The following is a 72,089-nucleotide window of genomic DNA, read 5'->3' as shown; positions in this document are numbered from 1 at the left end:
AATGTTTGTAACAACATATTTGCAACATACGTGTATAGCCATGGCAACATATGTAATATCCACATGAAATACTTGCAATATGCATATCAAACACCTGAGACACATGAAACATGCGTTTGCAATATGCACTTTCAGCGCAACATCTTCTTGCTGCTTGGACGAATCGAGGCTCATCGACACAGAGCTGGACGCCGGCACGAAGCTCAAGGCCACAGAGGCCACTGGTGTGGAACTCATCGGCAGCATGGATCCCGACGCCGTAGAGCCCGTTGGCAACACGCATCTCGCCGGCTGCAGCGCGCTTAGAGCTCAGCGACCACTAGTATAGAAATGATTTTTTAAGGCGCCTTCCCTTTCTAACAGAAGCGGTTATCTTAGCACGCCGTCACTAACATTCGCGGGAGGCACTATAGTTATACAACCGTCGCTAGAAATCAATTTTTAGAGGCGGTTCCGTTAAGAAATCCGCCTTTGAAAATGTATTCATTTTTAGGGATGGTTTCCTTAAGAGAACCGCTTCTGAAAATGTTATTTTTAAGAACGGTTGCTTATGTCAAACGTCTCTAAAAATAAGTGATTTTTAGAGGCAGTTTTATTAAGTCATTGGCCTCTAAAGATTGATTTTCAAGGGCGGTTGACTAAGTCAACCGTCCTTAAAAATAGCTGCAGCACAAAAAAATTCATATCTTTTTAAATGAAGTCGGATGAAAACCAAATTTATATCAAAATGGTAGAGCTCGACGAGATCTAAAACTTTGTAGTTGATAAAATTTTTGTTTGAGATCATTTAGGGTTCGAAATATATAAATTAATTCTCAGATTTTGAATTTTAAATTTTTGAGTTTTTTAAATGACCTTGGATGGAGAAATATTCTATATCAAAGTTGTAGTGCTCGACAAGATCTAAAACTTTGTAGTTGAAAGTTTTCTCATTTAAAATTGTTTATAAGTTAAAATATTGATTACAAGATTCGTACGTATTAGTTCAAATAGACAACATCATATAACTAGACACAATTAACTGTGTGGTGTTGTGGTAGGGGATGGATTGAGCTTGGAAGAGGTTGTGGGTTTGAATCCGGGTGTCGGCACTTATTCAAAATTTAGAACAAGTGAAAAATAAATCTTGTGAGCAGTGGCCGATCCTCAGCCCTTTGGGCTACATTAGAAATATTTTTTATCTTATTTTTATTAGACTTTAAATAATTTTTAAAAAATTTTGAAAATTATTTTTAGGGACAGTTGAGTCAACTGCCTCTGAAAATCAATTTTTAAAGGCGGTTGTCTTAAATCAACCGCCTCTGAAAATTAATTTTTAGAGGCAGTTTTAAAACCGCATATGAAAACCACTTATTTTTACGATCGCTGGCATAGTAGCATGGAGCTCTGAAAGGTCCTGGTTTGATTTTGGTAATTGAGTGACAACCTAGGTGGACTAATTGTGATTAATGTGATATACACAGGTGATTTGTCCATATGTATATCATGTGTGAGCAACTCAAGCCATGACGGTGAAGATGGCTTGGATTTGTTGCAAGGCTCACACATGTGATGAAGGAGCTCGTTGCATATGAGACATAACATGGAGTCATATGACTAAGGTAGAGAAGATCAAGACAAGACTTGGCTTAATGAATCAGTTGCAGACATGAAGGGCAAGTTGGAGGCTTTGGAGCGATGGACTGCGTAGTGGTAAAGCTTAAGCAAGACTTGGCGCCAATGGACGAAGCCAATGGTGAAAAGCAAGTAAGGTCAAGATCGATAAACCAATAAGGTTACGTGATGATATGAAGTGGATCATATCATTTGTGATATGGTTGGTGCATTTGTTGCATCAACAATGGAGGAGATGGAATGAAATACGCAAGACAAAGGTATAGGGTATTTTATTTCACCGGTCAAAGATGTGTAAATAAGTTTATGACCGGGTTTAGGATAGATGGCCGTACTATCAAGAGGGACAAACTTGTTTGCATATTGGTCATCTAGTGTCACTCGAGTGATCTAACTTTGCATCATTGCTAGGATCAAGTGGCGTGGTGATTTAAGTGACTAATCCTATGGGAAATGTTTGTGTAATGCTAACACACATACACAAGTTGGTGAACACTTGGTGGTGTTGTCACATTTGCAATGGTGAAGTCAAAAGGTGAAGGAAGGAGGCGAAACTAGGCTTGGGGTGCTGCCCTAGGGGCACTGCCACCCCTTGTCCGGTGCACCACCACCTGACCGATTGGAGGCCTAGAGGGAGGAGTTGGTTGGTGCCCTAGGGGGGCACCGCCACTGCCTGTTCAGTGGCACCACCACCCCTAGGGTGGTGCCCACCTAGCCTCGGTCCCGAGCAGTGAAGTGTGGGGTGGTCATCGCCATGTCTGGTGTATACCGCCATGGGGAGGGCGGTGGCACCACCAGTGGCTATCCGGTGCACTACCGTGGCACCACCACTTTTCTCCCGAGAGCAGCTATAGTGGGGCTGGTCACCGCCTAGGCACCGTCGTTCCTAGGGTGGTACACCGCCCTATTTTCCCGAGGTCAAGGGTTTTGCGGGGCTAGCCTAGGTGGTCACTGCCAACCCTAGGGCAATGCCACCGCCACCCTGTCCGGTGACCAACGGCTAGTCCGTTGGAATTTGACCATTGAAGAGGGCCCCACCGTGTCCAGTGCCCTCGCATAAACGAGCAGCTTTGCTCCAATGGCTCTATTTGTCTTGGGGGCTATCAATAGAGGTGGAGCTCAGCCTTGGGCTGCTTGCTAAGCACCCTTAAGCCTTGGTGGCTTGTGTAGTTGTGCTTGGGAGCCCTCTAACTCACATACGGTTGATAGTAATCATCCGATTGAGTGTGAGTGCGATTCTAGTGCGTTGCATTGTTAGAGTGTATCGAATGGCACTAGGTGATCGAGTTGCAAGCCGGTGGTGCTTGTTACTCTTGGAGGTTGCCACCTCCTAGATAGCTTCGTGGTGGTCTTCGTCGAAGCATGCAAAGAAGATTATGCGGTGCTCAGGATAAGTGATTGTGAGGGGGTATTGTTCTTGCCCCGTGGGAGCCACGAAGAGTAACTTTAGTAGAGCGTGTCATTGAGCTACCCTCACTTTTGGGGTAGGTTCTTGCGATGCCCAACGTGTGGGCTTGGCGGGTGATGCCAATTAGCCACCGAACCACCAAGTGAGCGGTCGACACAATGGGGACTAGCTTGGTGGCAACCAAGTGAACCTTGGGATAAAAATCAGCATGTCTTCATCTTCTCATTGGTTTGTGATCCCCATACACAAGCTTGCATTTACTTTCATTTATATTGTGCTTGTGTAGTTATCTTGTGTAGCTTGCTAGTTACCTTCTTGCTTGTGTAGCATAGAAGTAGCTCCCTTGCAAGACTATTTTGGTTTGTGTAACCTTGTTAGGCACATTGCTTAGTTTGTGAAGCTAAGTGATTTGCGCTCTCTAATTTGACTTGTGTAGCCTTGTTATTGAGCATTGCTAGTGAGTTTAGGAGCTTTGTGCTTTTGCGTCACTAGCATGTGTAGGGGCTCCCCCGTGCTTAAAGTACTAGTTACATAGGTTTGTGTGACCTTGCTCTAGAATTGATTAGGTGAGCTCAAGCTAGCCCGACACCTTTGTTGCCCATTTAGGATCTTTGTAAGGTTCTTGAAACTTAGATGGAGGGGTGTAGTCTTGGCTAGACCATTAGTTTTAATTCCATATTTATTTTGGTTAGCCGGCATGATTAATTTTATAAAGGACTATTCACCCCCTCTCTAGTCTGCTATCTCAACCCTACATGTGGTATCAGAGCTTGATCTCTCATTTGTGATCTTCACCGACCCGAGAGGACGGTGAACTTCAGGCTAGATGTTGAGTGTGACACACATTTTTTATGGCACACACTTTGCATGACAAAAATACCATATGCTTGATCATTTCCATGCAATGGGTCCAAAGGAGTGGTGGATCATTGTTGTTGGCTTTTCTCATGATGCTTTGGATAAGAGAAATCTAACCCAAGCTCAAAAGGATTGCTTACAACTTGATACACATGATCAATATTATCTAATGTGTGCTTTGCATGAAGATATTTTTAGATGTGTGTGGGACTTGGAGAGTGCTCATGATATGTAGATGGCACTCCAAGCCTTCTTCGGTGACTCCTCCACAAGTGATGATGGAAAGTTCAAGAAGGAGGATGATCACAAGGAGGAGGTGCATGAGTGTGTCGAGCATGACCATAGTTTGGTGATTGTGGAAGATTGCTCCACCTCATGGTCAAGTGATGATGATGAAAGATCTACCACAAGTTCACTTGACAAGGTTGATGATGATGCCTCAAGTGATGCAAATGATGATGGTACCCCATGCACACTTGATGGTGATGATGATTGTTCATGCCCGGATGATATTGCTACAAGCTCTCCAACACCTCTACATTGCCTCATGTCACATGGTGACACTAAGGTATCAACTTGCAATGTAATTGGTCATGATTCATATGATGAGCTTGTTAGTAGACTTGCTAGCTTGAACACAGCTTTACAAAATGAGATGGCTAAAACAAGTAAATTGGAAAAATGAAAACTCATTTCTAAAGAACACATGTGAACAACAAAAACATCTACTTTATGTCATTAGTTGTTCACATAAGGAACTAAAATTGGCTCACGATGAACTTAGTGTTGCTCATGATAACTTGGTACAAGACCATGCTTTTCTCACTAAAGAGCTTTCAAATAAAAAAAATCTAAAACTAGTGAGAGCTCATCACATGGGTCAATTGATCAATCACATGTTGTTGTTAACCCTTATGATGTAGGCAAGAAGCAAGTATCCACCTCTTATGATGATTTATTAGCTATGTCATGTTCTTCAATTATAGATGCTTGTTCTACTTCTATGTCTTATGAGACTAACCTTTTGAAGGAGAACAATGAGCTTAATGAACAAGTGAAAAATTTGAGCAACAAGTTAGAGAGGTGCTACAACTCTCAAGTCACCTTTGAGCATATGTTGAAGACTCAAAGAAACTTTGGTGACAAGAGTGGCATCGACTTCAAGACTAGCAAAGTCAATCATCAAGAAAGCCGCAATGACATGAGTGGCATTGGCTTCAACAAGAGCAACATCAAGGGAAAGAGAATATATGAAAGAGAGATAAAGAAGCAAGAACAAGGGAAGCTCTCTCATTTCACGTGCTTCAAATGCCATGAAGTGGGACATCTTGCAAATGGTTTCCCTAATAAAGAAAATCTCAAGTTGAAGAAAGAAGAAGAGAGGCTCAAGCATGTCAAATTCTTCAAGTGCCGCACATGAGGTCATCTCACCTCTATGTGCCCAACCAAGCAATTGGTGAAGCAATAAGTGAAGCCTCAACCAAAGCCATAAGTTGAGCAAGAGAAGATACCCCAAGAGCAAATCTAGATCAACCATGAAGATGGTGGTGACTTGATGATGATAAAGAAGAAAACAAGAAGAGGTGTAAGAGCAAGGCATCCAATGCTAGATCATGATGCCAAGATGATGAGCAAGACTCAAGATAGGAAGAAGAATTTGGCTCACATCAAGTGCTTTAAGTGTGAAGATATGGGACACTTTGCATCGAGGTGTCCTACCAAGCTTGAGAAGAAGGATCAAGCAACTCATGAGAGGCAAGGCAATAAGAAGCACCACATGAGCAAGGAAGAGAAGGCTCAATCAAAGAGAAATTGCTACTCATGCCAGGAAAGGGGACACATGACACATTTATGTCCCCTAGGTCACACTCCTAAGCCCATTTCAATTAATGATGATTCTATGCTTAGGAAGGATGGCAATGGTACCTCATTAGTTGCAATTGCAAAACATCTTGCTACTCATACAAAGGCAATGCCTAAGTATGTTGCACCTAATATAAGAGGACCCAAACTTGTTTGGGTACCATTGGCATTGGAGGCGTGACTCAATTGATTTCACATTAATCATCATATGTTGAGTCAAGTATTGAAGCTTAATGCAATCCTATCCTAATGCCAAGCCAAGAATTAGTGAAGTCCAAATGTGCTACAACATACAAGTATTGTGTTCAAGTTGTGGATGATTTATTGGATTATTTGATGGCTTGCAATTATTTGAGTTGAAGCTTGCTATGGATGATCATGAGCTAACCAAGATATATCTCTAGTTGATCTCATTCATTTGGGTGCATATGAGTTGATTGAATTGGATAAATATGCAAATGTTGCTTGCTATGAGATGTTTAAATGGATAAATGCTTAGTAGTCAAGTTTGGATTGATTTGAGTTGGATAAATTCATAAGATGACCTTTATAAGTGGATTGAATAGATATATGCCTTGTGAGAGTATTCAAACAAATCTATTTCAAGTTTGATTCAATTTGAAGAAGTTTAGCTCAAGTGATTGAAATCTATCTTATATTGTAAAATCTGAGTGAGCCGTGATCTTAGCCATGTTTGATTGATCAAATCTATTTAGATTGACTTGAAATTTGGTATGCATGCCCTAGACTTATGGTATGAGATTCTGTAGAAATTTCTTAAAATTGGATAAGAGATGCTTCGGTTTTGGAGTGGATCTTTTCAGCTATAGTGCAGCAGTTTTCAGCATGTAGCAGTGGTGGAAGAATTGAAATCTGGTAGCAATCTAGAAGTCAAATGAATCCTAAATTTTTGCAGCTGCTAGTTGACTTAGTGAAGCACATATCCACAAAATTTTGTGGTAATTGGATCTGTACATTTGATACTATAGATTTTTCATTGAAGGGTACAGAATCTGCTAGAAAAGTTATAATTATTAGATTGATTTGGAGTCACTTTGATTGAAAGGTCCTTTGAAAACATGTTTATAAGTGGTTGAGGTACCTATGTTTGGTTTTGAATAGATCTATAAGCATGAAAAGTAATGAGTACAAAGTCATTTGATTGTGGAGTGTACTTGGCACACATTTGGTACTCAAATTGGAGATCAAGATCAAGCTCAAGATAAAGATGATGTCTAAGTTCTAGTGACAATTAAAGATCATTTGATTGAAAGAAAATGACTTAAACAAGTAGAAAGAAAAGGACTTAAAGAAGGATTCAAAGGTAATTCATGGACCTAGATCAATCAATCAAGTTATCTCAAGTGAGTGTCAAGAATGGTTCTTGGAGAGAGGTCACTTGTCCCTAGTGTAGGGGCTTACCACCTTTGTGTAGATAAACCAAGTGTGGTATTTGGAAGGCTAATATGGAAGTGGTGATCCGAGGAACATTTGAGATGCTTAGTTGAAGCAATCAAAAGGATTGATCAAGAAAAGTAAGCAACACCCAAATGAAGAAGAAATTCATGAATGTTCAAGTGGTATTCTCATGTAAGCAATGATCAAAAGATGAAGCAAGCCAACCACAACTCAAGAAAGTGCACTTGATCCTTAGCGGTTTTCAAATCATGTGGGTGAAGAATGGACTCTATCTATGATGATTGGTCTTCACCAAGCTATAAATTGGACTTCACATTGCTATTGGAGTAATGAATTGGAATCTATATGACTATCCTCTACTCCAAGTTAGCAAAGGTATCCTTGTAATATGCATGATCATTTCATCCCTTGCTAGTATGTGGTTAGTGCATATAGTACATGCTTCATAGGATCTTGCATAACAAATGAAATTTTAAAATTCATAACCTACCACTATTGCTTGAATGGTTAATTGATCTAGTGGTATGAGTATGAGTTTGTTCATGAGCTAGTGAACCCAAGCACTTGATTTATTTTGGATTGCCAACAAGTGATAAGTACAACTTCGATGAGATAACCGGTTAATGTGTGTGGAGAACCTTAGAGAAGGTTCAAACTGGATGTTGACGGTAGTTAATGTTCATCATAAACCATCAATATAACTTATATAAATGCATAAAAAGGATCACCGACATAGGTCTAGGGGTTTAAACTAATAAATTTCACAAGTTTTAGTAAATCTATGTTTACAGGAGGATTTACTTAGAAAACCATCAAGGAGGGTCTATTCGTCAAAGCAAATCACGTTTATCCGCAGCGAAATCGATGTGGAAAGACTCTAGAAGACCCTAGAAGGCAAACTACCGAAGCAAAGGGTAGGTGGCTGCCATGTGGGGCTGGCCAGCCCCACCTGTAGGCCACCCGGCCCTTGGGGCCTACTGTCAGCCTCCACATCATAATGTCGGTTCTCCACCGCCTCTAGGATACATCTACGCCATCCTTTAAGTCGGTTTGATCCAAGGGCTCATAATGGATGCTCCGACCTATATATATCAGCCCCTACCACCTCCCTTAGGCCATCCCTAAAACCCTAATTCATATCTCTTATTCAGAGATCAAGATACACCAGGAGGATTAGGTCTAGACTCTCCAATGTAGTAGATTAGTAGCTCGGGAGTGAGGGTCGAGTTGGGCTCATGCTCAAGTTCTGGATCTAGTCTTGGAGGCTTGGCGAAGCCATGTATCTTCACTTCTACATCTTGTATGACTTATTATCAATTCATTATATTTCTATTTACATGGCTATGCTATCCTTGAATATATATCTTGCTTAGTTAAGATTATCATTGCTTTTGTGTGCGTGTTCATAGAGCGTTTAGCTTGCTATAGTTTATCAATTGGGCTAAGTAGCCAAGCCTCGTGTAAGCATGGTGCTTATACGATGCTCTGCCTATGTATACCCTATTCTCTAGTTGTGTGGTAGCAGTGGGAGGTGACAGCACCGTCTATCCTTTGTAGTCCATGCTGAATTGATCAAGTTCTTAAATTTTAGGACCATAGTTGCGTCAGTAGAGTTATCTATTGTGGATGCTTTACCGTCTAAGCAGTGTCTCGAAGTGCACAAGAGTAGAGTTAGTCTTAGCTATAGTTGGATGTATATATACTTTGACCATGTAATAGGAATATCATAGGAATCTACCTCACCCATTGTTCTCCTGAGTTGACTAGTGGAAAGGTCCCAATGGCTAGAGGGGGTGAATAGCCTATTAAAAATTTATACAACAACACTTAGCAAACCGGTTAGACAAATATGAGGTGAAGCGAGTGTTGCACTAGCCTACTAAAAAGCAAGCCACCTACCACAATTCTAGTTTATATAGTCTCTATCCACACAATGGCTATGTTACTATACTAAGTTAGTGTGCTCTCAAAGGCTAACTAAAGAGTCACACTAACCAAACTAATAAGCTCTCATGACTAGCTACACTAAAGAGCTTGACAACTAGTTTGCGGTAATGTAAAGAGAGAGAGAGAGAGCAAGATGGTTATACTGCCGAGTTGAGGAATGAAACAATCAATCACAAGAATGAATACCAATGAAGACCAATCACCTAGGAATTAAATGATGACACAATGATTTTTACCGAGGTTCACTTGCTTGCCGGCAAGCTAGTCCTCGTTGCGGTGATTCACTCACTTAGAGGTTCACGCGCTAATTGGCATCACATGCCAAACCCTCAATAGGGTGCCGCACAACCAACACAAGATGAGGATCACACAAGCCATGAGCAATTTACTAGAGTACCTTTTGGCTCTCCGTCGGGGAAAGGTCAAGACCCCTCACAATCACCATGATCAGAGCCGGAGACAATCACCAACCTCTGCTCAACAATCATTGTTGCTCCAAGCCATCTAGGTGGTGGCAACAACCAAGAGTAACAAGTGAATCCCGTAGCAAAACACAAACACCAAGTGCCTCTAGATGCAAACATTCAAGCAATGCACTTGGATTCACTCCCAATCTTACAAAGATGAAGAATCAGTGATGGAGATGAGTGGGGGGGCTTTGGCTAAGCTCACAAGGTTGGTATGTCAATGTAAATGGCCAAGAGAGTGAGCTAGAGCCGGCCACACACCTTAAATAAAGCCCCAACGAAATAGAGCCATTGGCTCCTCTGTCCAGCGAAACATGGGATAACCGGATGTGCCGGTCAAGTTGACCAGATGCTAGACCCCTGCGTCTAGTCACCCGATGCTCGCCATGTGTCATCAACCTCAAATGTTGTTCGCTCGATCTCAACGGCTAATCTGCTTTGTGCCACATGTTAAGTTGTGACCGGACACGCTGTCCAAAGTGATCGGACGCTCCATCACTAGAGTCCGGTCGTTTCCAGAAAGGTTCCTGAGGCGTTTTTTCGTGACCGAACACGTCCAATGGCTCATGACCAGACCCAGGCCTGCGTCCAGTCAACTCAGCCTCTCTTTGTTGCTTGCGTCAATGTATATCACTAGGTGACCATTCTCTTTAGCGTCCGGTGAAGGGACCAAGGGCGGCCTTCACTGTGTGCCACTAACCGGACGCGGGGTTAGAGTCCGGTCACTGCCCAAGGTAGAGTCTAGTCAATACGAAATTTCTCCTTTTGACCCTGAACTTCACCACCCTTGATTAAATGTGCCAACCACCAAGTGTATCATCTTGTGCACATGTGTTAGCATATTTTCACAAACATTTTCAAGGTTGTTAGCTTTCCACTAGATCCTAAATGCATATGCAATGAGTTAGAGCATCTAGTGGCACTATGATAACCACATTTCGATATGAGTTTCACCCCTCTTAATAGTACGGCTATCGATCCTAAATGTGATCATACTCGCTAAGTGTTTGGATCACTAAACCGAAAAGCTCCTATCAATTTCACCTTTGCCTTGAGCTTTTTGTTTTTCGCTTTCTTCTTTTCCAAGTCCAAGCACTTGATCATCACCATGGCATCACCATCATCATGTCATGATCTTCATTTGCTTCACAACTTGGTACGTGCCACCTATCTCATAATCACATTGATAAATTAGGTTAGCACATAGGGTTTAATCAATTCACCAAAACCAAACTAGAGCTTTCAATCTCCCCCTTTTTAGTAATTGATGACAACCCTTACACAAAGATATGAATTGAAATTTAATTGAATCCATGTTGCTTTCTCAAGCATATTTACCATGTGTAAAAAGATATGGACAAGTTTCATGAATCCCATATGGTAGCAATTGCCCCCGTACATATGTGCCAAGAGTTTGGATTGTAGCTTGCACATATGTTTAGATAAGAAATGTAGAAGACAATGTCTACCAATGATGCTAAGGTATAAAAGATGGACCTTTGAAGCATGATACCAATTGGAGTGCACCAATATACCATCCTTAGCACCATTAGTAACTAGTCATACACAAAAACTAGAATACCCCATGAGATCAACATTAGAAGCAAGCGTCTAGTTTCCATAAAATGAACATAAGTCTAGTTTCTTAACCTATGCATGCTAGTTTTTCATTTCATCATTCAATCCTATACTAGCATATGCCACACAAGCATGGATATTGAAATTTAAAACTTGTGCCATGCAAGCAAACATATGAAATCACATTCAAATGCATCCACCAAGTTTATGAGCTTGCTCCCCCTACTTGTGTGCTCAAGATTTTAATTGATCTCATTACTTTGTCATATCTCTCCCCCTATGTTATCTTTTCACTATCTTTACTTTGTCATGTCTCTCCCCCTGTGTTACCTTTTCACTATCTTTATACACTATTTCTCCCCCTTTGTCACCAATGACCAGAAAGGTTCAAAATATAGATAGGTTGAGATTATCAATGTCAATCAATGAGGTGAGGATCCCAAATTTGGTTCAATCTAGAACATTTACCAAAGATATTTAACTCGGTTTGATCCAAGGACAAGCTTCTTCACACCTTCAAATAAGGATTATCTTGTATCATGTTGAGTTAAACACTTATAGCTCATTTTCTAGATCAAACACTAGGTTTACAAGCCCATAAACATGTTATATGCTACCACTAGACCAAATTAAGTATAGAAGCAATAGTGGTACCATATAAACATCAAAATCATTTGATTTTCATGAATGAGCCTATTAAATATGAAAGTTGACTAGATGTACTAAACATGTCCTTAGCAAGGATGTATGCCATGCCAATCAACTTTTACCTTGGATTGCTCGAAGGAGAGGCATGTCATATAAGTGGATGGGTGCATCAACACATATTTGAGAAATTCAATATGTTCAACTCATTCCTTAGCTTGCAAAACCTTTTCTCATCCAATGGCTTGGTGAATATATCGGCAAGTTGATCTTCGATGCCTACACTCTCAATGCAAATGTCTCCTTTTCGTTGGTGGTCTCTTATAAAATGGTGGCGAACATTAATGTGCTTTGTTCTTTCATGTTGAACCGGATTGTGGGTTAACTTGATTGCACTCTCATTATCACATAGCAATGGCACTTTCTTGAACTTGATTCCAAAGTCACTCAAGGTGGCCTTCATCCAAAGTATTTGTGCACAACAACTACCAGCGGATATGTATTCGGCTTCGGCGGTTGATAATGCAACACTATTTTGCTTCTTTGATGACCATGAAACAAGTGATCTTCCCAATAATTGACATGTGCCTGAGGTGCTCTTCCTTTCAACCTTGCATCCCGCATAATCCGAGTTAGAGTAACCAACTAGCTCAAACTTTGCTCCTTTGGGATACCACAAACCAATATTTTGTGCATGCTTCAAGTGCCTCAATATTCTCTTTGTAGCCTTCAAATGACTTTCTCTTGGTGAGGCTTGAAATCTTGCACACATGCATACACTAAACATGACATCCGCCCTTGATGTGGTCACATAGAGTAGGCTTCCAATCATAGACCAATATAATTTTTGATCCACCATATTGCCACTTGCATCACTATCCAAATTACCACTTTCCCCATTGGTATGCTAATGGCTTTGCTATCACTCATGCCAAATTTCTTGAGCATGTCTTTGATGTACTTGCCTTGACTCACAAATATACCATTCTTTAGTTGCTTGATTTGAAGACTAAGGAAGTAACTTAACTCTCCAATCATGGACATTTCAAACTCATTAGCCATCATCTTTCCAAACTCTTCACAAAAGTTTTAATTGGTTGATCCAAATATGACATCATCAACATAGATTTGCAACACAAATAAGTGTTTGCCAATCTTCTTGGTGAAAAGAGTGGTGTCAACCTTGCCCATCATAAACCCTTTAGAGAGTAGGAAGTCCCTCAATCTCTCATACCATGCTCTAGGTGCTTGCTTCAAGCCATACAAAGCCTTCTTCAACTTGTACACATGGTCAGGCTTCTTGTCATCTTCAAAACCGGGAGGTTGCTCAACATATACTTCTTCATTGATGTAACCATTGAGAAATGCACTCTTAACATCCATTTGATAGAGCTTGATGTTGTGGGCACAAGCATAGGCTAGTAAGATTCTAATTGCTTCCAATCTAGCAACTGGGGCATATGTTTCTCCAAAGTCAAGACCTTCAACTTGTGTATATCCTTGTGATACCAATCTTTCTTTGTTCCTTACTACTATCCCATCTTGATCTTGCTTGTTTCTAAAATCCCATTTGGTTCCAATCATATTGTGTCCCTTTGGTCTCTCTACCAATTCCCATACTTGATTTCTTGTCAAGTTATTCAATTCTTCATGTATAGCATTCACCCAATCAATATCCTTCAATGCTTAATCTATCTTCTTTGGTTCAATGGATGACACAAATGAGAAATGCTCACAAAATGAAGCCAATCTTGATCTAGTTTGCACACCTCTTGAAATATCACCAATGATTGTGTCCAATGGATGATCTTTTACAATATTGGTTGGTTGGAGTATTGAAACTTGATTGCTTGCACTTGCTTGATCTTTGGGTTGAGATGATGTACTAGCCACTTGATTTTGTTCATTGTCATGAGAGCCATTTGTACTAGCTTGATTTGTATCATCTTGCATATTTGTGTTAGAGAGCACTTACACTTGTTCATCTTCATCATCATTCACTTGCCTACGCCTTAATTCACCAACATCCATGTTCTTCATGGCATTTGAAAGTTGAATGCCTCTAACATCTTCCAAGTTTTCATTCTCATTTTGGGAACCCTTGGTTTCATCAAATTCAACATCATGAACTTCCTCAAGAGTACCACTATCCAAATTTCAAATTCTATATACTTTGCTAGTAGTTGAGTATCCATGTGGGAATCCTTCATCACATTTCCTGTCGAATTTGCCCAATCTAGTGTCTTTCTTCAAGATATAGCATTTGCAACCAAAGACCCAAAAATATGCAATGTTGGGCTTTCTACCATTCAAGAGCTCATATGGTGTCTTCTCTTTCAATGGGTGACAATAGAGGCGGTTGCTATAATAGCAAGTGGTGTTGATAGCTTTGGCCCAAAAAGATTGACTCAAATTGTACTCACTAAGCATAGACCTTGCCATATCAATGAGTGTTCTATTCTTACTCTCAACAAGGCTATTTGATTGTAGAGTGTACTTGGTCGAGAATTGATGTCTAATTCCAAATTCATCACACAACTCATCAATTCTAGTGTTCTTGAACTCACTACCATTGTCACTTCTAACTATCTTGATGGTTGTTTCAAACTCATCGTGAATGCCCTTGACAAATGATTTGAATGTTGTAAACACATCACTTTTGTCCACTAGGAAGAATACCCAAGTGTATCTAGTATAATCATCCACTATCACAAAGCCATATTTGTTTCCACCGATGCTAGTGTATTGTGTTGGCCCAAACAAATCCATGTGCAATAACTCAAATGCTTTACTAGTGCTCATCATGCTTTTTCTAGGATGGGTGTTTTCCAACTTATTTGCTGGCTTGACAAGAGCTACAAAGCTTATCCTTATCAAACACAACATCTTTCAAGCCTCTAATCAAGTCATGTTTAACCAATCTATTTAATTGTTTCATTCCAACATGACCAAGACTTCTATGCCATAATCAACCCATGCTAGACTTAGTGAACAAACATGTAGATAGTTGAGCTTCACTAGCATTGAAATCAACCAAGTATAGATTCTCATATCTAAAGCCTTTGAAGATCAAGTTAGAGCCATCTACACTTATGATCTCTACATCATCTACTCCAAATATGCATTTGAATCCAAGATCACACAATTGAGCCATGAATAGCAAATTGAAATTCAAGCTCTCAACAAGCAACACATTGGAAATGCTCTTGTGATTGGATATTATAATCTTACCAAGCCCCTTGACCTTGCCTTTGCCATTGTCACCAAATGTAATACTATCATAACCATCATTGCCATTGGTGTTGATTGAGTTGAACATTCTTGCATCACTGGTCATGTGTTGAGTGCACCCACTATTAAGAACCCAATGCCTTCCTCTGGCTTTGTAATTGACCTACAAAGGAAGATTAATTATTTTTAGGTACCCAAACTTGCTTGGTTCCTTGAAGGTTAGTGACCAAGTTCTTTGGCACCCAAATGGCTTTCTTCTTTGAGCCCATCCATGGTGTACCAATGAACTTAGCTTTCACACCATTTATACCCTTGGTACGCATATAGAAAGAATTAATCTTAATTGATGATACATTAGCATTCTTGCTCTTGCTCTTGCACTCATGCTCTTTATGACCAACTTGCTTGCAACTAGTGCAAAACCGACCATTGTTCGTCACAAAACTAGTCTTGTGAGAAGCAAAGACTGCCTTGCCTTTTTTGGGGTATAGCCCAATCCCTCTTTATAGAGAGAACCTCTTTAGCTACCCAAGCACATAAGCAAGTGGTCCTCACCACCATAGGCCTTAACCAAGGTGTGAGGAAGCTAATTGCCTCCTTCTTGAGGGTCTCATTCTCAACCATTAGTGAGGCATCACAAGTGAAACCATCACTACTAGATGAGGTGGAAGTAGAAGTGCTACAAGAAGGGTTAGTGGGAGCAACAATGATAGGCATTTTTAAGCTTACATTACATGTCTCATGTTAAGCCTACATTACATGTCTCAACATGCTTCTTCTTATTTTGCTCATCAAGCAAAGAGGAATGAGCTTTTTTAAGCTTCTTGTGAGCCTTGCCAAGCTTCTCATGGGCTTCCTCTAGCCTCTCATGAGATGCATTGAGCTCATCAAAGGCTTGCTTAAGGGCTTTTAGTTCATTACACAAGCTTTTGCATTCCCTTCTCTTAATGTCGAAGTGTTCTTTAACATCATCTAGCATGTCAAGTAGTTTATCCTTAGTTGGTTCATCATTATCACTATCACTATCACTTTCATTTTCATTTTCATTTTCATTATGATGTTCCTCATCACTTCTATCATCACAAGTTTGTACCTTAATGGCCTTAGCCATGAAGCATGATGGAGTGTCAAAGAGAGAAGGCTTCTCATTGATAGCAATGCTTGCAAGTGCCTTCTTCTTGGTGGTCTTGTCATCTTCACTATCATAGTCATCACTTGAGAAAGCATCACTATCCCAAGTAACTACATATAAACTACCCTTCTTCTTCTTCTTGAAGGTCAACTTGTCCTTCTTCTCTTTCTTTTCCTTCTTGTCCTTCTTGTTGTCATCGCTATTGTATGGGCATTGAGCAACAAGATGGTCCTTGCTTCCATAATTGAAGCACCTTCTTGACTCTTTCTTGTTCTTGGATGAAGACTTTTTTCTTCTAGCATGTTAGCTCTTCTTCATCATGAACTTGCCAAATTTCTTGACAAAGAGAACCATCTTCTCATCATTCATCTCATCAAAGCTCAAGTCTTGATCTTCACTTGATGATTCTTGCTTTGCCTTGCCCTTGGATGATGTGGCCTTGAACGCCACACTCTTCTTCTTGTCATCCTTCTTGTCATCTTTCTTATCCCTCTTTTCTTCCTTCTCATTGTCATCTCTATATGTATCATCGGTCATTATATCTCCCAACACTTGGTTTGGTGTCATGGTGTCCAAATCACTCCTCACAAGAATAGTGACCAATGTGTCAAATCTTGAGGGTAAGCATCTCAAGAACTTATGGGAGAAGTCTTTGTCCTCCACCTTTTCACCAAGTGCTTTGAGATCATTGACAAGCACTTGTAACATATGGAACATCTCCAGCACACTTTCATCCTCCTTCATCTTGAAACTTGCAAACTTCTCCTTGAGGATATATGCCTTGGCACCCTTCATGGCTTGAGTGCCCTCAAATGATTCCTCCAACTTATTGCATGCTTCATGAGCCATCTCAATGTTCTTGATTTGCTCAAATGTTCTCTCATCAATGGCATCATGAATGGCACTAAGAGCAATGTCATTGTTTTGGAGAAGCAATTCTTTAGCGGCGGTGGGATTCTTTGGATCTTCTATCTCAATCTTGGTCTCCACCACTTTCCAAACATTCCTATTGATTGACTTGATATATGTTGTCATCTTAGCCTTCCAACAGGGATAGTTTGAGCCATCAAATTGGGGTGGCTTCTTAGTGTTGTTGATTTGAGCCATTTTGACACCGAAGGTTGTTAAGCCTCAAATCATGGTGACCACGGCTCCAATACCACTTGAAAGGTCCTAATGGCTAGAGGGGGGGTGAATAGCCTATTAAAATTTTCTACAACAACACTTAGCAAACTGGTTAGACAAATATGAGGTGAAGTGAGTGTTGCGCTAGCCTACTAAAAAGCAAGCCACCTACCACAATTCTAGTTTCTATAGTCTCTATCCACACAATGGCTATGTTACTATACTAAGTTAGTGTGCTCTCAAAGGCTAACTAAAGAGCCACACTAACCAAACTAACAAGATCTCATGACTAGCTACACTAAAGAGCTTGACAACTAGTTTGCGGTAATGTAAAGAGAGAGAGAGCAAGATGGTTATACCGCCGAGTCGAGGAATGAACCAATCAATCATAAGAATGAATATCAATGAAGACCAATTACCTCAAAATTAAAAGATGACACAATGATTTTTACCGAGGTTCACTTGCTTGCCGGCAAGCTAGTCCTCGTTGTGGTGATTCACTCACTTGGAGGTTCACGCGCTAATTGGCATCACACGCCAAACCCTCAATAGGGTGATGCACAACCAACACAAGATGAGGATCACACAAGCCATGAGCAATTTACTAGAGTACCTTTTGGCTCTCCGCCGAGTAAAGGTCAAGAACCCCTCACAATCACCACGATCAGAGCTGGAGACAATCACCAACCTCCGCTCAATGATCCTTGTTGCTCCAAGCCATCTAGGTGGCAGCAACAACCAAGAGTAACAAGTGAATCCTGTAGCGAAACACAAACACCAAGTGCCTCTAGATGCAAACACTCAAGCAATGCACTTGGATTCACTCCCAATCTCACAAAGATGAAAAATCAGTGATGGAGATGAGTGGGAGGGCTTTGGCTAAGCTCACAAGGTTGCTATGTCAATGCAAATGGTCAAGAGAGTGAGCTAGAGCCAGCCACACACCTTAAATAAAGCCCCAATGAAATAGAGCTATTGGCTCTTCTGTCAAGCAAAACATGGGCTAACCAGACGTGCCGGTTAGGTTGACCGGACGCTAGACCCCTGCGTCAGGTCGCCCGATGCTCGCCACGTGTCATCAGCCTCAAATGTTGATTGCCCGATCTCAACGGCTAGTTTGCTTCATGCCACGTGTTAAGTTGTGACCGGACGCACTGCCCAAAGTGACCGGACGCTCTATCACTGGAGTCTGGTCGTTTCCAGTAAGATTCTAGAGGCGGTTTTTCATGATCGAACGCGTCCAGTTGCTCATGACCGGATCCAAGCCTGTGTCTGGTCAACTCAGCCTCACTCTATTGCTTGCATTAGCATACATCACTAGGTGACCGAACGCACCCCCTACGCGTCCGGTCCCTCTTTCTCTTCAGCGTCTGGTCAAGGGACCGAGGGCGGCCTTCACTGCACGCCACTAACCACACACGGGGTCAAAGTTCGGTCACTACCCAAGGTAGAGTCCGGTCAATACAAAATTTCTCCTTTTGACCCTGAACTTCACCACCCTTGATTAAATGTGCCAACTACCAAGTGTATCACCTTGCGCACATGTGTTAACATATTTTCACAAACATTTTCAAGACTAGATCCTAAATGCATATGCAATGAGTTAGAGCATCTAGTGGCACTATGGTAACCACGTTTCGATATGAGTTTCACCCCTCTTAATAGTATGGCTATCAATCCTAAATGTGATCACACTCACTAAGTGTCTCGATCACTAAATCGAAAAGCTCCTATCAATTTCACCTTTGCCTTGAGCTTTTTGTTTTTCTCTTTCTTATTTTCCATGTCCAAGCACTTGATAATCACCATGGCATCACCATCATCATGTCATGATCTTTATTTGCTTCACAACTTGGAACGTGCCACCTATCTCATAATCACTTTGATAAATTAGGTTAGCACATAGGGTTTCATCAATTCACCAAAACCAAACTAGAGCTTTCACTAGTTTACATTATCTTAGTCACGTATCCCCTGAGTGTCATTATGCTTTATTCCTATCATTACATTCACCCCTGCTTAGCTATGCTGGTATGTTGATAGGTAGACATTCCTTTATTACTCAATAAGTCTTTACTCCATTGTTTCCTTGTGGTAAAATATAAATAACGATACCTGGAATACTCCCGATAAAATGCTACAATGGTATTCTGCGTGTTTGTAGAATCCTTCATATTCTATTTGCGTTAATAAATACCAGCAAGCATTTTTGGCGCCATTGCCGGGGAAACAATTGGCGTAAAGATTTAGATCATTAGCATACCACTAGCTTTAGTAGGATTGCCCCTGTTCTATTGAATTATGGAATAAGATAGGACAACAGACGCCATTTCGACCTTTTGGCAAGCTTCCACAAGAAAACAAGAAACGTTGAAGAACCCCAGGGTGCCTGAAACATTCATGATCCACCAATATCGGAACCCTGCCATCTCACAGGTTTGTATAGACATATATATATTCTCTAACCATGTGTAGATTGGAGAAAAAGGTCAACATCACAAGAATACAAATCACATCTCAAGCGACAGAAACAGATGCTGCACTACTCACAAATTCCATCATGTGAGTCATGGTAAGTATGATCAAGAAATGTGATATAGTCTTGCTCATGGACTTTAAACTTATTGAGTAGTTATCTTTAAATTTTTGTATTCCACTACATGTTTACTTTAAATAATCCATGCATCTATCTTGTTTAGTTTAAATTCTCTCATATCAAATCCACAACATATTTAGTTCCTTGTATACATTCATGCCACTTGCATCTTTTATTAAAAAATCTCTCACCATGATCATGCTCTTTCATCTCTATTTGAGTAAATCTCTAAAATGCTTTCATGCAATTGTTGTCTGCTATAGTATGCTTGGGTTTGGGGTATCTTCATACATCTTTTAAATTAAGCATGGTGCTTAGTTTAGGAGTACTAATCTTACTTCCAAAGGCTTTTTAAATTAAGCATGGTGCTTAGGTTGAAAATGCTTAACCAAGAATATGCTCTAGTAGATGGTAGTTATTTTATTGGACTAACCCCTACAAAAAAGTCTCAAATTCAATTTCAAAAAGTCCCGAGATGGATTCACCCCGGAGATGAAGTAAGGCACATGATGAACTCCAATAACTTTGCACAAAAAAGACACAACTCATCCTACATGGATGGAAGATCTGTGAGTATCAAAGTTTATTCACTTCATCTTTTGCTACAAGTTACTTTTGCCTTGAACCATGCTAGAATGCAGCGGACAAATAAAATTTGTTAAAAAACACATGATAAACAAAACCTATGCTAAAGTAATCACACAAATTATGGATAACAACCCGTATTTCAAATTTGTTATATTCCTTCGGGTATGTGTCCATTAACATTTTGCAGGAAGAATGAATATAAGCTATGCCAGTTCAAGGTTTGGTATGAACCTACCAAACCACCACTACAGCTATGGACGTAGATGAACAAATCGATAGTCTAAGAGCAACATCAAACAACAACCTAGCATTAAGCTTTCCCAAGACTCAAGCTTGGATGCTGATGAGAAGCAGGATGTAACCCACCTTATATTATCCAGAATAAGTCTGCTCCCATCATCTTCGGAGACACCGATTCACACATTGACAGCAAGAACTAGGACAATGAGATGCCACTACATCATGGCGTGCAATCTCGTGTCAACAAAATGTCATCGATCAGTGGTGGTCTATCGACGGTGTCTCGTGGAATCATGAACAACCATGGGCACAAGAAGACATCCCTAAGTCATCGGAGATGAAGCTTTCATGCAAATACCAATGAGGTTCCTTCTTTGACCATCAAGATGGCCGGTGTATCGTTAACAAACAAAGAACAACTCTCTGCCACGCCATTAGATAATCAAGGAGAAACTTGAGTTGCATCTCCAATGAACCCCAACTCGTCAACCAAGAATCAACAAAAATCAAGAAAGGTTGATGGAAGAAGAGCATGCAATTGTCTGTATCCACATCGGATGGTGCAAAGACAAAGCTTAACGTAAGGAAAGGTCCTGCTCAATGGACTACAAGCTCTCGCTAATAGGTAAATCAGATAAGCCTCCTTCAAGAAAATATTTAAATTTTGTTGGGAATGTTTGGAGATCATTCATAGAAACAAATCAAGGTTAGAGGTATTCTTGAGAACAATCTCACACATCTTTGCCTTAACCTCGTTGAAAATTTGATGTAGTGGTGAACAAAAAGGCACATTATTTAAAACATGGGATAAAGATTTTATGCTAACTGAAATGCTAAAGCCAACTCTATTATAGCATAGAAATTACCTTCAACTCTATGACAACTCTATCCTTGCTTTGAATCATTTGTATATTCCTTCGGGTACGTGTTGTCCACTAATCCTTTGCAGAGAAAAAACAATGAGTAGAGTAAAAGGTCCAACACAATGCCAAGATCCACAAAAGAAAAAGAACAAAAAGATGGCATGACGAAAGGATGAGAAAAAAAGGAGTGCGACATAGAAGACAAGATGCTCATGAACAGCTCAAGCAAGGAAAGCTTCAAGTAGGAAGAGAAGACCACCATAAGTCATCTACCCTCCATCACATGGTGTCATTACACCACACTACTGAAGGTAGCATCTTAAGGTAAGTGGTCATTATTTTAAAAGCTTCCCTTTGATCTTGCTATTTACATAAATGAAGAAACAAACATGTTTGAGTTATAATTTTGCTTAATCCAACCTGATTAACTCAACATGTTTTGTTCCTTAAGCTTGTTCATAGTACCACTTTCTTGATCTCAAAGTCTTAACCAAATGAGCTAAAATTTTGCATATCTTACCCTTGGAAGATAATAGTCATAATCATGTAAAGTTTGATACATTATAAAGATGGGCAATCCTTCCATAGGTTAAGTAACTTCACTCTTTTTGTCACAGTCAAAATACTACATCCTTCTAATCTTATCACCCATGTTATAAGAATAAATAATTTACATAACATTAGCTCTATCATGATTCAATGTGCTTAAGGCTAGAGAAGAGTAAATAAAGTTTTGGTTATGTTGTTGTTTTTCCACCAACAGAGCCCATGCACTTGATCTCTACCTTGTCTTTATGAGCATAACACACTTCGAGTAAACTATGGGGGAGTTGATCCTCCAAATTCTACAAGTGGAAGTTCTGAATTCGACAATAAGCTCACAACCATTGATGAGAGGACACCTGCCATCCAAGGTATGTTACACAATCATACACAATGGTAGGTAAGCATGGGACAGGAGATGGCCATCCAGCAACAACAACAACAAAATCAAAATTGGGGGGCTTTGTTCCAGCACCTCCACATCCGGCCACCTCGTTGAGCAACCACGACAAAAACTAGCTCGAGGGAGAAGGCATCCCCCGTGTATCTAGATAAGTATTTCTTTCCTTTTATTATTCTTTGTTTGTTTTATATATATATATATATTAAAAATGAATAACTAAAAACAAAATAATAAGTTATCTTTATAGAAATATATATATATAGTTATAATGTGTGATCTAAAAAATAAAAACAAAATAAAGAGAGTGTGTTGCTCTGAGGATAATCTCGTGAATGAAAATAATGAATAGTTGCTCTATTGTAACTCCTTTCAAGTATCTAGTTTTCAGCCTTGAATTCTCCCAAGTTTTGAATAAGACTGTTTTGATATAAGAATTTACTCTGAGTTTGAAACTCGTGGGTAGCATATGCTTGATCTAAGTCTAGGTAATTGACGGATATGATATAAAAAGGTCTGAGCTGTTGTTTATCTTGTTCTAAGTGATACTAAAGCTCTAGAGATTTATCTTTTGAAAAACATAAAAATGTTTTATGATGAGTATGACAAAGTTTGAATTCCTACTAGAGCCATATATGTTATTTAGATCAAAAAAACTTCCACTCATATATGCTTCTTGTTTTGCATTGAGTTTAGTCAAGCTTTGTTAACCCTTATGAGAGCTTTGTCATGCTCTTAAAATCAAGATCACGTACACTCCACCCACATATGCACTACTCCTACACTAGGGGTAGGCTCAAAAACATGCCATTCCATTTAGATCCACCCAAAATGTTTTACTCCTACACTGGGAGTGAAACACCAAAAATATGCTTGATAGGTTTTTCCATCCACCAAATAAATGCTCCAAAGTTCTTGTTGCTATCTCTCAAAAAGTTTTGTTACAAAGAAGAGGCAGGGGCTATGCAAAAGTTATTCGTATAAAAACAGAGAGTTGAAAAAAATGGACAAGTGTTCGAGATATCTAAAACAATGGGTACTTAGATGCCCGCCTAAAAAAGAGAGATGAATAAGATAGCCCCTGTTCTCTCGCAAAGATATTTCTAAGTTTTAAAAGAGATGTTTTCAAGGAGCAGAGTAGAATTAGGTTAGCCACCATATATATCCACCATATACATCCATACACATGCATATCTTGATTTGATTGTATGACTTAACTCTCTTTGGATCCGAGGTTTGACTTTACAATATATGTATTGCAAGTATGCTCTAGCTTTCTCCCTACCTATGAACTCCACATAAGCCTTAGTGGTAGGAAGAGAAAAGGCATAACATCTTTATTGCCTTGGTGAGGATCCACAAATATCACATATATTGAGAGACTTGAGAGTGTCATACAAAAGAATATCTGAGTTTTATTTTGAAAACTTATAAAAACTCTGAAACAATGGTGGAACAAAGACCTTGAGACATACTGCTTGACTTGATTGTTCTGTCTTTCAATTTCTCAAGAACCAAGTGAAGGCTAAGAAGCCCCATGGTTGAAGGTAATATGGATAAGTTTGAAAGTCGGATCAATTTATTCTAATCCAGAGGAAATTTTTTGATTGAACATCTGCGTACTTTTGAGAAGTGAAAGCATTGTAGCAACTCCTAATCCATTGTTGAGTTTGGCTTTGCTCAGGGACTAGCAAAGGTTAAGTGTGGGGGAGCTTATTGACAGTAGTTAACATTCATCATAAACTGTCAATATAACTTATATAAATGCATAAAAAGGATCACCAACATAGGTATAGGGGTTTAAACTAATAAATTCCATAAGTTTTGGTGACTCTATGTATACAGGAGGATTTACTTAGAAAACCGTCAAGGAGGGCCTATTCGTGAAAGCAAATCACGTTTATCCACAGCGAAATCGACGTGGGAAGACAATAGAAGACTCCAAAAGGCAAACCACCAAAGCAGAGGGCAGGTGGCTACCATGTGGGGCCATCCAGCTGTACCTATAGGCTGTCCAGCCCCTAGGGCCCACTGTCAGCCTCTGTGTCATAATGTCGGTTCTCCACCACCTCCTAGGATGCATATACGCCATCCTTTAAGTCGGTTTGATCCAAGGGCTCATGATGGATGCTTTAGCCTATATATACCAGCCCCTACCCCCCTTAGGTCATCCCTGAAACCCTAATTCATATCTCTCATATAGAGATCAAGATACACCAGGAGGATTAGGTCTAGACTCTCTAATATAGCAGATTAGTAGCTTGGGAGTGAGGGTCGAGTTGGGCTCATGCTCAAGTTCTGGATCTAGTCTTGGAGGCTCGGTGAAGCCTTGTATCTTCACTTCTACATCTTGTAAGACTTATTATCAATTCATTATATTCCTATTTACATGGCTATGCTTACCTTAAATATATATCTTTCTTAGTTAAGATTATCATTGCTTTTGTGTGCGGGTTCATAGAGAGCTTAGCTTGCTATAGTTTATCGATTGGGCTAAGTAGCCAAGCCTCATGTAAGCATGGTGCTTATACAATGCTCTGCCTATGAGTACACCCTATTCTCTAGTTGTGTGGTAGCAGCAGGAGGTGATAGCACTGTCTATCCTTTGTAGTCCATGCCAAATTGAACAAGTTCTTAAATTGTAGAACCATAGTCGCGTCAGTAGAGTTATCTATTGTGGATGCTCTACCATCTAAGCGACGTCCCAAAGTGCACAAGAGTAGAGTTAGTCTTAGCTATAGTTGGATGTATATATACTTTGACCATGTAATAGGAATATCATAGGAATCTACCTCACCCGTTGTTCTCCCGAGTTGACTAGTTTACATTATCTTAGTGACCAATCCTCTAAGTGTCATTATGCTTTATTCCTATCATTACATTCATCCCTGCTTTAGCTATGCTGGTATATTGATAGGTAGACATTCTTTTATTACTCAATAAGTCTTTACTCCATTGTTTCCTTGTGGTAAAATATAAATAACAATACCTAGAATTCTCCTGGTAAAATGCTACAATGGTATTCTGTGTGCTTGCGAAATCCTTCATATTCTATTTGCGTTAATAAATACCAACACCGGTCTTGGAAGCTTAGGCAAATCAATCTAGTTCAAATCAAACATAAAAGCTCATGAAGATGACAAGTGTTCAAGAATGGTTATAATTGACAAATCTTACAAGTGGTTACATGATGATTCTTACACGTGGTATATCTAGATTATCACTTTGCTACAAGTGGTATCTAGCACATCAAATGGTGGTTCCACAAGTGATCCTCAACTTTAAGTGATCATCAAGTGAAACAAGTTCCCTCACATACAAGAGCTTACAATTATCAAGTGGATGACTCATGCTATGACATAGGGGGAGGTGCCCCACCAATTGGTATCAAGGTCAAAGATCCTACATGAGGTATCTCAAGGGCTACAAGTGGTGTCATTCCAACATATTTGCTAGTGTCCATCAAAATGCAAGATTCAAATGTCAACCATCTACCCCAATGAAATCCTTTGTATCAATAAGAAGCACACATTTTATGGAAATTGATGACAAAGGGGGAGAAGTGGACAAAGATATGAAATATGCAAGAAGAAGCATTGGGGAGAAGTTGGAAAATTGGGAATTGGGCATGGACATGGACCAAGAGGGAGCAATATTGAAGAAGTAAGAAGGATAAAAAAGATTGAAGAATTGAGAAGGATCAAAATTTCTTGGACAAGAGAAGCACACAAGTAGGGGGAGCAAGCTCATGAACTTTGATTGGTTGCATTTGATATGTGCATATTCATGTGCTTGCTTGCATTTGCAAAAGCTTTAAATTTAAAATACATGCTTGTGTGGTGTATGCTAGTTATAGAACATGATTGATGATTTGATAACTAGCATGCATAGGATGGTAGCTAGACTTGTGTTTTTAAGCAAAAACTAGAACCTTGCTTATAATGTTGATCTCACAGGGTTTCTAGTGTTTTTGTTGTCTAGCTACTCATGGTGCTAAGAATGGTGTTAAAATGTGCACTCTGATTGGTATCACGCATCAAAGGTTAATTCTTTACACCTTAGCATCATTGGTAGTAATTACTCTCCCACAATTCTAATCTATACATATGCGCGAGCTTCAAACCAATCTCTCTAGCACATATGTAGGGGGAGCTAATACTACCAATTCGGGTTTGTGGTACTTGTCCAAAATCATTTACACATGGTAAAATTGCTTGGGCAAGCAACATGAATCCAAAAGAGCTTAATTTCCATATCTTTGTAGAGTTATCATCAATTACCAAAAAGGGGGAGATTGAAAGGTCCTTGTTTGGTTTTGGTAATTAAGTGACAACCTAGGTGGACTAATTGTGTTTATTGTGAGATACACAGGTGATTAGTCCACAGGTACATCATGTGTGAGCAACTCATGCCATGATGGTGAAGATGGCTTGGATTTGTTGTAAGGCTCACATATGTGATGAAGGAGCTCATTGCATATGAGACATGACATGGAGCCATCTGACTAAGGTGGAGAAGATCAAGACAAGACTTGGCTTGATGGACCGGTTGCAAGCATGAAGGGCAAGTTGGAGGCTTTGGAGCGATGGACCGCGTGGCGGTGAAGCTTAAGCAAGACTTGGCACCGATGGACAATGGCAATGGTGAAAAGCAAGTGAGGTCAAGATCGATGAACCAACAAGGTCACTTGATGATATGAAGTGGTTCATATCATTTGTGATATGGTTGGTGCATGTGTTGCATCAACGATGGAGGAGATAGAATGGAATATGCAAGGCAAAGGTATATCCTATAGGGCATTTCATTTCACCGATCTTAGGTGTGTAGAGAAGTTTATGACTAGGTTTAGGATAGATAGACGTACTATCAAGAGGGGCAAACTTGTTTGCATATCGGTCATCTAGCGCCACTTGAGTGATCTAACTTTGCATCGTTGCTAGGATCGAGTGGCATGGTGATTTAAGTGACTAATCCTTTGGGAAATGTTTGTGTAATGCTAACACACATGCACAAGTTGGTGAACACTTGATGGTGTTGGCACATTTGCAAAGGTGAAGTCAAAAGGTGAAGAAAGGAGGTGAAACCGGGCTTGGGGTGCTGCCCTAGGGGCACTACCACCCCTTGTTCGGTGCGCCGCCACCCCTGTGGCAGTGACCGACTGGAGGTCAAGAGGGAGGAGTTGGCTAGTTCGCTAGGGGGCACTGCCACTACCTATCTGGTGGCACCACCACCCTAGGGCGGTGCCCACCTAGCCTTAGTCCTGAGCAGTGAAGTGTGGGGTGGTCACCGCCATAGGAAGGGCAGTGGCACCACCAGTGGCTATCCGGTGCACTGCAATGGCACTGCCACTTTTCTCCCAAGAGCAGCTATAGTGGGGCTTGTCACCGCCTGGGCACCATCGTGCCTAGGGTGGTGCACCGCCCTATTTTTCCAGAGGTCAAGGGTTTTGCAGGGATGGGCTGGGTGGTCACTGCCAGCCCTAGGGTGGTGCAACCACCACCCTATCCAGTGACTAACGGCTAGTTTCTAGCCATTGGAATTTGACCGTTGGGGAGGGCACTGTCGTGTCTGATGCCAGGCACCGCCGTGTCCAGTGCCCTAGCTAAAACTAGCAGCTTTGCTCCAACGGCTCTATTTGGGTTGGGGGCTATAAATAGAGGTGGAGCTCAGCCTTGGGCTGCTTGCTGAGCACCTTTAAGCCTTGGTGGCTTATGTAAGTGTGCTTGGGAGCCCTCTAACTCACATATGCATGATAGTGATCATCCGATTGAGTGTGAGTGCGATTCTAGTGCATTGCATTGTGTGAGTGCATCGAGTGGCACTAGGTGATCAAGTTGCAAGCCGGTGGTGCTTGTTACTCTTGAAGGTTGCCACCTCCAAGACAGCTTGGTGGTGGTCTCCATCGAAGGACACAAAGAAGATTGTACAGTGCTCCGGAGAAGTGATTGTGAGGGGTATTGTGCTCACCCCGTGGGAACCGTGAAGAGCAACACTAGTAGAGCGTGTCATTGAGCTACCCTCACTTTTAGGGTAGGTTCTTATCGTGCCCAAAGTGTGGGCTTGGTAGGTGATGTCAATTAGCCACCAAACCACCAAGTGAGCGGTCGATACAACAGGGACTAGCTTGGTGGCAACCAAGTGAACCTTGGGATAAAAATCACCTTGTCTTCATCTTCCCATTGGTTTGTGATCCCCATACACAAGCTTTGTCGACAGAATATCATCGGCAGTCCTCCGAGGGGTATCCCACGAAGGTAGATTGATCGGTAGAGATGCGTCTAATTGAGAACAAAAAGGCAATAGAGACACAAGAGTTAGACAGGTTCGGGCCATCAGCACGATGTAATACCCTACTCCTATGGTCTATTGGATTGTATTGGCTATCGTATGATATTGTGTGTGTTTTGAGGGGGTCCTTGCCCACCTTATATAGTCTGGGGGCAGGGTTACAAGTCAGTTAGATCTAGGAGATAACCATAAAGTAATAACAGATTACAGGAATCACGGGATCATACGTATCCTAACAGATTTTGTAGTATCTTCAGGATATTTTCCCGGTGTCTTGTGGGGCGCGCTGAGCAGCACCGTGCTTCACAAGGCTTCATCTTGTAGGCTGGGTCACCCCTGGGGGCACAGCCCATGTAATTTGCCATGTGTATCTAAGGTTGTACCCCCCACAGCTAGTCCCCAAGCACCTTGTATGCGTTGTGCAACATCGTCTTGAGCTTGTTCGAGCAGGTGCAAACAAAGCCGAGCAGTCAAACTCATGGTTCGACCACCTTGATGAGTTGTTGAGCAGTTGTGAACCGTCATCGAGCAATTGTGAACCGTTGTTGAGTAGTGTAAACTATTACTAACCTACATGAACCATCGTCAAGCTATGTATCCCAAGTAAGGCTTGCCATAAGGATGTAAGGAGCTCAAGTTCAAAATCAAAAATTTCCTCACAGTAGCCTAAGTGTGCCCACTTAGAGTCCGACCATGAGAAAGGGAGATAGTCTTCTTCAACTTTAGGAGGTGTGGAGCCTTCTAGATTAAAGCAAACATACTCACGCAAGGTGAAGTGTGTCCACTTAGTCCCCTAGCCTGATAGTAGGTGACGCAGTCACATGGTGCTAGGGTCCAAAGTAGAAGAAAAGTAGAAGACCAGCCGAGCAGGTAGCCAGTCCTCAGGCGTAGCCCTCGAAATGAGAAAAGCACATTCACCGCAAGGTGAAGTGTGCCCACTTAGTCCCTGAGCCTAACAGTAGGTGACGTGGTCATGTGGTGCCAGGGTCAGAAACAACAGTCTATAGAAGAAAGTCCCTAGTGTGGTGAGGAACCAAGTCATATTGATGACGCATTCCGAGCCACAAGTAGAAATCTTGGAGAAAACAAATCATGGAGAAAAAACTAGAGTAATGGTTGTATAGTAGGAGTTACTGAACCATAATGGATTACGGAGAAGTTGTTGAATATTCAGTGGGCAATAACAAATTGCGGCGAAAAATGGGTGATACAGGCTGTAGTTGTGCGAAAGCCCAGGTAACGGCCCATTATGCCACTTTGGAGAATTCGGAGAGGCACAAATCATGGAGCGGTTTCCCAAAAACCCTTGAATGCGAAAAATGGGAGTGCTTTATAACTGCACCGCCGCACCCCATGTCCCCACCTTTGCCACTTCACCACTTCATCTTCCTCCTCAGCCCTCACATTTCCTGATTCATATTCACACGCGCTTCCGCCACCAATCCCAAACTAGATCTGAGAGATGGCACCGAAAAGGGGAGTTGGAAACACAAAGAAGGCGGCCGCCGGAGCCAGCCATGATAATGAGTGGATGTCGTTGCTCATGGGGGAGGCGGAGATAAACGGGATGGTGGAGGCAGGCGTTCTTCCGGATAGTGTCACCGCCGGATGGCAGCCGACCTACGGTGAGCCCTACTCTATGCCGCATACCGATGAAGCTGTAGTGTTTGAAGATTATTTCTAGTGCGGGTTAGGATTTCCTATTCATCCTTTCATGAGGGATCTGTTGGAGTTCTGGGGAGTTAGTCTATGCAATCTCCACCCAAACACCATCTTGCACATCTCGATTTTTATCCATTTCTCTAAGGCATATCTCAGGATTCTTCCCCACTTCAACCTCTTCTATCACCTGTTCTGGCTAAAGAAGAAGGGCGATAGTGGTTCTAGGGTGGTCAATGGCGTGTATTTGTAACTCCATGATGGGATGGCAGGCGAGTACATCAATGTACCGCTAAACACCTCACTGAAGGGGTGGAACACCAGGTGGTTCTACATGAAGCAGAGCCATCTTGCCATCTGCTGCGACGTCGACCACATCCCAGAAAACTAGAAGAGCTAGCCGAAGAAGCCGAGCAGTGGTGATATGGATTAGGTGAAGGAGCTCCTCGATCTGATAAAGGGCGTGAAGATGAATGGCGGACTAGTGGCGGTGAGCTTCATAGTGCGCCGTGTCTAGCCCTACAAAGAGAGGGCCCATGTAGGGTTTGACTTCAAGGGGGGCACTGATGGCACCCGGGAGAGGATGGAGAGGCTGTCGAGGGATGATGTGATACACCGAGTAGCTAAACTATTCACTCTGAATGTGTCATTCAGCGTGCAAGGGCAGACGAGAGCCTTCAACTATATGAACCCACCTCCTTAGGTAAAAGTCTCAACTGTTTGTTCCTTATGCTTTTTATCCTATACCATTACTGAGCAATGAATTGATTCACTTGTGGAAAGATCCATTCGCAGGAACGAGTGGCGTACTTCTCGGGCATGCTGAGGAGGGATTGACTAAAGGCAATGGATGCTCAGCCAACAACTCAGCCTAAGGAAGGTGCCGTTAGCGCCTCGTCGGAGTCTAGAGGCGTGGATGCTAGTCGGACAGAGAGTCCCCCCCCGGTGTCGGAGAAATTCTAGGGGGAAAGGACGATGACAGATGAGCCAGCCCACAAGAAGGGGAAGATGGTGGGTGTAGCTCCCTACAAGCTAGGCGGCATCTCACTTGGCGGTGACCAGACCACTCGAACGCAGAGTGCGGCGATGTCTAAGTGGTCGGACGATGACAGGGCTCCAGTAGCTCCTCCTCCAAGCACTGAGGCGCCATCGCGCAACACGCACGCTGGGGTGCAGTCGAAAGGAGAGGAGGGAGTCCCCGAGCAATAGGCAAAGGGAGTACCCAAGCAATAGGCGAAGGAGAGGCCAATAGCAGGGGCCGTGAGACCTTTAGCCCAGGGCACGTGGGTTGACCCCAGAGCCATGCCTGGGGGCTTGGGGAGGCAGCGCTGGTTCATAACCGTGTACCGAGAGGCCGATGTGTAAGTTTCCTTGACTTGGACTCAGTTTGCTATCAGATCCTTATAGTTGCAGTGATTGACAAGCTTATCTGATGCAGAGCGAGGCGTATGGAGGATCTGAATCCATCCATCCAAACTAGCGAATAGCCAGGGGCCGGCCCGGTGCAGAGGCAATGCCGGCAGACCCTGTCCCATAGTCCTTGGGCACTCAATGGCCTACTAAGGAGTCAAACACCACTGTGGATGGACATGGCAACGGAGAATGGCTGGCACTGATGGTAGATGGGTTGGCAGTGACGCTAAGGGCAACAGCGAGAGCCGCTGGGTCTTCGGAGGTGAATGCTGGAGTTGCCGCTGCCATGCTAGAGTCTAGAGCGGAGAAGCCGGTGGTGCTAGAGGAGCAGGCGACACTCCCTAAAATGTTAGAGGGCATGGTTGGACATGCTATGCGGCCATTGAGCCCCCTAGTGGTGCCACCAGCTGTGGAGGAGGATGAGGTGGAAGAGATTGAGCGTGAGGAAGCACGACCTCAAGCCATCCGGATCCTCTACAAGCGGGGCAATGAAGTGGTGGTCATGGAAGAAGAGGACACCACCAGGGAGGTTAGGAGGCTAGAATCCACCCTTTCCACGACGATGAAGCAGATCAAGGTTAGTAGTGCGTCATCAATGTTCGTCTTTGATATTGGAGATTGGAGTTCTTCGTAATCTTGTTGCTTTTGTAGGGCATAGCATGAATTGCCGAACAACGGCGATAGCTGATCAAGAGGATGGAGCCCATCATCGAGGAGAATGCGAACCTGAAGGAGGCAATGAAGCTTATAGAGAAAAATGTCTAGAGGGCCCAGTGCGAGCGGGATCTTATCGAATCTAACACATGGGACCTAGAATACTAAAAGGGGCCTTATCCGAGCAGCTGGCACCCATGTCTGAGCAGTTGTGGGGCAGCTCTAAGCAGTTGGAGCGTAGCTCCGAGCAGCTGAGAAGCCTCTCCGAGTAGAAAAAAGGTACTATGGATCGGTGAACTTTTTTTTGTATTGCCAAACAGCTTTAATGTTGCTAACGATCATCACTTTTGTAGAGCAAGATGCGGAGCTCAGCCAGTTGCGTTAGGTCATCGGTCAACTCCAAGAGGAGGAGGAGAAGGCATCTGGACGAGCGAAGAAATTGGCCGAGGAGCTAAAAGGTGAGTAGTTCATGGTCAGAGTTGTTGCTTAGTGACTTATTCGCTTGACAGATCTTCTCGGTGCTTGCAGAATACCATCGAAGGACCAAGGCCCAGTTCGACGTGCTAGAGCTAGAGGCACAAACCCAGAGGCAAAAACTCAATGTCGTGGTGGCTAGAGTCAGACTGGTGGTTGACTACATTGACATGGAGGCAGCTCCTCAGCCTGATGACTAGCCACCTTGTCCGGACACCATCATTGATAGGTGCAAGCCGATGTGGGAGAACTTCAAAAGCTTCAAGTGCGATGCCACTATCTTCATCATGACCCATGCCCTAGCGATAGTCTAGTCTCATTACCCTACCATCGATCTACGAGCGATAGGGGCCGGATTCACCAGAGGGACTGGTGCGACAAAGTAGTAGGAGCTAGAAGATGAGGTGGAGGACGCGGTGAAGAGGATGGCCGAAGATGTCGACCTGTTTGGTGAGGTGGACGGAGAGGGCCAAACATAATGACCTTCTCAGAGAGTAATCTATAATAGCTGAAGATAATAGTTAAAATGCGCGAGGGCATGAACAAACATTTTTGTATGTGCAAAAATGTTGTAGAGTAAACATGTTTATGCAGTTTGCAAGTATTTCAGTGAAAAATCATTGTAGTGTTAATCGTAACGCGATTATACGTGGTATAAGTAGCGTTCAAGCACTTAGTTCGTTACTTAGCTCTTGGCCTTGGCTAGCCCATATTCCATAACGTCAAGTGCGGAGCCCATGCACGTGTAGGAGGAACAGACGTGACCAAGGAACCATAGCCGACCACCCATAACGCAGAGCGCGAAGCCCATAGCACATGTAGGGAGAGATCAAAGACTGGGTTTTCTCGAAAGAACATAGAGTGAACATGTGCTGCTCGGCGGTTGGCAAAATATCTTAGAGATATGGAGAAACATGGTGGAGCGTTTATGGAGATCACGTATTGGAGTTTGTTAAGGAGTAGCTTAGAGCTGGCGACCGCAAATGTAGATTAAACCGTAATGGAGAAATAATGGACATAAATTATGGCGATAAAAACTTCATTCATTATGGAGTGGAGAATACATATCTGGAGTGTTTCAAGGATAGAAATGTATAAGGTGCTTGATGTGCCATGAATTGGGGATATCGATTCCATCCAAGTCACATAGCCAGTAAGACCCTAGTCGGGTAACCTCTTTGACCAAGTAAGGCCCTTCCTAGGGGGACGAGAGCTTGTGCATCCCTTCGGTTTTCTATTTTTTATGGAGAACGACATTGCCGATAGCAAATGAACGACCTTTGATGTTGCGGTCATAGTATCTTCGCAAGCCTTCTAGTATTTGGCTGTGTGGATGCAAGTGATCAGGCATTCTTCTTTGGCCCTGTCGATGTCCTCTGTCCGAACAGCTGTGGCTTGCTCTTCATTATAATGTTCCACCCTAGGTGCTCAGAAGGCAATGTCCACTGGAAGTATGGCTTCTAAGCCATAGACCAAAAAGTATGGAGACACACCAGTGCTACGACTAGCTTGAGTGCGTAGTCCCCAGACCATAGCTGGGAGCTCTTTGAGCCATCTGCCTGGATGCTTTTCCTCTTTCTGATATAGCCTCTTTTTGAGGGCATCAAGGATCATGTCGTTCGCCCGTTCGACCTGGCCATTGGCTCTAGGATGGGCAACAGAGACGTATTTGACGGAGATGCATCGATCTTGGCAAAAATCTAAAAAATGATGACAAGTGAATGTAGTTCTGAGGTCGGTGATAATGCTGTTTGGGAGACCGAATCTGTGGATGATATCTTCAAAGAGCTCCACTGCCTTCTTTGCAATAGCCGAAACAAGTGGTTTATATTTGATCCACTTGGAGAACTTGTCAATGGCGACATACACGTACCGAAAACCACCTGGCGTTGGCTTAAAAGGCCCGATCATGTCCAGTCCCCAGCATGTAAAAGGCCAAGAAGCTTGGATGGTCTGCAACTCTTGCACCGACACGTGTATTTGCTTGGCGAAAATTTGGCATCCTTCACAATGTCGGATGAGGTCTTCTACATTGGTGATGGCCGTGGGCCAGTAAAAACCAACTCAGAAAGCTTTGCGGACCAGGTTTCTCGAGGCCACATGGTTTTCATAGGAACCAGAGTGAATCTCAAGAAGTTGTTTAACTCTCTCTTCTTGGGTGATGCATTTCTATAGTATCCCCTCCTTGGTACTTTTCCTCATCAAGTTCTCATCTACCAGCACGTAGTGCTTGCTTCGATGGATTAGGCATTCAATTTCAGTCTTGTCGATGGGTACGTCGGCGCTAGTGAGGTACTTGATGAATTATTCCCTCTAGTCGGCAGCCGGCGAAGGTACTGTAAGTACCAACTGCTCGGTGGGGGGGATTTCTTGAACTTCCTTCTCTTCCTTAATAGACGGAGTAAAGAGGTCTTGAACGAAGACCCTAGGAAGAATCATGGCACGAGAAGAGCCTACCTTAGATAGGTGGTCGGTGAGCTGATTTTGATCTCCTACCACGTGGTGGTACTCGATACCATAGAACTTCCCTTCGAGTTTCTTGATTTTGGTGTAGTATGCGTCCATCTTCTCACTGGAATAGGACCAATCTCTGTTTAGTTGGTTGATGATGAGCGCAGAGTCTCCATATACCATGAGGCGTTTGACGCCGAGCTCGACGGCTATACAGAGTCCATGGAGACATGCTTCATATTCGACGGCATTGTTGGAGGCTGAAAAATGAATTCGGAGAACGTATCGGAGCTTGTTTTTGGTTGGTGTAATGAATAAAATGCTAGCACCAACACCGTTGATGTTGAGGGCATCGTTGAAGTATATCACCTATTGCTCGGGGCAAGTAGCAGGGATGGGCTCTTGGATCTCGGTCCACTCAGCGACAAAGTCAACGAGCGCCTGTGACTTGATGGTAGGCCTGCTTCTGAATTCAATGGAGTAAGTGCCGAGCTCGATAGCCCACTTGATGATGCGGTTGTTGGCCTCTTTGTTGTGGAGGATGTCCCCCAGAGAGAACTCGATGACCATGGCAATCTTGTAATACTCAAAGTAATGGCGGAGCTTGTGCGATGTGACCAGAATGGTGTATAGCAGTTTCTAAACTTGAGGATAATGAGTTTTGGACTCATTAAGGACCTCGCTGATGAAGTAGACTAGAGATTGTACCTTATAGGCGTGTCTGACTTCCTCGCATTCGATGATGATAGCTGTGCTAATGATGCGAGAAGTGGCGGCGATGTAGATCAATAGGGTTTTGTCTGGTCGAGGCGCCATCATGATCGGAGGCTTTGTTAGAACCAACTTGAGCTACTCAAAAGTTGTGTTTGCCTCATCCAACCAGGAAAAGTGCTCAGAGGCCTTGAGGAGTTTGAAGAATGGTAGTCCCTTTTCACCGAGGCACGATATAAAGCAGTTGAGAGCAGCCATGCACCCTGTGAGCTTCTGTATATCCTTTATGCATGTTGGCCATTTCATGTTGGTGATGGTGGATACCTTATCGGGGTTGGGCTCGATGCCATGGGCGCTGATGATGTAGCCCTAGAGTATGCCGGATGGAATTGCAAAGATGCACTTTGAAGGGTTCAACTTCTATCTGTATCATTTCAGGTTGGCGAATGTTTCTTCAATATCGGCAATGAGATTGTCGGCGGTCTTGCACTTGATGACCACATTGTCGATGTAAGCTTTGACGTTGCGGCCTATTTGTTGATCGAGGCACATCTGGATGGCCCTTTGGTAGGTTGCCTCAGCGTTCTAGAGTCTGAAGGACATGGTCGTATAGCAATACACACCAAAAGGCATGATGAACGACGTTTTGATCTGGTCATCTTCTTTTAGGGATATCTGGTGATAGCTAGAGTAACAGTCAAGGAAGGAGAGCAGTTCGCAGCCGGTGGTGGAGTCTACAACCTTGTCTATCCGAGGCAGACCGAAGGGGTCTTTAGGGCAGTGTTTGTTGAGATCGGTATAATCAACGCACATTTTCCATTCTTTATTCTTTTTGAACAAGAATAGGGTTTGCTAACCACTCAGGATGATACACTTCTTTAATAAATCCGGTAGCTAGGAGCCATTTTATTTCTACCCTAATAGCCTCCTTCTTATCTGATGTGAATCGTCAGAGTTTTTGCTTGATCGGTTTGGCAGTTGCGAGACATTCAAGGAGTGCTCGATCTTCTCCCATGGTACCCCCGGCATATCTATAGGTTTCCACGCAAACACATCAACATTGGCACATAGGAAGGAGACGAGCACGCTTTCCTATTTGGGGTCAAGGTGAGCCCCAATCTTCACGGTCTTGGTGGGGTCATCGAGGCCAAGGCTAACCTCCTTGGTTTCCTTGGATTTGGCAGAGGCACACGGAGGCTCCTGCATTGGGATCTCTAGGTTGTCGACAGGCATCGTCTTGGCGTCGGTGATCATGCTAGCCATCTAGATGGAGAGGTTGGTGGCTTCGGCGAGGGCGAGACTCTCTGTCTCATAGGTGTAGGTGATGGAGAGGTTGGCCCATAGGGTCAGGACTCCTACAGGTAAAGGCATCTTTAGCACCATATAGGCATAGTGCGGTATGGCCATGAACTTGGCCAGAGCTGGCCGACCAAGTATGGTGTGGTAGGCGGTGTTGAAGTCGGCGATGTAGAAGTTGATGTGCTCAACGTGGTAGTTGCTAGCCATGCCAAACTATACTAGGAGGGTGATCTCTCCAAGCGATTTGGATGCCCTGCCAGGTACCACACCCTAGAAGGAGGAGTCAGAGGGTGCGAGGTCTCCTATCCCAAGCTCCTTTAGGGCTCCGACGAAGAGGAGGTTTAGGGCGCTTCCGCCGTCGATGAGCACTTTCCTAAAAAGCACTTTCCTAAAAAGCACTTTCCTGATGGTTGCATCAAGAACGAGTGGGAAATGCCCTATATAAGGGATGACCACCCACTGGTTGGCCCGGCTGAAGGTGATGGGGACCTTGGACCAGGGGCGATAGCTGGGGTTGGCGATGGCGTCTTCCGCGTTGATGGCGAGCACTCGGCAGGCGGTGAGCTTCCAATCTCTTCTGCTCTTAGTGGTGGAGAGGCCCTTGAAGATGGTGGTGACCACTTTGTCATGATCCTAGAAGACGTTGTTGTTGTCCCTAGGTGGTCGACAGCCTCTGGCTCCAATGTTTTTGTCGTCGTCCAGTTTTTTTAGCCTGGAACTCCTTAGCCAAGCTAAGGCAGTCCTTCATCTTGTGCTTACTGTTCTTGTGGAGAGGGCATGGGCCTTCGAGGATCTTCTCATACTACTCATCATAGTTGCACTTGGCATCAGGTTCGTCAACAGCGGCGATGATGTGGTCTGGTCAGCGGTGGGGATATGGACCAGATTTGGACCCTTCTGGTTGATCACGGCCACTGTCCTAATGGTGACTGCAGTCATCGTACCGGCGGTCGATGTGGCATCGGTCATCGGGTCGCTCAAAGCTACAACGAGTTGGGCTATGAGTGCCTGCATCCTCTTTGAAGTGTACTTTGGCCTCTTTGGCATCGGCGTACTGATTGGCGGTCGTAATCATCTCACCAATCCCCTTAGGTAGCTCACAATTGAACTTGGAGCGGAGGTCACGGTGATGGAGTCCTCGGACAAAGGCGGTGATGACCTTTGCTTTCGTGAAGTTAGGAATAGAATTTCTCATCTCAGAAAAGCATCTGATGTAGCTACGGAGGAGCATGGATGGCTTCTAGTAGAAGCGGTTTAGATCATGCTTGGTGCTTGGTCGAGTACACGTAGCCATGTAGTTATCGGTGAAGACCTTCTTCAGCTCTTCCCAAGATCCGATAGAGTCTAGGGTAGGGCTTGTGAACTAGTTCATCGTAGTTGGCGTGAGCATGACGGGAAGATACTTTGCCATGACGCTTGTATTTCCTCCAACGGGGTGCACAGCAGTGGCATAGGCTTGTAGCCACTGTGTGGGGTTCATCCGTCCCTCATATGGTTCAACCCTAGTGATTTTGAAATCATGAGGCCATCGGAGTATTCGGAGTGCCCTCGTGAATGCTCGGGGCCCTTTGGAATCATCGTCGTTGTGATCTGCAGCGTTGCCAGCATTGATTAGCTAGAGGGTTGAGTCCGAATTACTAAACTCTTGATCGTATTCTTGATGGCGGCGTACTTCTTCTTCATGACTAGAGAAATGGTGCTCGTCGATATGACGTCGCGCATCTCGGAGATTATTGATGTGTGCTTAGATGTCATGGTCAACTTCCTGGTCTGGTTAGCGAGGGAGTCGATGCGGTTGCCCCTAGCTCCACCCTAGAGAGGCTATCCGTCATCGCGATGCTTGTTAGTGAAACAACTTTGGCTAGGACGGCGATTAGATCTTGGCACGGCGGATCAGCGAATCGAGCTCATCGAGTAGGAAGGTCTCTGATCTTGGTAGATCTCGTTGACCTGGCGGCGACCTTGGTGACCTCTAGTGTTTGTGGGAGCCGATGAAGCTCATTAGCGGCCATAGCCAAGTTGGTGCTTGGGGTCTTGTAGACGTCATGGCCATCAACATGGACAAATTCATCATCGAGGTTGCGTTGGAGTGGGCATAGCCTTCCTTGTGAGTTGAGCTGATCGTTGCGAGAAGCTTTGGCTAGCATAAGGGCAGCCTCATTTTCTTAGTCCTGCGCACGGTTGACGTTCCTGTTGACGTGAGCGGTGTGGTCCTCCTCGATTTCCCCATACCGTGGGGGCCTATTGATGCTGACATTTAAAATTCGGCCTCCACGGAAGGGTGGAAAAGGGGGTTGTATGGCAGTGGTTTCGGCGATAGTCTCCGTAGAGCCCTAGGACTTGGAGTCTAGATTTTCCTCTAGGATGGTTTGGAGGGACGCTTCAGGGTGTCGACCAACGTGTAGCATGTTGACAGTCACCGAGAGCTAGTCGGCGATCTGGTCGGTGAGAGGATGGATATCTCCCACCTGGTCGGCGAATTTGCCCCTTAGGGCATCTTGATAGGTGGTGGCAACACTGGTCGGCCCAAAGGGTAGGGCCGTAAGCCCTGGGGTTTCCTAGTCCACCTCTGATACATCTGAATTGGAGGGTGGTCGACGCTGGACCAAAGTGGTCAGAGCCGATTCTGCGATGGAGAGGCAATCGGTGAGCTTCTGGCCAACCTGATCGATGGATGCAATCAGATCATCATTGTTGATTTGCCTCCTCAGGTAGCTTGGGAACAGGCAGCGATTTGTTGATGAAGATGACCTCAGAGGCGGTTCTGAGATTGGATCTGTAGTCATAGGTGTTGGGGTGATCAGCGCAGAATCGATCTACACCGGCTCGATGAGCTCTCCAACTCCGTCAATGTTGATGATCTAGGAGATTGATCCTACCGTGAAGATCTGGCCGAGCTGTGGGAGGGACAAAGAGCCTGCAAAATGTAACATCGTGTTCGACATGGAAATAGCACACAAAAGCCTACCTAGCGCGCCAACTATCGACAGAATATCATCGGTAGTCCTCCAAGGGGTATCCCACGAAGGTAGATTGATTGGCAGAGATGCGTGTAATCGAGAACAAGAAGGCAACAGAGACATAAGAGTTAGATAGGTTCGGGCCATCAGCACGATGTAATAACTGACTCATGTGGTCTATTGGATTGTATTGGCTATCGTACGATATTGCATCTGTTTTGAGGGGGTCCCTACCCACCTTATATAGTCTGGGGGGCAGGGTTACAAGTCGGTTAGATCTAGGAGATAACCAGAAAGTAATAATAGATTACATGAATCATGGGATCATACGTATCCTAACAGATCTCGTATTATCTTCAGGATATTTTCTCAGAGTCTTGCGGGGCGCACCGAGCAGCACCGTGCTCTGCAAGGCTTCATCTTGTTGGCTGGGTCACCCCTAGGGGTGCAGCCCATGTAGTCTATTGTGGGTATCTAGGGTTGTACCCCCTACAAGCTTGTATTTACTTTCATTTACATTGTGCTTGTGTAGTTTCTCTTGTAATTAGTTAGCTTGTGTAGCTTGCTAGTTACCTTCTTGCTTGTGTAGCATAGAAGTAGCTCCCTTGCGAATTCCTCATCTCAGAAAAGCGTCCAATGTAGCTATGGAGGAGCTTGGACGGCTTCTGGTAGATGAGGTTTAGATCATGCTTGGTGCCTGGCCAAATACACATAGCCATGTAGGTGTCAGTGAAGACCTTCTTCAGCTCTTACTAGGATCCAATAGAGTCTAGGGCAAGGCTTGTGAACCAGTTCAACATAGTTGGCATGAGCATGATGGAAAGATAGTTCACCATGATGATTGTATCTGCTCCAGTGGGGTACACAGCAGTGGCGTAGGCTTGTAGCCACTATGTGGGGTTCATCCGTCCCTTGTAGGGTTCGACCCCAGTGATTTTAAAATCATGAGGCCACCAGAGTGTTTAGAGTGCCCTCGTGAATGCTCGGGGCCCATCGAAATAGTCACTGTTGTGATCTGCAGCATTGCCGGCGTTGATTGGCTGGAGGGCTGAGTCTGGATTATCGAACTCTTGATCGTATTCTTGATGGCAGCGTACTTCTTCTTCATGATGAGAGAAACGGCGCTCGTCGATATGACATCGCGCGTCTCGAAGATTATTGATGTGTGCTCGGACGTCATGGTCAACTTCCTAGTCGGGTTAGCGAGGGCAGTCGATGCGGTTGCCCCTAGCTCCACCCTAGAGAGGCTATCTATCGTTGCGATGTTAGTCGGCGAAACAACTTTGGCTAGGGCGGCGATTTGATCTTGGTGCGATAGATTGGCGAATCGAGCTCATCAAGTAGGAAGGTCTCTGATCCTAGCAGATCTTGTTGACCTGGCAGTGCGTCGCTTTAAGCATGGTGGCAACCTTGGTGACCTCTGGTGTTTGTGGGAGCTGAGCAAGCTCGTTGGCGGCCATAGCCATGTTGGCGCTTGGGGTCTTGTAGATGTCATGGCCATCAACATGGACAAATTCATTGTTGAGGTTGCGTTAAAGTGGGCGTGGCCTTCCTTTTGAGTCGAGCTGATCATTGCGAGAAGCTTTGGCTAGCACAAGGGCAGCCTCATTTTCTTAGTGCTACGCACGGTTGATGTTCCTGTTGACGTGAGCGGCGGTGTCCTCGGTTTCCCCATCTAGTGGGGGGCTGTCGACGCTGACATTGAAAATTCTGCCTCCACGGAAGGGTGGGAAAGGGGGTTGTATGGTGGTGGTTTCGGCGATAGTCTCCATGGAGCCCTAGGACTCAGAGTCTGGATTTTCCTCCAGGATGGTTTGGAGGGACGCTTCAGGGTGTCGGCCAATGTGTAGCATGTTGACAGTCAGCGAGAGTTGGTCGACGATCCGGTCGGTGAGAGGATGGAAACCTCCCACCTAGTTGGCGAATTTTCCCCTTAGGGCATCTTGATAGGTGGCGGCGACGTTGGTTAGCCCAAAGGGTAGGGCCGTAACCCCTGGGGTTTCCTGATCCACCACTGATAGATCCGAATTGGAGGGTGGTCGATGCTGGACCAGAGTGGTCAAAGCTAATTCTACGATGGAGAGGCAATTAGCGAGCTTCTGGCCAACCTGATCGATGGATGCGATTAGATCGTCGTTGTTAATTTGCCTCCTCCGGTAGCGGGGGAACCTGCAGCAATTTGACGATGAAGACGACCTCGGAGGCATTTTTGAGATCGGATCTATAGTCGTAGGTGTTGGGGTGATCGGCGCAGAATCGATCTACACCGGCTCGATGAGCTCTCCAACTCCGTCAGCGTTGATGATCCTAGAGATCGATCCGACCGTGAAGATCTGGCTGGGCTGTGGGAGGGACAAAGAGCCTACAAAATGTACCATCTTGTTCGACATGGAAACAGCATGCAAACGCCTACCTGGCATGCCAACTGTTGATAGAATATCGTCGGTAGTCCTCCGAGAGGTATCCCACGAAAGTAAATTGAATGGCAGAGATGCATGTAATCGAGAACAAGAAGGCAACAGAGACACAAGAGTTAGATAGGTTTGGGCCATCAGCACGACGTAATACCTAACTCTTGTGGTCTGTTGGATTGTATTGGCTATCGTATGATATTGCGTGTGTTTTGAGGGGGTCCCTGCCCGCCTTATATAGTCTAGGGGTAGGGTTACAAGTCAGTTAGATCTAGGAGATAATCAAAAAGTAATAACAAATTATAGGAATCGTGGGATCATATGTATCCTAACAAATCTTGTAGTATCTTCAGGATATTTTATCGGTGTCTTGCGGGTCGTGCCGAGCAGCATCGTGCTCCGCAAGCCTTCGTCTTGTGGGCTAGGTCACCCCTGGGGCACAGCCCATATAGTCTGCCATGGTTATCCAGCGTTGTACCCCCCACAAGCTTGTATTTACTTTCATTTACATTGTACTTGTGTAGTTGCTCTTGTAACTAGTTAGCTTGTGTAGCTTGCTAGCTACATTCTTGATTGTGTAGCATAGAAGTAACTCCCTTGCTAATTCCTCATCTCGGAAAAGCGTCTAATGTAGCTATAGTGGAGCTTGGATGGCTTCTGGTAGATGCAGTTTAGATCATGCTTGGTGCCCGGCCGAGTACACGTAGTCATGTAGTTGTTGGTGAAGACCTTCTTCAGCTCTTCCTAGGATCCGATAGAGTCTGAGGCAAGGCTTGTGATCCAGTTCATCATAGTTGGCGTGAGCATGATAGGAAGATAGTTCACCATGACGCTTGTATCTCCTCCAGCGGCGTGCACAACAGTGGCGCAGGCTTGTAGCCACTGTGTGGGGTTCATCCGTCCCTCATAGGGTTCGACCCTAGTGATTTTGAAATCATGGGGCCACCGGATTGTTCGGAGTGCCCTCATGAATGCTCGAGGCCCTTCGGAATCATCGCAGTTGTGATCTGCAGCGTTGCCAGCATTGATTGGCTAGAGGGTTGAGTCCGGATTATCGAACTCTTGATCGTATTCTTGATGGCGGCGTACTTCTTCTTCATGATGAGAGAAACGGTGCTCGTTGATATGACGTCGCGTGTCTCGGAGATTATTGATGTGTGCTTGGACATCATGGTCAACTTTCTGGTCGGGTTAGCGAGGGCAGTCGATGCGGTTGCCCCTAGTTCCACCCTAGAGAGGCTGTTCGTCATCGCGATGCTAGTCGGTGAAATGACTTTGGCTGGGGCGGCGATTAGATCTTGACACGGCGGATTAGCGAATCAAGCTCATCGAGTAGGAAGGTCTCAGATCCTAGCAGATCTCGTTGATCTAGCAGTGCGCCGCTTTAAGCATGGCGGCGACCTTGGCGACCTCTGGTGTTTGTGGGAGCTGAGCAAGCTCATTGGCGGCCATAGCCAAGTTGGCGCTTGGGATCTTGTAAATGTCATGGCCATCAACACTGACAAATTTGTCGTCAAGGTTGCGTTGGAGTGGGCGTGGCCTTCCTTGTGATTCGAGCTGATCGTTGCAAGCAGCTTTGGCTAGCACAAGGGCAGCCTCATTTGCTCAGCGCGCGCACGGTTGATGTTCCTGTTGATGTGAGCGGCGTGGTCCTCCTCGGTTTCCCCATCCCATGGGGGGCTGTCGACGCTGACATTGAAAATTCCACCTCCACGGAAGGGTGGGAAAGGGGGTTGTATGGCGGTGGTTTCGGCGACAGTCTCCGTAGAGCCCTGGGACTCGGAGTCTAGATTTTCCTCCAGGATGGTTTGGAGGGACGCTTCGGGGTGTCGGCCATCGTATAGCATGTTGACAGTCAGCGAGAGCTGATCGGCGATCTGGTCGGTGAGAAGATGGATATCTCCCACCTGGTCGGCAAATTTGCCCCTTAGGCCATCTTGATAGGTGGCAACGGCGCTGGTCAGCCCGAAGGGTAGGGCCGTAACCCCTAGGGTTTCCTGATCCACCTCTACTAGATTTGAATTGGAGGGTGGTTGGCGCTGGGCCAGGGTGGTCAAAGCCAATTCTATGATGGAGAGGCAATCGGCGAGCTTCTGGCCAACTTGGTCAATGGATGCGATCTGATCATCGTTGTTGATTTGCCTCCTCGGGTAGCGGGGGAGTGGGTGGCGATTTGTCAATGAAGACGACCTCAGAGGTGGTTCTGAGATCGGATCTACAATCACATGTGTTGGGGTGATCGGCGCAGAATCGATCTACACCAGCTCGATGAGCTCTCCAACTCTATCAGCGTTGATGATCCAGGAGATCGGTCCGACCGTGAAGATCTGGCTAGACTATGGGAGGGACAAAGAGCCTGCAAAATGTACCATCTTGTTCGACATGGAAACAACACGCACATGCCTACCTGATGCACCAACTGTCGACAGAATATCATCGGTAGTCCTCTGAGGGGTATCCCACGAAGGTAGATTGATAGGCTGAGATGCGTGTAATCGAGAACAAGAAGGCAACAGAGACACAAGAGTTAGATAGGTTCGGGCCGTCAGCACGACGTAATACCCTACTCCTGTGGTCTGTTGGATTATATTAGCTATCGTATGATATTGCGTGCGTTTTGAGGGGGTCCCTGCCCGCCTTATATAGTCTGGGGGGCAGGGTTATAAGTCGGTTAGATCTAGGAGATAACCGGAAAGTAATAACAGATTATAGGAATCATGGGATCATACGTATCCTAACAGATCTCGTAGTATCTTCGGGATATTTTCTCAGTGTCTTGCGGGGGGCTCCGAGCAGCACCGTGCTCCGCAAGGCTTCGTCTTGTGGGCTGGGTCACCTATGGGGGCGCAGCCCATGTAGTCTGCTGTGGGTATCCGGGGTTGTACCCCCCACAAGATTGTATTTACTTTCATTTACACTGTGCTTGTGTAGTTGCTCTTGTAATTAGTTAGCTTGTGTAGCTTGCTAGTTACCTTCTTACTTGTGTAGCATAGAAGTAGCTCCCTTGCGTGACTATTTTGGTTTGTGTAACCTTGTTAGGCACATTGGTTAGTTTGTGTAGCTAAGTGATTTGCACTCTTTAATTTGTCTTGTGTAGCCTTGTTATTGAGCATTGCTAGTGAGCTTAGGAGCTTTATGTTTTTGCATCACTAGCATGTGTAGGAGCAACCCGTGCTTGAAGTACTAGTTGCATAAGTTTGTGTGACCTTGCTCTAGAATTGATTAGGTGAGCTAAAGCTAGCTCGGCATCTTTATTGCCTATTTAGGATCTTTGTAAGGTGCTTGAAACTTAGATAGAGGGGTGTAGTCTTAGCAAGACTGTTAGTTTTAATTCCGCATTTGTTTCGGTTAGCCGGCGTGATTAATTTTAGAAAGGACTATTTCGCCCCCTCTAGTCCGCCATCTCGACCCTACAAGCTCGTTGGCAACATGCGGCTCTCCGGTGTTAGCGTGCGGGGAGGTTGCCGGCAGTGCGCGGAGAGCAGATGTGGTATGGCGTGACACGCGTAGGGCGGGTGGCTATGCGAGTTCGAGACGGGGAGGAGATGCACAAGCTTCACGACATACTTCATCTCCGTGTTCCTATGAATGGATAAGCGGAGGAGAGAGGCACACGAGATGGAACCGGTGAGGATAAGTCTAAGTGGCCACCTATCGGGAGTATCAGATATTTGTGCGGTGGGTACGATATGTGGACAATGTGAGGCCTGTAGCGTTTGACATCCGGACGTGGGACGGACGCCTGTAGTGGAGCGTTACAGATTTACTAATACATGCTTTGGGTCTCAGGTTTATAGGAGTTCCCATCAAAATGGTAAATCATATATTGTGTAACTCCTAGAATATTCTCATGTGCTTAAGAACAGTAGCAAATTATTAGTGACCGGTTATGAGTTTGGCCCTCTGAATATTGTAACGGACCTTTGAACTTTCAGGACAGCCGCGGCACACTTGCAATCTGAGAAAGTTTACATTGCACCAAAAATCACACGAGATGAGAGGGAATAATCAGGAGGGTGTTCCGCTGGCTGGTGGCTGGCCGGCCGGCCAGCCCGCTCACGAACACTGTTTACGTGAACAGTGTTTTCTAGACAGAACATTATTTTCTCTCACAACAATGAGTCGAAACAGTATTTTGACTTATTTTTCAATCCTGCCGAACAGACGGAAGCTTCATCAGCCGAAAAAGAAAGACGCTGATTTTGTAGCGGAGGCCCGCGGTTGTTTGTTGCCTTGCAGTCCTCCTTTTCCGGTTGGTTGGCGACGCTGGCCTTGAGAAGAATGCAGGCTCCGGCGAGAGCAACATGCGTGTTGCCTATTGGTCTGCTAATCTTCGTGGGCTGTGCGACTGAGTTGGTGTGGCGTGTGGGACTAATCGTCCGTGCCTGGCCCGGGCATAAATGATCTAGAGAGGCCTTTCGTACCCAAGACGGCTTGGCCAGAGCCAGTTGCAAACCCAGCGCACTTGTGATAACCGAGTTGCTAGCGCCCGAACATCCGATCCAAACGTTTAGCATTGACAATACAAATTCCCGCTGGAACGTTAATACGCGAATAAAAAAATCCCGCACCGCACCATGCTTATCTATATGCAGCTTTCTTCCTATGGATCTAGCACAGTCTTATCCTCTCCCCTGCTGTCATTTTGAAACACAACATTATCCTCCCCCCTGCTGCTTCTCCTCCCATCGGTGCCAACGCATGAGCCGACGAGATTGGCAGTGGACGCTGCCTATGGCACGGAGGCGAAGGGACTCGTCTCGCGCCCGTGCTCAAGATGCGCAACCATCGGAGAGTGTGGCAAACGATCCGGCGGACGGCGGATGGTTCGATGACGGTGGGGCCTGTGCGCTCAACGGCGGGCGCCATGGTGGCTTGGAGGAGCCGCATGTCACAAGTGATCCGACCAAAAGTGACTTTGCAACACGGAGCAATGCGAGATGCGACATCAGAAGTTTTTGTTTGCAACAACGAAAAATATATGATAAGAATAACATCATCTCATCTCATGAGATTCTAAGAAAAATGAATTCCTGCCGGAACAAAAGGAGATGTTTCATGTTGCAATGCAACATCTGATCGGAATCCCTTTTTTCTTGTAAGAGGGAGACTTTGCAATTCAGCTATTGAAACATCCGATAACAACTCATGCAACAACAGAAAAGACTAATGCAACAAGAAATACTACTTGCTACAACATCAGAACAAAGCTATTGCAACATCAAAGTCATTCAACTGCAAAATGGAAGCGTTGCCTTCACGAAGTCAGCCCGCGAGGAAGAATGATACCCCCATGGCAACACAAATTCCCACCTTAACATCTCAATCAACCATCGTAACATGCAAAATCAAACATTGAAACATCACAAATCCTATAGAGAGGGGCAAACAAAAACCAGAATAGAAATCCCAGAAAAGTGAACAAAATCCGCAACAAGAGAAACGAACAATTGAAACAAATGAAATAAATACATGAAACATCTGGACTTTACCGTTGCCACATCCATCTTGAGTGGAAGAGTCAGGTCGCCCACGATGACAGTGGTGGGAGAGGGGCCTAGGCGGTGGCGGCGAAGCAGTAGAGGAAGAGTGGTGGTAGGCGGGTGTGCGAGGGGGGAGGTGCCTATGCAGGGCATGGGGATGCTGAGCAGAGAGGACTGTGTCCCCAACACTGGCGAGCTCGCTCAGAGGAGGGATGGCCGCAGGTGACGACGAGGTTACACGGCGTGCGGGAGGCAGCTACGAGCGCCGCCGCGGATGGCGATGAGGCAGTGCGGCGTGGGCGGGGAGCTACGAGGGGAAAGCACCACCACCAATGAGGCATCTGCGAGCGCCGCCGAGGAGAGAGAGAGAGAGAGAGAGAGAGAGAGCGCCACAGCGGAGAAAGAGAGAGGGTGCTGAACGGGATTAGTGATGTGGGGGAGCAAGAGGATAGACGCGTGGGTGGCAGGGCATGTGGGGATGTGTGGGCGTGGGGGAGGAAGAGGATAGACGAGTGGGTGGCAGGGCATGTGGGGATGTGTGGACGTGGGTGGTGAGTGTCTAATGATTTACGTCCGGATCGAACATAACACAGGTAGCATTACCGCTGTGATAGCCCAAAGACAGAGCACAGGCTACACAGCACAGCGAGTGCTTGGCCACACACAGTCTTCATGGTTATCATCATCCTCATCAGTACCATTTGGATCTCATCAGTACAGATGTCCGGATGTGCACTTATCATCATGCTTCCACGATCCCAACAGTAGCAGAAACAAAAAGGGTGGACTCGAATCCCCGGAGCTTGCAGTTGCAGTCTTGCAGATGGCAGTGCGGGAGGCGAATGGTCCCGGGCGGGTCAGGGCGGCGACGTGGGCGGCGCGCGGTCACCGCGGCCCTCACGTCGCCGTGCCGGCCGGGCGGGCACGGCCGACCGCGTGAGATCCGGTCAAGACGACTCGTGCTCGGGGCTCGGCCTCGGTGGATGCATGTCGTCTGCTCTGCTCTGCTCGCTCTTTGGTCTTTGCTATTGCTACCCTTCTTCCCTTGCCTTGAGATCCGTTGCTATTGCTACCCTTCTTCCCTTGCCTTGAGATCCGGGAGCACATGCACATGGACATGCCCGATCCTCTTCCACCTACCCTACTCTAAAAGCAAGGGAGCAAGAGCAAGAGCTCCTCTCTCTTCCTCCGCCGCATCCCCATGTGCAGTGCAGCAACTGCAGCTAGCGCGCATTGTTTTCTGTTCCCTCCAGTAGTCTACCCCGGTCGGCCGGTCCATTTCATTTGCATCGCCGACGACTGAGGATTAACGCAGCTGCTACCCACTGTCGGGGGACTGCACTCCACCTAGGAGCACTGCTAACACTCCGATTCCATCCACGGCAATCATATTCTTTAATAAGCTGACATCCCCTTATGATTGTAAAGGTCTGATTGTTGTCGTCTGTCAATTCCCAAATCGATCGTTAGGGAAACGGCAAATAGAATCCAATCAAATCATGGTTTAAATCCAACGAGTTGTGGCATATTTTGGACACACGCAGGCGGCGCTCCTAATGATAAGTACAGGATAGAGAGGTCGATCATCAGTTCTGGTTAATTCAATGTATCCCATGCATACCAATGGACAGCTTGTTCTTGCTTGTAGCACCTGCCCTTCTTACCTAAACTTGATTGGATTAGTTTAGTTCAATGCACCAGTCGTCAGCCTGGCCACTCTAATCTCAAGTTAATCTCCCCAAAGGCCAAAACGAAAACCAAGCAGCTAGCTCTCAGCCAGCATGCAATCAAACCATGCAAATACAATGCATGCCCCCATGATAATGGAGTGCTCTGTACTCCTCATCTTCTTGTTGTCCTGAGCGGCTGAACCGAAACCACCTCAGACAAGAAGCAGGGGCCATCGAATCCCCAATCATATGCAACAGACAGACAGCTCATGCCTGCTGCTCCCAATCTGCATGCCGCTAACCCAAGGCCATGCCCATCCATCCATCCATGATATACACACAACCACGCACCCCACGTACCCTGTCTCCTTCCTCCATCCGTCCGTCCGGCCTAGCCCGCTCATGTGTGCATGCGCGCGCCATTGCTCCTGCACATACAGAGACAGCTGCAGATGCATGCAAGCTTTCCTCGTATTGCCGCACAAGACTTTGAGCTCAGCTGATACCACTGTAACCAGGAGATCGATCGCGCTATCACCAGCCCCTCCTCTTCCATGGGTACCATTCCGACCTATACTTTCTACAGTCTACGCAAGGCATTTCATTTGGTGCCCTGTATAGTTGTATCTTTCTCTGGGTTGGAAGTTAGCTCTTTTTGTGTTCTTGGCCTACTGCGTTGCATTTCTTTGATAGTCGATCTTGTCCACAGAGGTCCACGCGGCTTTCTAGGAATGGTCTTTTTCTTGGATGTCTCTGTTTTTTTTTTTTTTTTTGACAGTTTCAACCTGTTGTGGTCCACAAAACTTATCTGGGCGTAGTGCCGTATCTTTGCTTTTGGTACTCCTGTACTGCATGTAATCTGTTGCAGGAGTACGCCATCTTTGCACAGAGCACCTAATCCTAATCGTATTTGCAGCATTTGCTGTATCTCTGAATTTTTTTCGGTCTGCGGGACTCGAATGTGGAATGGAATCCATCGAGTAGCTTTACCCTGTTCCAAGAAGGAAGAGAGAGAGAGACGGCGAGATCCTCCCTCCATCTTTTTTTCCTTCCACCAAGACCAAGGCTAGTCACCAACAAACAACGCTGCCTCCATCTGATCTGACTCTCTCAACCTTTTCCTTTGAGATACCCCGCGCGCTTTCATCAGTTGATCCGAGTACGGGAGCTGCCTGCCAGGGCGGCGTCGCTGATGCTGTCGCTGTTGAGCAAAAGCACGCCCAAATCCCGAGGCAAATCCGAGCACATGATTAGCCCCTCATCCTTGCTCCTTTCCGTTGCTGCTTACTCCTACTCCTATTCCTATGGGAGCAGTATTCATTCAGGTGGATTCTCACCTGTGATAGATACATGTGAAATCATTTCGATCGCCTTCTTTCTTATGAATTTGTAGCATGTAACAAGCGATGTTCTTGTTTCTCATGGCAAGAAGATGCTGCCGTCTTTATTTACCAGCTGGTATCTGAATCCAGGACTGCGATGCTGAGGGAGGCCACTGGTCTGGGCAGAGGAGTTTCCACCGCCACCAAGATCCGCAAGCGCTGCGCCGTGTCGCCGTCGTCGGCCGCGTCGTCCTCGGACCGCCAGAGGAGGAGGTGGGAGCTGCGGGCGAAGCGGAGCGTGCGCCTGATCGGCCGGAGCGCGGAGCCGGGTCGCATTGCCCGAGCAGCAGCAGGATCAAGAGGAGGACGATGTCGGAGCCGTCCTGGACGAACCGGCGCTGCCGCCACGGCGACGTCGAGACGCGGTCCGCGGCGTCGACCAGGAAGCTCGTCAGCGCGCTCTGGCAGCACGGCAAGGGCGGGAGCGCATTCGAGGAGGAGGTTGGGGAGGGGGAGGTTCGGTGGGATGCGGCCGCCAAGCGCCGGAGCTCCTCGGATCACCGGCGCAGCGCGTCGGTCGAGGTGGTGAGCGCCGCCGCTCGCCGTGTCGTGCTGCATGTGTTTGTTGTGTCACTGTCGTTGGGTCCTGCTCTGAATCTGTTTGTTTGCTTTGCTGCAGCTGTCCAAGTTGTCGAGAAGAAAGATCAAGGCTTTCAAGGTTGATGATGGAGAGAGGAGCTGGCATAATGGCCATGCTCATGGCCACTGCTTCTCAGATGTCATGAGCAATGGCGGCACTGTGGGCGTAAGTTCCAAGATCCGTACTACTCGAACCCTTCCCTTGTGCGTATGAATTATGATGTTGGACATTTCCCTGCCCTTTTAATAACTACTTATTACTGTATCAACTAATGAGATTTTCCTAAACGTTGTCAATACGCTATAAGTATTACAGATCTTCATTCAAACATTCAAAACAATTCAGAGTAAGGATTTTGCCACATTATCAGACTGCCATTTGTAATGAGGTTTTACCCCTGTCTGCATTTCTGATGCAAATTTCTGAAGTAGTGGCAGCCGGTCTCTGAAGTCTGAACCTTTTTGGAGCCTATCCTCGTGGTTAGGCTGTACCGACTGCGATTATCATATCTTTTTTCGAAAGGCGGCAAAAGCGTTGCCAAATTTTTATTAGACGGAAAAAAAGAGAGACAAAAATTATAAGATTACAACTCGAGCCATTCTCGCTACTTTGACCCTTAGGTCAGCCACTCTACTCTGAATGCAGCTTGACAGAAAACAAAAACTGAAGGAAAAGAACTCCCCTGAAAAAAGAAAAACAAGGAAGAAGAAAAAACCTCTATCTATTACTGTTGTGGCTGATTGATCTGCTCGTATGATCTTGTTGCCGCCTGATATTGCTCCATGTCTTCCTTGCATAAGAAGGCTACTTCCTTTGGTTGTAGACTCTTGTTCTCAAAAGTTCTATTCCTTTCTTTCCATATATTCTACCAGAAATAAATCATGATGCCATCAAATGTTTTCCTATGGCTTTTGTCAATCTTAGTCTGGCATCTTCACCGATAGCTGTGAAGAGATCCATTGATTCCGATGTTATCGATTACCGTCAAACCAAGCCACTGTTTTAGGAAGGCCCAAGCTTGTTTTGTGAAGTAGCAGTCTTTGCACAAGTGCGTGGGGGTTTCAAGTTCATTACTACAGAGTTTACATATCGGATCATTCGGCCAATGCCATTTTATCAAATTGTTAACCATTAGGATCTTCTTATGTAGCAATGTCCATGCAAAGAACCTGCATTTGAATTCACCCTTTGCTCTTCATACTGGCGTAAGTTTCAGCTTGCTGAAGGTCCCTTGGAATTGGATTCGGTAGGCACTTATTGTTGTATATTCCCCATCTGCTGTTCAACGCCAAACTATACTATCCTCCCTGCTTTCATCTAGCTGCACCTGTTGTACAGCGTTCCAAAGCAAGACATACTCATGTAATTCAGTTGGCGAAAACACCGGGCTAATATGCTCTATCCACTTGTTGTCGTGCAAAGCTTTCTGCACCGTGATATTTTTCCTTTTAGCTTTTTTTAATAGTGTCGGGGCCATGTTTTTGAGGGTTTGTCCTTGTGCCCAGGATGACGACCAGAACTTGGCGAATTTCTCATCTCCGATCGTTACTATTGTGGATGCCGCAAAAAGTTCTCGGTCTCAGCTATCACAAGGCAGTTCCAGCTTATTCCATGCTCTTTCCTTTTGTCGCCATTGGAACCACAGCCATCGTATTCTTAATGCACGCGCGAAACATTCAAGGTCTAATATCCCCAAATCCCCTTTTATTTTGGGGAGACATGTGGTTGGCCAATTTATAATGGAGTGCCCCCGTCTACTTTGTCTGGCGTTTCTCCCCTCCAGAGAAAACTCCTTCGCAACCGATCAATCCTATTAATCAACCATTTTTGTTCCAGGAAAACAGTCATATGGTAGATCGGTTGAGCTGACAGCACTGTTTTTACAAGGGTCTCCCTTCCTGCAGCGGACAACAACCTTTCCTTCCATCCTGGTAGTCTAGCTCCAATTTTGTCTATTAAAGGTTGGACTTCTACTTTGCGCAGTTTTCTAATATGGAGAGGGAGGCCGAGGTACTTCCCGGAGAACTTGGCGATCTTTCCAGGGAAATTCTATAGCAGTTGGGTGACGACACTGTCCACCATCCGAATTGGGAAGATTTCCATCTTGGAGATGTTGATTTTGAGGCCCGAGCAATCGCCAAAGAAGGCTAGAATCCTATGTAGGTGTTCTAGCTCTAGGCTGCTCGGGTCAGCGAAGATTGCCACATTGTCCGCATATAGTGAGCAGCGTAGGTTGGCCACCTTGGGTAATATCGGTATCAAGATGCCCCTGTTTGCAGCAACTTCAATGATGCACTGTAGTGGATCACTGGCAAGAATGAATAGAAGGGGTGATAGGGGATCACCCTGTCGTAGTCCCCTAGCATGCCTGATCTCTTTTGATGGTTGGCCATTGATCAAGACCCTGGAAGTTGACATTCCCAACATAACCGAGATCCAGTCCCTCCATTTTGTATTGTATCCCAAATTCTCTAGAACCTCTAACAAGAAACTCCACCCTATTGAATCAAAAGCTTTCGAGATGTCAAGTTTTATGAAGAGCGCCGGTTTCTTTTTCTTATGCAATAGTTGGATCACCCGTTGTGCATAGATAAAGTTGTCATGTATGCACCTCTTCTTGATGAATGCATTTTGTGCATTTGAAACTAGAGTGTTCATGTGAGGCGCTAATCTATTAGCTAGGATTTTCGTGATGATTTTTGCGACACTGTTGATCAAGGTTTTTTTTATCGGCCGATATTCACCGAAATTTCCGAAATTTCCTTTCTATCCACAGGGTCCGATAAAATTTGACATAGGCTAAATTTTTCCCTTCTTTCCTTCTCCCACACAGACAACCCAAATTCAGCCGTGCGACGGTCCCACACTATAATGTTTTATTCTTGTTTTTATCGGTGAACAAGTGATATTTAATAGCTTAGGAATAGTTTCAAGTCAAATTCTACGAATTTTTTTTAAAACAATTTGAATTTTTTTTGAATTTGGTCCGATATTTCCGATATATCTTGCTTATCCTGTTTATCCATGACCTCCGATAAATTTTTATTTCCGATAATGAAAACCTTGCTGTTGATGAGGCTTATAGGTCTATAATCAGATAAGGATGATGCTTCTCATGTTTTAGATAGGAGGACAATATTGGCTACATTGATCAATCCCAACTTAGATGTTCTATGGTTATAGAAACTCATGATCGCCTCAATCAAATCATGCTTGATGATCGACCAGCAGCGTTTATAGAAGAGTCCGATGAAACCATCAGGGCCAGGTGCTTTCTCGGCCAGCATCTCCTTGATCACAGCCTCTATTTCCTGTTCAGTGAATGGAGCATCTATATCGTCCAAATCATGGTGATTGTAGCTAAGCTCATTCCAGTTTAATCCTCTAGTTCTTGTGCTCGGTGTCCCAATTAGGTTGGAGAAGTGGGTGTGCGCCAAAGTTGTTTTGCTTTCTTGCGATATGGCCGGTCCTGACTCACCATTTAGCGTCGCAATGAAAGATCTCTTTTTCTCATGTTTGTGTGTAGCTGAAAGAAACGTGTATTGGTGTCTCCTTTGCGGATCCATGTTAGCCTCGAGTGTTGGCGTGCTCGAGATTTTTGTATCGCTGCAATCCCTAGAGCTTTGGCTTTTAGGTACTTTTAGAATTCCAATTCCTCCGGCGTGAGAGTCCTAGCTTCTTGCGCCTTCTCCAAATTTGCTAGTACTATGTTTAGTATCGCCCAGCTTAATTTCCATCTGCCCAGGGATAAGCGCCTCCAATTTCTTAGCGCCTTGCCCGTGCATAGCAATTTGACGTGGAGTCGCAATATGGCGTCCTAGGTGCCCATCGGTGTGCTCCATGCCTTCTGAACCGTGTCAGCAAAACCAGGCATTTGTACCCAGTGCGCTTCAAATCTGAATCCCCTATAGAAATCACGATTAGTGTCCCCTTGGAGAAACAAAGCACAATGGTCAGAGCCAAGGGAGGCTAAAGCTTGTAGTTCTGTTCTTGGGAACAAATCCCACCAATCTGTGGATGCAAAAATGTGATCGATTCTTGTCATAGTTGGTGACTGCTGATCATTGCACTAGGTGTACTTTTTGCCTCTAAGCTCAATCCTCGTAAGTTCAAGATTGTCGATGGTTGCTCTGAATCTATTGATCATTTGCAAGTTTAGTTGTTGTTTTTCTCCTGGGCATTAAGAATTAGATTGAAATCTCCCAGCAGCAGGCCAGCAGCCATGTTGGGAGCATATGCTAGCGTAGGTCCAAGATTTCTTGCAAGAAAAGGATTTTATCTGCATCATTTTGAGGACCATAGACTCCAGATATAGACCATTCCTTGTTTTCAGCCAGCATTGTTAGTTTTGTTGTAACCGTATTGGTTGTCAAGTGAGGTTGAGTTAGAGTGAAGAAACGTTCTGATGCCGCGATAAGGATGCCTCCGCAGACTCCAACCGATGGTAGAAAAACAGCGTTGCTTGCCATCTCGGTACCCACCACGTCGACTAGGAGTTGTTTCTTGCAAGCATACAATCGTCACTCCGGAAAAAATGATCTGAGTTCTAACTAAGGCTCGCTTTGCTCCATCGTTTAATCCTCTGACATTCTAGCACATGATGTTGCAGTTTTTAGCTACCATAATGGAAAGGTCTGACTACTAGCTTAAGGCGGTTCAACATGGTGTGAACAGACCCACAACCGGGGATGACCGAAGGCAACAGAGCCAGCAGGTCAGAGTTCTTTCCCAAGATCCAAACCATACAAGTTCTCAACCGAAGGCTCATAGGCCAGCAGACGCACGTCTGAAGAAAACTAAGAGGTTCAAAATGCAATAGGTGCCCAGAAGCACCAAAACAGCCACACAGGGCTCGACTAACAACTATGACTTGAGGATGATAACTTGGGCACCCGGCCTGGACCCCTTTGCCTAAGGGGGCTGACATTGGGCATTGGGCCACTAGGAGCTGGTGCATAGGCCAGCAGCTCCGGAATGACCGACGCATTCCTCTGGTTATGCCCCTTGTTCTGGCTCGTGTTGACTTGCTCAATGAGTCCCTGGATGGCCTCCATGGTGTTCTTCTCCATCGGCCTTTCGAAGTGCAGCGCATAGAATTCAAACTCATCATTGATCGGGTCTTTCTCCATGCCTGATAAATCACCTAGCTTTTTAACTAGCAATTCTTGGGCAATCTGAATGGCGCCCTTACCTACATTATTTGCTGCCTTTTTTGCTAATCTAGAACTTTGCCTTTTGCTGGAGCTTGGTGGTGGTGTGACCAGCGGAATTTGGTGTAGCATTGGTGCTGTGTTATGCACTTCCAGTAAGGGTTGTGGAAGGGGTCTCGAAATTGATTCAATGAAATTATCTATGGAGGGTGGTTGTGGCTGGCGGCCATCAATAGAGTTGTTTCCTGACTGGCCAACAGTTGGTACCTGTCGACAGAATATCGTCGGCAGTCCACCGAGGGGTATCCCACGATGGTAGATTTGTCAGTGGGGTGCGCATAATCAGGAACCGGATGGTGACACAAGGCGCAGAGACAGCGATTTAGACAGGTTCGGGCCGTCTGATCGACGTAATACCCTACGTCCTGTGTCTTTGGTGTATTGTATTGATCTGGACGACCAAGTAGCTTGTTCGCTAGGGGACCCCTGCCTCTCCTTATATAGTCTGGATGGACAGGGTTACAAGTAAAGTATCCTATTTGGTACTATACAATGTCTTGCGGTGCACGCCGAGTAGCGCCGTGCACGCCTTGATCTTATGGGCCGGGCCACCCCTGATGGTGCGGCCCATGTCTTGTCTTGAGGATGCCGAGGGCATACCCCCACAGCTAGTCCCCGAGTGTGACAGTAGGTGACGTAGTCGCGTGGTGCTAGGGTCAGAAAGTAGAAGACCAGCCGAGCAGGCAGCCAGTCCCCGGGCGTAGCCTCGAGATGAGAACAAGCACATTCACCGCAAGGTGACGTGTGCCCACTTAGTCCCCGAGCCTGCTGGAAGATGAAGAATGAATCTTGTAGCAAGGTCAAAGAAGTCTGAAAGCTTGCCGACGTCGTCTGACATGCACGTATCAAGACCCCAGAAGTGCTGCCCAAGATCAGCACCCTGATCCGAACAGCATGGAGCAGCTTGATAGCACACCGACAAGACGCAGCAAGATCCGACCACCGAGGGAGCATCAAGGAGTCCTCGGCGTCGCTGGCGATGATCGAGCACCGAGGAGCGAGGAGTCCCCGATGTCGCTGGTGATGTCTGAGCACCGAGGAGCGAGGAGTCCCCGGCGTCGCTGGCGATGACCGAGCACCGAGGAGCGAGGAGTCCCCGGTGTTGCTGGCGATGACCGAGCATCGAGGAGCGAGGAGTCCCCGGTGTCGCTGGTGATGTCTGAGCACCGAGGAGCGAGGAGCCCCCGGCATCGCTGGCGATGACCGAGCACCGAGGAGTGAGGAATCCCCGGCGTAGGCGGCGATATCCGAGCATCGAAGAGCGAGGAGTCCCCGGCATCGCTGGCGATGTCCGAGCACCGAGGACCGAGGAGTCCCCGACATCGCTGGCAATGACTGAGCACCGGGGAGCGAGGAGTCCCCGGTGTCGCTGGCGATGACCGAGCATTGAGGAGCGAGGAGTCCCCGACGTCGTTGGCGATGACCGAGCACCGAGGAGCGAGGAGTCCCTGGTGTAGGCGGCGATGTCCGAGCGCCGAGGAGCGAGGAGTCCCCAGCGTTACTGGCGATGACCGAGCATCGAGGAGCGAGGAGTCCCCGGCGTCGCTGGCGATGATCGAGCACCGAGGAGCGAGGAGTCCCCGGCGTCGCTGGTGAAGTCCGAGCACCGAGGAGTGAGGACTCCCTAGCGTCGTTGGCGATGACCGAGCACTGAGGAGTCCCCAGCGTCATTGGCGATGACCAAGCATCGAGGACCAAGGAGTCCCCGACGTCGCTGGTGATGACCGAGCACCGAGGAGTCCCCGACGTAGGGGGCGATGTTCGAGCACCGAGGAGTCCCAGGCGAAGCTAGCGAGGTCTGAGCACCGAGGAGCGAGGAGTCCCCGGCGTCGCTGGTGATGAACGAGCACCGAGGAGCGAGGAGTCCCCGGCAACGCTGGCGATGTCCGAGCACCGAGGAGCGAGGAGTCCCCGGCGTCGCCGGCGATGACCGAGCACCGAGGAGTCCCCGGCGTAGGCGGCGAAGTCCGAGCACCGAGGAGTCCCTAGCGAAGCTGGCGATGTCCGAACACCGAAGAGGGAGGAGTCCCCGGCGTCGCTGGCGATGACCGAACACCGAGGAGCGAGGAGTCCCCGACGTCGCTGGCGATGACCGAGCACCGAGGAGCGAGGAGTCCCCGGCGTAGGCGGCGATGTCCGAGCGCCGAGGAGCGAGGAGTCCCCGGCGTCGCTGGCGATGACCGAGCACCGAGGAGCGAGGAGTCCCCGGCGTCGCTGGCGATGACCAAGCACCGAGGAGCGAGGAGTCCCCGACGTCGCTGGCGATGATCGAGCACTGAGGAGGGAGGAGTCCCCGGTGTCGCTGGCGATGACCGAGCACCGAGGAGCGAGGAGTCCCCGGCGTAGGCGGCGATGTCCGAGCACCGAGGAGCGAGGAGTCCTCGGCGTCGCTGGCCATGACCGAGCACCAAGGAGCGAGGAGTCCCCGGCGTCACTGGCGATGACCAAGCACCGAGGAGCGAGGAGTCCCCAGCGTAGGCGGCGACGTCCGAGCACCGAGGAGAGAGGAGCCCTCGGCGTCGCTAGCGATGACCAAGCACCGAGGAGCGTGGAGTCCCCGGCGTCGCTGGCGATGACCAAGCACCGAGGAGCAAGGAGTCCTCGGCGTCGCTGGCGATGACCGAGCACCGATGAGTGAGGAGTACCCGGCGTCACCGGCGATGACCGAGCACCGAGGAGCGAGGAGTCCCCGGCGTAGGCGGCGATGTCCGAGCGCCGAGGAGCAACGAGTCCCTGGCGTCGCTGGCGATGACCGAGCACTGAGGAGCGAGGAGTTCCCGGCGTCGATGTCGATGACCAAGCACCGAGGAGCGAGGAGTCCCCAGCGTAGGCGGCGATGTCCGAGCACCGAGGAGCGAGGAGCCCCCGGCGTCGCTGGCGATGATCGAGCACCGAGGAGCGTGGAGTCTTCGGTGTTGTTGGCGATGACCGAGCACCGAGGAGCGAGGAGCGAGGAGTCCCCAACGTAGGCGGCGATGTCCGAGAACCGAGGAGCGAGGAGTCCCTGGCGTCGCTGGCGGTGACCGAGCACCGAGGAGCGGGGAGTCCCCGGCGTCGCTGGCGATGACTGAGCATCGAGGAGCGAGGAGTCCTCGGTGTAGGCGGCGATGTTCGAGCATGGAGGAGCGAGGAGTCCCTGGCGTCGCTAGCGATGACCGAGCACCGAGGAGCGAGGAGTCCCCGGCATCGCTGGCGATGACCGAGCACCGAGGAGTCCTCGGCATAGGGGGCGATGACCGAGCACCGATGAGCGAGGAGTCTCCGGTGTCGCTGGCGATGACCGAGCACCGAGGAGCGAGGAGTTCCCGGCGTAGGCGGCAAGGTCCGAGCACCGACGTAGCTGACGACGTCCGTGCGGTGAAGTGTGCCCACTTAGTCCTCGAGCATGAAGAATCCGAGCGCTGAGGAGTAACCTGCGTAGCTGGCAATGAAGCACGAGCGGCGAATAGTCTGGTCAACTGGTCAATGGCGAAGTGATCATTGAGTAGAAGCGACCGACGAACAATCCGATCAACTGGTCGGCGATGGAGTCCATGAACCAAGCGTTCTGACCAGTTGATCGGTGGAGAAGTCCGAGTCCGATCACCTGGACGACGATCCTGCAATACAAACATGTAGAACGGGTAGTACATGATGTAAAAATATATGAACTTCGGAGAAAAAATAGCGTATGTAGCTTGACGATCAGTTGGAGCGAAGATGTATTTATATTTAATAGAAACCACCCGACCAGTTAGTGTGTAGCTGAGTCTCCAGCCCTACCTAGCCCGTTAACCATAACGCGGACCGCGGAGCTCGTGCACGTGTAGGAGGAACAAGCGTCGCTAAGGAGACGCTACCGACCACCCATAACGCAGAGGGTAGATGCTCGTGCACGTGTAGGGAGGAGCCGGAGACAGGGCCGTCTCTGGAGGTGTCCGAGCATCAACAGGACTGTTCAAGGGTTCGGAAAATCGTTTGGAGAGCAAACATGGAGAAAACAGTTCGGAGAAACATTGCGGCGAAATATGAAGATTGGAGAATATTTAGAAGAATATTAAAGCGTGACTTAGCTTTGGACGGAGCATCTGGTCGGCGACGTATGGCGTTATCTGGTCGGCGTTGACGGCGAACAACTGGCGGGCGGCGAGTTGTTGGTGAAGGCGACCTCGGAGGTGGTTCCGAGATCGGATCTGCTGTCGCAGGGGCTGGTGTAGCCAGCGATGAATCGTCGTCGTGGACCGGCATGGATCTCCACGAGATTGATGACGAGAACGCGATGTTGATTTGAGGTCCATCTGACTCACCATGGATCAAGCGCACACCCCTACCTGGCGCGCCAACTGTCAACAGAATATCGTCGATAGTCCACCGAGGGGTATCCCGCGATGGTAGATTTGTCGGTGGGGGTGCGCGTAATCAGGAACCGAATGGTGACACAAGGCGCAGAGACAGCGATTTAGATAGGTTCGGGCCGTTTGATCGACGTAATACCCTACGTCCTGTGTCTTTGATGTATTGTATTGATCTGGACGACCAAGTAGCTTGTTCGCTAGGGGACCCCTGCCTCTCCTTATATAGTCTGGAGGGACAGGGTTACAAGTAAAGTATCATATTTGGTACTATACAATATCTTGCGGTGCACGCCGAGTAGCGCCATGCACGTCTTTCTTGTGGGCCGGGCCACCCCTGATGGTGCGGCCCATATCTTGTCTTGAGGATAGGGGGCATACCCCCACAGTACCAGTAGGGCTAAACTGATTTTCTCTACTTCCTCTATAGGTTGACTATGCATCGTTGTAGGCACTTGTAAGTCTAAGCTTTCATTGGCCATTTGGGAGATTGCATTACTCGAATGTTGGTTCTCTTCTAAGTCAAGATTTTCATTGGCCATTTGGGCTATTGCATTACTCAAATCTTGGTTTTCTACTTCATTGTCAGAGAATGCAGCAGCTGTAGAAGCTGGGGGCTTACCAGGATCACGTCCAGGTGATCAAGCAGCAGCTCTAGCTTTTTCTCCATGGGTGCACTGGTCCGCTCTCCCATCGGCCCCTCCATGTCCATGTCTGCTTCTGGTTCAGTGGAAAGAGGCGATGCGTTATGCACTGTATGTGCTGCAAATGCACCCTGTATATTGGTTACAATGTTAGGAGCATTCTCACTTGGTGTGATGATGTTGGAGTCCACGGTGGCTGACAGCCACATGCGATCTTCGTCCACTTGCTCCACCGGCTGCTGTACTCTACACCAACCGGGCTTATCCATTCATTCATCTGCTGATGCGATTCTCCTCATCATCACCTCAAGCCTAGCACATAGGCTGTTAGTTGGAGGTTACCTGCGGTGCTGTTGTTAATCCTCCTCTAGGTTTATGCGGCGACGGGAAAGATGGACTGATCGAAAGTTGGAGCCAAAGATTCGACGGTTAGTTGGGACCTGTTTTTCAGTTGGTACAACGGTTAGTTGAATAGGAGGGCCACGACAGCCTCAGCTCTGACTGTGTCTGTCAGCGCCGCCTAATCATGCTGCTCTTCGTTCTGTCCGTCTCAATCATCCTGCACTAGTCCTTGAGATGGAAGTTCACATCAAGTTTGTCCGCTGCCCATGGTAGGTAGTATAAACTTTGGGGGTGTCTGGTGCCCCCTTCTAAATTTTAGTTGTTGTACCATCAGATGTTTGACACATACATGGAGTATTAAATATAAACTAATTACGAAACTAATTACATAGTTTGCGACTAATTTGCGAGACGAATCTTTTGAGTCTAATTAGTCCATGATTTGATAAATTTTTGCAACATTAAACATATACTAATAACGGATTAATTAGGCTTAAAAAATTCGTCTCGTGAAGTACTGACAGATTATGTAATTCATTTTTTTATTAGTATCCGAACACGCCATACAATATCCTTCCGACACACCTCCTAAATTTTAGTAGCCAGATCCAAACACCCCTCGGGATACTGGTAAATGCTGAGATCATAACAACGACAGCAGTAACAAAGAAGAGGGTGTTTAGTTGGGTGAATTTTGGATTTTGGGCTACTGTAGCACTTTCATTTTTATTTGGCAATTAGTGTTCAATCATGGTCTAATTAGGCTCAAAACGTTCGTCTCGCGATTTCTAACCAAACTGTGCAATTAGTTTTTTTTTCGCCTATATTTAATGCTCCATGCACGTATCGCAAGATTCGATGTGACGGATACTGTAGCATTTTTTTGGATTTTGGCCTGGCAGCTAAACACGGGCGAAACCATATATACCCACTGTATGTAGTTGCTGATCATTTCATCTGTACCACCACCTTTTTTTTGTTGAGTCTAAACATCTTCCAAGTTGCTGTTTATTTGCTGATCTGAACAATTCGAGTATGAATCAATGTTGGTCCACCCATTTTCAGGGCCGCACTCCAGCACGCCAGGGTGATCGAAACAGAACAGTGCAGATGCAGGAGCTGTACAACAGCCTCACCGCGTCCAACGAGCTCGTCAGGGTCCTGGCCAACGTCCTGGGACCCACGGGGGGCCTCAACCCGACGGCGGCGTCCCTCCTCGCCGCGCTGCGCTCCGAGCTGGACGCCGCGCGCCAGCTCGTGAAGCAGCACAGGCGCGGCGGCGACGAGGACGACGACTACGAGCGCCTGCTGCGGAAGCAGCTCGCGGAGGAGGTGCGCGCATGGAAGTGCAGGCACAGGGAGAAGGCCGCGGCGGCCGCGCGGCTGGTCAGCCTCGGAGCTCGACGGCCAGCGGCGGTCGCGTAGTCGGGCGGAGAGGGTGGGCAAGAAGCTAGCGGAGGCGCTGGCGGACGCGGAGGCGTCGCTGCGGGCGGCCACGCGGGAGCTTGAGCTGGAGAGGGCGTCCAGGGAGCGCCTGGAGAAGGTGTGCGACGAGCTCGCCAGGGGCGTTGGCGCCTGCACGGAGGCAGAGGAGGAGGAACTCAGGCGGGAGGCCGCCACCGCTCTGGAGGAGTTGGAGAGGGAGAGGGAGATGCTGCAGGTCGCAGACGAGCTCCGTGAGGAGCGGGTCCAGATGAAGCTAGCGGAGGCGAGGCTCCAGTTCGAGGAGAAGAACGCCGTCGTCGACCGCCTGCGCCAAGAGCTCGAGGCCTTCTTGGGCACCAGCAACGAACGTCGAGAAAAAACGCCTGCTCACCATGAACTGGTGGCCAATGATGTGGTGGAGGATCAGCAGCTGCAATTGGTTCTTGCCTCTGAATTCGGTGTCGACGGCATCGATAGTGTGGTCACAGAAAAGAGCGGACAAGAAGAAAATGCCGAAGCTGATGCTGATGACGACTCGGAAGGCAGCGACATCGAGCTCAACATGGACGACCACAGCTGGAGCTACACCACCAACACCTCCAGGTCCAGGGAGACGACGGCCATGAACGCAGCGTCAGTGCACGGCTCACTTTCAGACAGAGCAACGGAGTGTGGGGCCGACGCCGGCACCTTCGATCGGAGATCTGAAGCAACAAGGGAGGCACTGGAACAGGACTGGGCGGCGGACGGATGCAGCGACGACGGGACCACCACCAAGGACATGGACGAGGACGCGGAAAGGTACCAGGCGATCAAGAACCTCAGGGAGCAGATGCTGGCCGGCCACGCCTTTCTCGTCCTGTCCAAAGGTGAGGCCGACGCTGACAGCGATCGGCGTCGCCATGGTTTCGCTTCTCATTTTGAAGACGGTGGCCTCTGGTGAGCCAAATTGCTTGGTGTTCACTGTTCAGCCGTTGATGGTGACACCAGCCCTCTCTTTCTATAAAATTTGTGTAGTCTCTTTTGGTTTTGGTGCTCCATTTGCACAGCACAGTTTTATAGAGTTTTTTTTTCCTCTGGGGTTTGGATCGATACTGTACTTCCACAGGAATCGTGGTTTCAAAGTTTTGATGTTTTGGCACTTGCATTTTGCGTTTGGCATCACAATCAAAACTCAAAACTCACAAATGCCTTATTTCTGGATACAGAATTATAAACTTACAACCTTAATGTTAGTGGAGGCCTGCACTTTAATACCCAAGAGATGCGTGAAAAAAAATCTAGAAATTCTGATAAGAATAAAAAAATCTAGCAATCGATTTAGCAGACTTAAATCGCTAACCACCAGATCTATTATGTTTTTGAAAAATATTCACAGTATCATCTAAATTTGTATCCGAATTACACGTATATGGCATCATAAAAAGCAATCTAAATTTACATCTAAATTACCTGCTATATGCTATTAAGTGAACCCTTGCAAGGTTGAATGGTCGAAGTGGTGGCTGGTGGGTTGGAGGGGAGGGAAGGGCTGAATTGTGCTCAAAAAATAAAATAAACCGACAACCTTACGTTATGCAAACTATAGACCCCCTAAGTCCCTTTGGTTCCTAAGTTCTTCTAGAAAGCAATCTATCGAGTCCTTAGAGCCAACACACTAATCATCTCCTTAGCTAGGATCACACTTAAATAAGGTCCTTAGATAGCGTATGAAATCTATGATAAGCACACCAACATAACTCCTAGTTGTCACGCAAGAAACGTATGATCAAAGAATAATATAAAGCAAGTAGTGAGAAAGGTTGAGACAATTGGATTTTGATTTTTTTCTCGTGGTCTCGGGTTGTTGCCATGAGGAAATCATATGCTGAACTAACCTTATTTTCTATGACACTATAAATTGAAGATACATCTTCATGGGTAGAGAATTGTCAACAAGACAATAGAACAGAGGTTCATGAAGGGAGCTGAAATTAGGGGGGCAACACCATGCCAACGTTGCAGATCAATAACTATTAGTGGTGCTACAAAGCATTGCTGATCAGATCTATCTAGGCATAAGGATTCATCCTACTGACCAATCTCCCTATGAGGTTTAGGGTTTATGGATTTATCTAGCTAGTCGTCTAGTATAAAGCTTGGTGACATCTACAAGTATCTTGCTACCGATATTATAAGTTAATCTTTATTGGGAACTTATTACACTTGGACTGTGCCATGTGTTGTATGTTGTGCTTCATCTAAAGTCTATTTCTTATGTGATTAGATCACTAGAGGAAAGTGAGTGATCATAGTACATGTCCCCCACAATGTCACAAAAATATACACATGGACCACTAAGGGCCAAATCCAAACTAGAGCGGATGTCACATTTCCAGCCTACCTCTCATACTAAAAATGGATTAACCTTTCAAGTAGAGTTAACTAACATTTTTAGTTTCTGTCATCCATAAATCAACTAACTATGGATACACATATATCTCTATGCTTAAAGCAACAAAGAAGAGACATTGGAATCACCTTACAATTTATATTTTCCTCCATTTTCCAAATTTCCAAAAAGCCAATGGTAAGCCAAGTGACACATCCGATTTTAAGGACAAAATTGGATACAGAATCCTATGTGTGCCCCGGGATCAGTCACACACATAAGACGACAAATTACAATAGTATCAAGAGACAAGCATTTGTTACATAACGAGTAATGACGATTACATAGAGACAACTATTTATCAGAGTAGCGGAAAATACACATTCTAATCTTCAGGTGAAGCCTCCATAGCCATAGGGACGTTGACTAGGGGTAACATACGCCTAGCACTTCTCAGAAAACTCACTAGCTCCTCCATCTAGTACCCATCCGGGATTTTTGTCCAAGTAATGAAAAGTAAAGCAAGCGTAAGTACATGTCGTACTCAGCAATATAACATGGGGTTCATGAGGCTCAAAAGGCTGACACTGGTTTACTGCGATTAGCTTTTAGTGAGTAAAAATTTTAGCAATTGAGTAGCAACAAGTTTAGCACAAGCCCAAATAACCACATGATCATGTAAACAAGAATAATGTATAGCAATAAACAATAAGTATAAGTGATCATCTATTCCATAAGGATCCCAAGGCCACTCGTGTCCGTGAGCATAGCTGATATATCAGTTTTACACTCTGCAGAGGTTGTACACTTTCACCACAAGTCGTGATTCCCATATGCCATCACCTCTTCCAAGGGAGTGTGGTAGGGCATACCACAAGACCGTTCATAGGTTCCACTAATAGGTAGCAACCCGCTAAGGTTTCCCCATCAATAAGCATGAACTCCCCTCCAAGGGGTGACTGACAAAAATTCAAATAAACCAAAGTGCACCCTCTTGGCAGGCCGAGATCATACAAATCGGAGCCCCTCTTGCGCCTTTTGGTAAGCGGCCATAGACTATTAAAAGTCTGATACTGAATCAAGCTAGAGCCATATAGCTTGTGGTTGTACTATAAGTCCCGGATTATCACTTACAGATAAGTCCTTAGGAAGAGACACTCAAGCATTTGGAAAGTAGCCAAATACTCCAGCACCCTTCTGTCCATGTTGCTAAAAAGCATAAGTTACAGATCATGGTAATTTAATTGAGCACTAGCAGAAATACTACCCAATGCATATAACCTATAGGTATCAAGGTATAAAGGTAACAATAGCTAGGATAAGCTTAGTGGTAATCAAGGTAGACACATGCAGTATGAATTAAGTGATTGAATAGGTAACAAGGATGATCCCATGCTATACTTGCCTTTTACACTTTCTTTCCACTCAAGGTAACTGCTCATACAAACTCTTCAGTCTCCTTTGCAACTTCCGGCCTCCAGCGCTTACGTACGGTTCTCTTCTATTCATAGCAAACACCAAGCACAAAGAACATACAAACAGGCAAAGCAAAGACATGACTAAGAACATACACCAATCATAGCAAAAGCTTTATAAACAATGTGCTAAAAGATGGCTCGTTGCTACGATCACGAGAGCGTGAGAATGAACAACGACGAAGCTACAATTAGAAAGGACTCGATGAGACCATCGAGATGTTTGCAACATAATGAAGAAGATGAACTACATGCTTGATTTATTTTAGTTAACGAAATAAGGTGGAGGATACTTCATAGAAACATCCTATAGTCCAATTAAGTCAATTGAAACTCAAATTTTGAAAGGCAAGATATGACCTTAGTTTTGAAAACATAGAACATGTGTGATAACTAATCGAACTATTATAGTGTTTCATATTTAGACTAATCAAGTTATAATTAATAAATAAACATTTGATTGATATTAATCAAGTTAAGTTTGATTTATGAAAGGCCAAAGGTCAAGCCCTAAGTTGCATTTAATTATAAAAAAGCTATTGGATAAATATTAATTAATCAAATTGAACATTTAAATTGAATAAATTCATAATTGAGTGACATGATAAATGTCAGCACTATTGTGTAGAGCCACATCGAGGTGAATCTAACACAGCTAGAACAACCCAAAACTGGAGTTAAAACAATTAAACCACGGGGATTTAACTATCAGTGGCAATTTTGTAATCACCATCATCTTCTACTTTTGTCCATCTTCAACACGAATGTGGCCAAGGACAAGGAGCAGGGGCTGTGCACAGGGGGTGCTCCAGCGAGCATGGCCTCAGGCGAGTGGCAGAGAGGGAGGGGTAGGAGATCACGACAAAGTCACCGGAGGGGATATTAGTGACAAGGATGTAGTGAGGAGGGAGATCGAGGCGGTGGGGCAGATGGACGGCGGTGGAAAGCTTCGACGAGCACAGGCCCCACACAGGAGGCCATGGATCGGTGAGGCAATGCAGCGGGGAGGATTCAGCTTGCTCATGCGGTGCCAAAGAAGGGGGCGGCAAGGCGAGTGGTGGTGCCTGCGTGGAGATCGGGAGCTCGGGGTGGAGCTCATCCATGGCGGCGGTGGCGAGTGTAGGCTCTGGAGTGGGAGAGGGATCTCAGAGAGGAGTGGCATGGTGGCGAGGAGGGGTGGTGTCGAGGATCTCCTCTTATAGGATCGAGAGGGTGAGGGATGATGTAAGGTCGAGATGGCGACTAGAGGGGGTGAATAGTCATTTCTAAATTTAATCGCGTTGGATAACCGATACAAATACGGAATTAAAACAATTCGGTCTAGCCAAGACTACACCCCTCTATCAAAGTTACTAGCACCTTATTAGGATCCTAGTTAGGCAACAAAGGTGTCGGGCTAGCTAGAGCTTACCTAACCAATTCTAAAGCAAGGTCACACAAACCTATGCCACTAGTACTTCAAGCAAAGAGGAAGCTCCTACACATGCTAGTAAGCAAAAGCACAAAGCCACCTAAGCTCACTAGTAATGCTCAATTACAAGGCAACCAATGCCAAATTAGAGAGCACAAATACTTAGCTACACAAACTAAGCAATGTGACTAACAAGGTTACACAAACAAAATTAGACACGTAAGGGAGCTACTTCTATGCTACACAAGATAGAAGGTAACTAGCAAGCTACACAAAATAACTAATTACAAGAGCAACTACACAAGCACAATGCATATGAAAGTAATTACAAGCTTGTGTAACGAGGATGCAAACCAATAGGAATACAAGGATGACACGATGATTTTTTTCCTGAGGTTCATGTGCTTCCCAACACGCTAGTCTCCGTTGAGATAAGCTCTAAGGTTGTCGCCGGTCCTCTTGCTAGTCATGACCCGCAAGTCACACTCTCCCACGTGGAGTGCTTACCACAAGCTCTAACACTTGACCTGGCCGGACCACTTGTCGCCCTTTGCATCTCACTTTACTAGAGTTGCTCTTCGTGGCTCCCGCGGGGCGAGCACAATGCTCCTCACAAAGCTCTTCTCTAGAGCACCGCACAAGCTTCTTGTGGACTTCGACAGAGACCATCACCAAGCCATCTAGGAGGTGGCAACCTCCAAGAGTAACAAGCACCACCGACTTACAACTCGATCACCTAGTGCCACTCAATGCAATTGCACTAGAATCGCTCTCTCACACAATCGAATGATCACTATCAAGCATATGTGAGATGGAGTGCTCCCAAGCACTCTCAAGCATGGACACAAAGTCTCCCAAGGTGCTCAACTCAAGCCATGGCCGAGACCACCTTCTATTTATAACCTCATGGACTAAACTAGCCATTACCCCTTCACTGGGCAAATTTTGGGACGACCGGACACGCAGGTCGTTTGCACCAGATGCGTCCGGTGCTGACCGGACACGTCCGGTCGCCTACGTCTGGTCATAGCTGACCCACCACGTGTCCCATTCAAACTAGCCATTGTCGCCAATGGCTCTCTCTGACATGTCGCATCAAACGCGCTGTTCGAAATGACCGGACGCTGAGCCGCAACGTCCGGTCGAGTCCAGTAAGCTATCAGGGCTGACCGGACGCGTCCAGTCACTCTAGACCGGATGTAGGAGACGCAGCGTCCGATCGAGACCAGAGAGCTCCTAGAGCCACTCTGGGCCAACTGGATGCATCTGGTCACTCCGAACCAGACGCTCCTAGCGTCTGATCAACTGTTACGCTGAACACCAACACTCGCTGATTCATACCGAACGCGTCCGGAATGGTGACCGGATGCGTCCGGTCGCTTACACTTAGCCGCTCACCTCAGGTCCAAATATAGAATGTGTCCGGTCACCATACCGGACGCTTCCGGTCACTCCATGACCAGTGCGACTAACTCCTTTTCTTTACCAACTTCTTCTCCTTTGCAAATGTGCCAACACCACCAAGTGTACACCACTATGTGTATGTGTGTTAGCATTTTAACAAACATTTTCCAAAGGATTAGCCACTCAACTTGCCACGCCACTCAATCCTAGCGACAATGCAAAGTTAGATCACTCGAGTGGCACTAGATGACCGATATGCAAACAAGTTTGCCCCTCTTGATAGTATGGCCATCTATCCTAAACCCGGTCATAAACTTCTCTACACACCTATGACCGGTGAAATGAAATGCCCTAGGTTATACCTTTGCCTTGAGCATTCCATTCCATCTCCTCCATTGTTGATGCAACACATGCACCAACCAATCACCAAATGATATGATCCACTTCATATCATCACATGACCGTATTGGTTTATTGATCTTGACTTCACTTCTTTTCACTATTGCCTTCGTCCATCGGCGCCAAGTCTTGCTCAAGCTTCACCGCCACGTGGTCCATCGCTCCAAAGCCTCCGACTTGCACTTCACGCTTGCAACTGGTCCATCAAGCCAAGTCATGTCTTGATCTTCTCCACCTTGATCATATGACTAAATGTTATGTCTCATGTGCAATAAGCTCCTTCATCATGACATGTGTAAGCTTTGCAACATCTTTGAGCCATTTCCACCTTCATGGCATATGTTGCTCACACACATGTATCTGTGGACTAATCACCTATGTATCTCACATAAACACAATTAGTCCACCTAGGTTGTCACTCAATTACCAAAACCACACAAGGACCTTTCAATCTCCCCCTTTCTAGTAATTGATGACAACTCTATAAAGATATGGAAATTAAGCTCTTTTGGATTCATGTTGCTTGCCCAAGCAATTTTACCATGTGTAAATGATTTTGGACAAGTACCACTAACCCAAAACGGTAGTATTAGCTCCCCCTACATATATGCTAGAGTGTTTGGTTTGAAGCTCGCACATATGCATATATTGGAATTATGGGAGAGTAATTACTACCAAATGATGCTAAGGTGTATAGAGTAAACCTTTGAAGCGTGATACCAATCGGAGTTGCACCTTTAAGTTCATCCTTAGCACCATGGTTAGCTAGATAACACTTGGAAATAAAAGCACTAGATACCGCATGAGATCAACATTAAAAGAAAGGTACTAGCATTACTTGAAAAGCATAACAAGTGTCTAGCTATCCATTAAAAGCAAGGTACTAGCATTACTTGAAAAGCATACCAAGTGTCAAGCTATCATCCTGTGCATGCTAGTTTTCATTTCATCAATCAAATTCTACAACTAGCATACACCACACAAGCATGCATATTGAATTTAAAAACTTATGCAATGCAAGCAAGCATATGACTATGTATATATCAAATGCAACCAATCAAAGTTCATGAGCTTGCTCCCCCTACTTGTGTGCTTCTCTTGTCCAAGAATTTTGATCCATCTCTT

At 46.0% G+C, this 72,089-nt stretch overlaps 1 pseudogene; it reads left to right on the top strand.

Annotated features, from left to right (window-relative positions):
• The first annotated feature begins 49,612 nt into the window (after nt 1-49,612).
• On the top strand, nt 49,613-64,980 carry LOC136473853 (WEB family protein At1g12150-like; annotated as a pseudogene).
• Nucleotides 64,981-72,089: the final 7,109 nt, after the last annotated feature.

This window comes from Miscanthus floridulus, chromosome 8 (genome assembly GCF_019320115.1).
Source record: "Miscanthus floridulus cultivar M001 chromosome 8, ASM1932011v1, whole genome shotgun sequence".
Lineage (NCBI taxonomy): Eukaryota > Viridiplantae > Streptophyta > Magnoliopsida > Poales > Poaceae > Miscanthus > Miscanthus floridulus.
The sequence above is the reverse complement of the archived record's forward strand: the minus strand, read 5'-3'. Positions and strand labels throughout refer to the sequence as shown.